Source organism: Oncorhynchus mykiss, chromosome 2 (genome assembly GCF_013265735.2).
Source record: "Oncorhynchus mykiss isolate Arlee chromosome 2, USDA_OmykA_1.1, whole genome shotgun sequence".
In the NCBI taxonomy this organism is placed as follows: domain Eukaryota; kingdom Metazoa; phylum Chordata; class Actinopteri; order Salmoniformes; family Salmonidae; genus Oncorhynchus; species Oncorhynchus mykiss.
In genome coordinates this window covers 40,593,070-40,654,190 of record NC_048566.1, presented here as the reverse complement: position 1 = coordinate 40,654,190, position 61,121 = coordinate 40,593,070, and the positions used below count along the sequence as shown (strand labels likewise).

Below are 61,121 nucleotides of genomic sequence, written 5' to 3'. Positions count from 1 at the left end.
TTTATTTGATTCTGTATTTTATCCCCTTCTCATTCTTTCTTCCTGGGGGTGGGCTAAAATGTATTTTTTTGTTGTTGTATTTGCATGTTTCAAGTGTTGAGTGTTCTAGCTTGTCAGTGGAACTTACCTCAACCTCAACTAACCTTATTCTACTTTTTAGACGGTGGACCAAAGTTTCAAGTACAATGGTATTTTCCTAGATTTAATTATTAACCATAGCTCAACATTTAGAATGAGGATTAGTGAAATTGACTATGCAAAAAACGAATGACATGAACTTGACTTACTGCCAACATCAGGCAGTAAATAGTTGTGTCTGCCTTAATGAGAGTAAAGGATCACAAATGGGACATTTCAACTTGTGTTGTGCAAAGGAGTGGTGTGATTTAGATAGACTTGATGGAGAAATGCTACACATGTATTACTTTTAAACTTTTAGGAACTTTCTCTGCATCTTTGGGTTTTCTAAAAACATTCAGCACAAAACTGTAAATATAAATTGTTGAACTCGAGGTCTTGGGTTTCTCTCGAACTCCATGTGACATAAAATGTCCAAACTGCGATTAGTACATTACTAATTGCTTATTTTAAATGTTATTTCAAATATGTCTTTCTAAGTAAATATACAGTAGAATGAGAAAGAGGTATATATAAAAAAAGGCTAGACTATTTGACACTTGTTTTTTTTTTTTACTTCATCTAATCCCATCACAACCTTCTAACCCCTTTTGAAAGAAACCAGGAATCCAGCCTGAAAATAAATAAATAATAACAACAGCAAATGTAGAGAAGGAGACCAGTCAAACACGTGACCTGTTCTCTATTATTATTTTTTTTATTGGAGAAGAATTTGATTGAGTGGATGAGGTTGTACTCAGATGAGTAGCATAAGAGGCCGTACCAGAGGGCCACTCTAGTAGGAGTGGTACGCTGAAAACAATTAAAACCATTTGTGATCGACAACTCAGTCAAAGACGAACGATAAGTCACAGACAAAAACGTCTCGTTTAAAAAGTGCATTCACAAACATGACAAATACTCTCAAAGGATGTCTATTTTCATGTGGTACAAAATATGCATACCTGTTATAGAGTTGTCTGTATTTCTATACACATGTATTTATTTCAAAAGGTTAAAAGCAGGTTTGTGATAATAGCAGCTTCAGATATCTCCGCTTCTTCACTGTGCATCCAAACATGTTGCACATAGTCTTGGCTGGATATCCAAATAAAACTTCACAATGTGTCTCTGTCGTACAACTGAAATGACATGTTGTCTTTATTGAAAGAGATATTTATAAATGAAGTTTGCAGTTTAGAAAAAAAGGATCAATAAAATGCTGGGGTCATTAAATATATTTTCTTATACCCGCTTTTTTTTGTTGTCAATATCATAAATACTAAAGACACAGGACAATATTATAAGACAATGCTGGGAGACTAAATGTAAAGATTAAAATAGTTGAAACATTTTTTCAAGTTTTCTACTTCATGAGAAAAAAATTGTAGGCGAGCGCAGTAACACCATAATTCCAATTTACTTCAGTCCCTTGCTCTTTGTGAGCAAACATAAACATTAGCCAAACAGCAGCTAGTCAGTCTATGCACGTACAAGAGCTCGCTCAGCTTAATTTTAGTCCTTGCCCATCACAATTGAGTCAAGATATTACTTTTCAAAAATAATCCTTAAAAGCAGTCAAACATACTGATTGAAACCAATAAGTACCATGCAAATCTTGCAAGACGACATATTCTCAAACAAGAGACAAAGTATTCTTCGTACGAGCGAAATATCAATGAGGGGTGAATGGGCGAAAGGCAAAGACCTCTAACCAATACTAAATATTATATTTCAAAAACCAAACCAAATAAAAACGTAATCTGTACATAATATAGTACATAAGAGTTCAAACTGGATTAGCAGTTTCTTTCCTTTCCTTAATAATAATAAAGTCCTTAATTGATCCCAATCTCTTTATTTTCCTCCATAAATCGAGCGAAGGGGCGTCTAGCCCCAACCTCCAGAACTGTCTTATCCAGCCCAGTCATGGGAGGGCTGCTACTGGCATTCACCCGGTCCATACGGTCCATACCTCCTGACATGGCCCCTAGCGAGGTCATACCTCCTCCACCCAGGCTGATGGGCAACTGGGGGATGCCTCCATTCTGGATGACGGAGATCTCGTTGTTCTTCATGGCCAGGCCGTTGGTGATGGCGGCAGCATACTGGTTCCAGAAGCCAGGGTCTACGTTCATGGCCCTCGCCGCCAGGTCCTTCTGAAACATCTCACTAAACTTCATGGCGTCCCCGCCCAGCAAGGCCATGGGGTTCTCCACGGAGAGACGGCGTCCACGACGGGCTGGTGCATTGTTCCACATGTGGGTGCCCATGTGCACCTGCATTCAGTCAACAGGAAACACAAGGAACAGACATTATTATTCAAGAGCCTCTGGTCTTTTTTCATATTCTTTAAATAACTTTCTTTTTGAGGCAGACAAATGTACCCTTCTTCTTATACTTTAAATATATATTATTATTATACTCTCTCTCATACCTTCAGGTTGCCTTTAGTGGTGAAGGCTCTTCCACAGATCGAGCAGCCAAATGGTTTTTCTCCTGTGTGTGTGCGCTCATGGATCTGCAGGGCACTAGCTGAGGAGAAGTTCTTCCCACAGTTGTGGCAGTTGTGCTGCTTGGGGGTGCGACGGGGAGTTGGCGGTGCCAGCATGGGGGTGATACTGGGGCTCATGTTGGTCTGGGGTGCAGAAGCGGGCACTTGGATGCCCACGGGCATGTAAGGACCGTCATTCAGTGACATGGGCTTGCTGTGCCTGTGCCCATTCATCTCCATTTTGATCATGTTGGATGCTGTGTTTAGCAAGCTAGAGTTGCTCAGACCTAGAGAGAGAAAACAAAAAGAGGATATGTTTAGTTGGGAGAACGGAAACATATGTTATTCAAATGACACATGTGGAACACCATGTTTTCAGACATTTCGGGTATCATTCAATTAAATTGCGATTTGTATTAATCTAATTTTCAGAGGAAACAAATGAATTAACAATAAATGAACTATATCAAAGTCAGGATCATTGAATATACCTCTATCTCTGCTCAGGAACATCATGTTGAAGTGGTTCTCCTCCTTGATGAAGTGCCTGCTAGGCTGGGTTATGCTAGCAGTCAGGTCCAATGCCCCATTACCTTCAGACACAGGTGCCGGGGATGGGGTATCTGACTTCTCAGATTTCACTGTAGCCATCCCGTTGTTCTCCTGCCCCTCATCTGCTGCAGTGCTTCTGTTATGGTTGAGTGTGGCTGGGGACTTGGATCGATGACTCTCAGGGTGACTGTGAGCAGGGGAGATGGGCTGCATGGACCCTGAGGACTCAGATAGTGCTGGGCTTCCCACACTCTGGCCTTCCAGGTCCCCCGAGGCATACAGCGAGTCATTGTTGAAGAAGTCGTTCTCCCCTCCAAACTGGCCACAGTTCTGCATGGGCTTCAGCCCAAACGAGCGGCTCATATTGACAGAGGAGTCGATCATCTTCATCTGGTTCTCCAGAGCAGCGATGCTGGAGATGACAGAGGTAGGTGGGGAGCGACCAGGGGACATTCCTGAATATGGATGGAGAGGTTTGGATGGGTCCATCATCTCTTCTCCTTCTTTCAGCTCTGCTTCGTCCTCCATAGCTGCCTCCATCTCATCCAGTAGCTCGTCATCATAGTTGCTCATGGCATCTAAGCTCTTCTCATCAAAGGAGAGGTCGGTGTCCATCTCCTGGAGAGACTCAGGCAGAGGGGTGTTGGGGATCTGGCCCCCCATGTGCATGCGGATGTGCTGCTGCAGGACCACAGCGTTTGTGAACTTCTTCTGGCAGATGGGGCAGGAGTGTTGGACCCGAAGTGGGGGCTTGGAACGATGGACCCCAAAGTGCGTTTTCAGATTGCCCTTGGTGGTGAATGCTCGGCCGCAGACCTTACATTTGAAAGGCCTTTCTCCTGTGTGAATGCGGTAGTGCATCTTAAGGGCGCTCTGGCAGCTGAGCACACGGTGACAGATGACACACTGGTTGGGGTCTGTCATCTTCTTGTCGATGTTCTCCACCAGCTGCTGCAGCTTTGAGGTCTCGGACGTTTGCATAGAGTCCAGAAGGCCGCCGAACGGAAACTTGGCCTTGAACTGATCAGAGATCATGGGGAGGATTGTATGGGAGACAGAGGGGGCAATGATGGGTTCAGTACAGCTGCTAGTGGATGTGGTTGCGGTGACCGTGGTGGCGAGGACCACTTGAGTAACGGTGGTGGTCTTGTTCTCACCAGGCCTGGAAGTGGGGAGGTTTGGGGGTAGGTGGATGCCCTCTGGTTTCAGAATGGGAGGTATGTCGCCCCCTAAGTTGGGCTGCGGAGACTGTGAGGTGGTGATCATGCCTGCTTCTGTGAAGAGGTTAGGTGACAGAGAGGCACATTCACTGGAGGGAGGGGAGGGCCTCTGGGGTGATCTGCTAAGGGGAGTGAGGCTCGGGGAATCACCGTAGCCTCCCATCATACTGGGGAGAGTTGGGGGGAACTGGAGCCCGGCTGAGGTGGGGACTGTGGGGAGAACAGGTTTGCTGTCCAGCCAGGTGGTCACCGGCTTCTCTGGGGGGAAGGACATACCATACGGAATGCCTGAGCTGGTCGGCACGTTATCCAGGTATTCTGGCACGGGATAAGGGTTCATCTGGACATGCGGGTACTTCTCCTTGTGCCTCTGGAAGTGGACCTTCAGATTGCCCTTGGTGGAGAACCGGTTTCCGCATATGTTGCACTTGAAGGGCCGTTCGCCGGTGTGAGAGCGCAGGTGGATCTGCAGGGCACTGTCACTGCCAAACACCTTGGCACAGAACCTACACTTGTGCTTGAAGAAGGGGTCCTCGGAGCTGGACTTGGTGTCGAAGACAGACACGTTGGGGGGCTTTCCCTTGCGGTGCCTCATCAGAGCGGAGAGTGGGTCAAGTGCATTGGCAGTGGCAGCTATACTGGCTAGCGGGTTCGGGAAGATGACACTACTAGATGAACTGTGAGGTATCAGTGGTAGATTGGAGGGACTGGTGCTCAGGAGGCTGTTGTGGCCTAGTGAAGGGGGGCTGCTGGAATTCCTTGGCAGAGCTGTAATGCTGCTGCTCATGCCTCCTCCAGCAGCGGATCCAGCTCCGCTGCTGCTGTGTGTGATTGAAGTCATGCAGGAAGGCAGTAGAGATGACAGCACATTACCACTGGATGGTGGGAAAGAGGAGTTTGCTGAAGTGGTGTTGGGCATCGGAAAATTTGACTGCTGATTACTACTTTGCTGGGTATGGGAGAAGAGGGGCCCATCTATAGCAGAGGTGAGGGAGGAGGAGCCCAGGCTGTTTAGCGGTGAGGGCAACCTGATGGGCAGCTGGTGGACAGGGGGAGTGATGAAGTTGTGTAACTGTTGTAGTTGGTTGGAAGATGACAGCCCCTGGGAGCCAGCAACTGTGTTGTGGTGGTGGTGGTTCTGGGCCAGCTGGGCGACAGAGGGCTGCCTTTGCATCAACGCCACCTGACTGCGGATCTGTTCGATCAGTTGGAGTTGGTGGATCTGTTGCTGCTGCAGCGCCATCAGCTGGTCCAGGATCATGGGGATGGCCAAGGGGGAGACCCCACTGCCGGCCACCGCGGCACAAACACTCTGGGAGAACTGAGCCACTGCCACGCTGGTGCTGTGTAGTGTCTCCAGAGTGACGTTGGTGCTCGGCATGCTGTAGCTCTTCACAGAGGATGGGGCAGGATCGCTAAGCTGAGGTAGAGCACCATCTGGCTCTGGGGAGGCGTCACTCACTTCGAGGTCCACCGGTTTCTGAGGAGACAGCTCCATGGGCTCGTCCTCCTTCTCCAGGGCACTGCCCCCCTCCAGGGCTATCTCTCCGCCCTCATCGTCCTCACCGGGGCTGTGGCTGCTGCCCTCCCCAGCGTCCTCACTGTCTGCCTGGTCACTATGGCAGCTTGGCGAGGGCGATGGCTCTGCAGGATACTCCCGGGAGGGTTCGGTTTCGTTTTCATTTACTATGAGCACCAGGGGGTTCTTGATGCAGCTCGTCAAGTGTTCGCAGAAATCGGACCACTTGAAGAACTCGGCGCAACACTTCTCACACACGTGGGTCTCCTCACTCCCACTACGGCTCTCATTCCCACTGTCTGAGTCATCCAGCACTTCTCCTGTGGCTGAGGATAGAAGGTGATGGGAGGGAGACAAAAAAGGAGAATTAATGAATAAATAATCAATAGAATTTCAACACATATTCTGTAGAGCAGTTCTGCAAAGATTTAACCTTTAATACATTTTTTATTTATTTCTTTAACGTGACCAAAATCAATATTATTTTATTTTCTTTTACTCTGAACAAATTGCCCTAGTTCAACAATTCTCAAGACCCAGTTTTGCACATTCGAGCCCTCTCAATAGAGCCCAGCTAATAATTTTCTTTGCGCAATCCATCAAATTATGAGGGCCTATCAATTGTGGATACTGCCGCTTAATGAAATTCCATAGAAGCCATTGATTTCCAATATTTCATACAATTCACAGCTGCCTCGTCTGTTGGGTACAAATCAGGTCTTTGATGGGCCCATTAGGATTCTCCTATGCTATCAAGCCTCGTCATTTCCACCTGAATTTCAAATGCCTGAGCCTCTTCATTTAGCATTACTAAGGTAATGCATAAGCCCTGCATCTAAAGTGAATAAATAAATGCAACCTTCAGCAACTGCTTGTGACTAGCTGTAATGCAATATGGAAGCCTAGTGTATTCTACTTTGAGAGATATTTATAGGATATGTTTCAAATTAAAATGTATGAGACTTGTTGTTGTTTATTTCTCACAGAATGTACTGGGAAATGTTACCCATAATGTAAATGAGGATGTGAGCCCAAAATATTTTAATTGCCAAAAATTGTGCCCTTATGACATCTTTTGAAATGAGAAACATTCTCTTTTTAAATGAGTAACATGCCGCTTTTGTTACTCAGTTAGGTTTGTTCATCTTTCTTCCTCTCTCTCCCTTTTTGAAATGAGACTCAACAAATGACATGCTTGTGCCATAGCAGCAGTCTCTGATTAGTTACACATGTTTAATCACAGTTGTAAGAAACCACTTCCTCTTCCGCATACTGCCGTCAAGTGCCAAGAAAGCCAGTATGTTCACCCGATCATGGTCCTAATTCACACCTGATCAAACCATGAATGCATGCCTCCTTATCTGTTTATTTTATCTCATGTTCAAGTGGACGCATGGCTGTGTGTGTGTGTGTGTGTGTGTATGGGGCGGGCGGGGGGCCGTGTCTTAATTATTCCCATAGTGGGAGCTTGCTACTCTCCTACATGGAAAACTGCATGCCTGCTTTACTTCAGAGACCCCAGCCACAATGACTTGACACCCATAGACACCTAATTAGAACAGCAAGGAAATGTGCAGAGGTTTTCTAGCTCCTTCTACTCAGAAACATAATTTGCTTGTTTTGAAGTGCTTAACATGTGTGTAAAAAAAATCACAAGGAGAGAATTAGTGGGTGTGGATGTGAGTGAAACCTTTGAAAACATCAAATGGTCAAATGTAAAGACATGGACCACCTTTTAGGTTACTATGGTTCAGTGGTTTCTTTCAACCTGAAAATGCATTTCAAGACTATTTATTTCCAATTAGTATATTATGTAATTTAATATGTGTATGTATGTATGTATATATATATATATGTGTGTGTGTGTGTGTGTGTGTGTGTGTGTAAGTCACAATAATAATAGAACTTTAAATATTAACATCAAATTTAACTCAATAAAAATAAAAAGATAGTTAATTGTCTGATGATTTGCGAAAGAAAATAAATCAAACAGATCCACTACAAATGCTTTTTCACCCAGTAGCAGGGAGTGAAGATATTAAAGTAGTATTCCCACACAAACCCTAACATAATTCAAAATGCCATCCCAGGGAGTCATGTTTATATTGCGTGTCGGTGTGTGTGTGTGTGTGTGTGTGTGTGTGTGTGTGTGTGTGTGTGTGTGTGTGTGTGTGTGTGTGAGAGAGAGAGATAATAGGGTATTGTAGGTGCTTATGTGTGAGCGTGTTTGCTTGTGAGGGCAAAGGAACAAACACAGGTGAAATGAAAATCAAAGCAAAACCAAACATGGCACTTCTCCAGGGATCCACTCAGCCACAAGTCATCTAATGGGAGGAACATACTAGGACACATGCGTATGGAGTCTGGAGTCTGGTTCGGGTGGCATTTTTTTTGTTCAAAAGTATTTTCCAAATGTCAAAACATACATGTCTTCCATCCCCAATATATAAAAAAATGTGTCCTCCTTTTTACTATTTAGACAAAAGTTGTGGCCATGGCCAAAATAGGCTGTGGATGAGGGTGTACTATACAGGTGTTCCTGGAACACACACACCAACAACATGAATATAAACTACGTACCTTCCCCTTTCCATAAATGATCCCTCTTTTCTCTCCAAATCAATCCAAACGTTTTACATTTCACAGACTACAGTGGTTCGTTCAACACGCAGAAAACATTGAGAGAACCTATGTTGCTCTGTGCTTCAGTTCATTTCGAAGGGCACGACATCGCCGCCCTGTGTCACGGGCCTTCGTGACGCCTACGTGTCAGTTTAATGAGTCATGAGTGAAATAATTCAGCACTCTTCCTGTAATTTCTGGCCAACGGGATGACTACACTACACCATCAGGGTCCGGTGTCTTTAACTTAATTAATAATCAACAGAAAGGCTTTTGGAAAGGCTATTAGCTCGTCCCCAGGAATACGCTGGGGGCAGAGTGACGCCAGTGGCAGGCATTATTTGATTTCTTCCTGTATGGTGTGACACAATGGCATAAATGAAGATATACAAAATTAAGTTAACGATATGACAACAAACATGACGTGCAGTGGAAGCCAGGCATGAAAGAATTGCGCCAAGTTCATACAGTATTTTTTCCATAAATTGTGTCTTTACATACATTTTTTTTAGTGGTATAGGATACACAGCTTCCATTTGCACAAATGTACCTACGTATACATTTTGTGAAATAGTTATTAACTTCACACGACACCAAAACAAAACTATGAAAAGAGCAATGCCACGTGATTGAAGGCCGAAATCCCTTTAGCCGATCAACGGACACAGGGGCTCATTTCCATAATTTAGGGTGAAAGGTCAATGTTCTCAATGAGTAGGCATTGTAATAAACCGATTTAGTTATTAGCATTTATTATAGCAGTTAATGTCAGTCTCTCATTTCATTCATACAATTTGCTTCGTAAGTGAGTGCCTTTGTTGGCCTATGCCCAAACACACAACATAAATGTTGATGAATAGTGATTTGAGTATTTTAATATCTGTTATAATATCTAAGAATTTTGTTGATTATTTTTTTTGCATGTTCAAGATGAATCTATTGAATGAATCTAAAATGAATCTATTGAGAATTCTCCTTATAGTGAGATTACTGTAAGTCATTGAATTTGAAGGGAAATTATTTTAGGATGTGGATATCACACACTGTACATTTCATTGCATTCCAACAGCATTAAGTTGTAGCGCCTATTCTGGCCATGTCCTTCTGTTCAGAACAATTATATGAACAGGAATCAGAAATTGAGGTATCACTACTTTTCAACAATCCCTTTCTTTGCCACAATGTGTTGGTCTACATAGATGTGTCATAGAAACATAACACCACATTCATTTATTTATTTGATTTACTTTGTGAACTGATTGAAGTCATATGTGTATCATCCATATCCCTATTGCTAAAATAAAAGCAGATGACAGTAGTATAATGCCAATTTTCTATATATATATTTGTTTTGGTTAGTAGGCCTACAATCTGGAATGTACAGTTTGTTACATAGGAATATCATTTCATGACTAAATTTGTGAAGGGTATCGCTGTCTTATTGAGAGAACTAGAGACTTCTTTCTGGAAAGATAAGCATTTGATTTTGGGGTTGATTTTCTCATTCTGGTGCAAATCTTTGCAAATAAAACGTATGTGGTAAATGAAACAGATTTTTAGAGATACAAATGAACTGTACTTTTCAAGCGGAAGTATAATACACATAAGATGTAGGTTGTTATTTAGGCTCTATGCGGCTGAGGCTAGATCTTGTTTAGTGTGTGTGTGTGTGTGTGTGGGGGGGGGGGGGGGGGGGGGGGTGTATTGATTTTCTTATAGCATGAGAAAGGAAGGTATTACAAAATCCAATGCGGTTTTCATTTCTTTAAGAGTCTTCCTTTACTCAAATGCAAATATGAAGCTCAACACAATCAATAGAGGGATTGTAAGACTTTGAATCATTGTATCCACTATCTTGCTCGGCAATCTTCGGCATGCTAACTGAAACGGCTAATCTGATCGCTAATATCAAACGAGGTATTCATGCTCTCTACTGATTCAGTGAAAGCCACTGAGCAATGCATTTAGCAAATTATTGAGCAAATTACAAACTCTCCGTTCTTAAAGGTCCAATGCAGCCGTTTTTTATATTAATATCAAATCATTTCTGGGTAACAATGAAGTACCTTACTGTGATTGTTTTCAATTAAAATGGTCAAAAAGACACTCAAATAGATTCTTAGCAAAGAGCGATTTTCCAAGCAAGAATGGTTCTAGGACGGTCTGAGTGGGGAGGGGAAAACAACTGAAAACGAACTGTTATTGGCAGAGAGGTTAGGAACTCTCTTTCTTATTGGTCTTAATCTCCAAATCTCCATCCCACCAAAACAGCCTGAAATTTCAGGTGGTCTTTTCAAAACAGCTCTTACACTAAAATGGCATTATCATAATTTTCTAAATGTCACAGTATTATTCCAACCTCAGTGTGGAAATAAATATAAAATCATGTTTTTGACTGCACTGGGCCTTTAACAATTTCCAGATTCACTAACAGCAGGGCAAACACACACGCCACCCCTTCACCCCAGTCAACATGCAAACACCCGCACGCACGCACGCGCACACACACACACACACACACACTTGCAATTCATATAAACTCAACAATCATGCAAAATAAATAAAAAGCACCTAAAAGGTTTGAAAATATTGTTTATTATACAAGTCACAAAAGCTTTTTACTCAGGAAATTACATTATCTAATTTAAATGCTTCTCCTTTAGCTAAACAAACACTGTTTCTTATGATATCACATGCTTGATGACATGATAACATCGCCTGAACCCTCTACCGAGCACTTCCACTTAGGTCCGAGTTTAGCCTTAATCTCACATCCCCGGACTCGCCAACTCCTCTTCCCCTTTAAAAAGCATTTTTTTTCTCAAGCATTTAGGAGAGCTTAGGATCTTTAAAAGAGAGATGAATCGCTATAGATCCAGCCCAAGCTGTGAGAGAGGGGGGTGAGGAGGAGGGCAAATAAGGATGCCTGCTGGGTTTAAGAATGTTGGAATTCCTGTACGATTTACTTTTTTCCATTGCATTATTTTTCTCACTATCTCCCCCCCCCCCCCCCCATTTCCCTGTTACTTTTACATTCCGTCTATCCTATTTATTTTGTACTACAACTGTCCCATCAAGGTGGCTACGGAGCAGAGGACATTACCAAAATGCCACCCCTCCATAACACACACAGCTGTGACTATCCCTGCTGTCTCCTTCCAAGACGGTGGTGATGTATGTATGCCACGTCTCAAACAGCTCCTCTCTCGGATCTTCTCACCAGCACCGTCACACACATCCCCATCCGCACCTGCAGAGCAGTCCCCCACCAAGCAGAGCTCTCTATTTCACAGGCCTGGCCCTCACGCAGAGTGGTACAGTAATATCCTATCCTCTCTAACAGAGGGGCCTTTGTCACTGCATGCAGATGTGGCCCTAGCCCAAACATTAACGATTTGTTTGTGTAAGCGTATGCAATACATTATTCAATGACGGCGCTCTCTCCGGATGATTGTTTGTCACATGATGTTGCCGAGTTCCTCTTCATCAAGGGGAATTATATTTATTTTGTGTTTTTAAGTGCTAGGGGTTGTAATTAAAAGACAGTCATATTGGGGTTCCATCTTCTTGGAAACATATTTGGCATGGCAGTGTGGGTGGTCCAGAAGCTTCTACCGAAATGGTGAGAGAGGATTAAAACAAAAGCCAAACAAAGCCTCGCTGAAGGGGAAGTGCGGATACAGCCCGTGTTGTCACTGCTTTCAGGACGTTCCCTCACTATATATCATCTTTCCTTTATCCCTTTCAATATGTTTTCCCTCTCTCGGTTCGCTCGTTCATTTGCAAATGTTTAAGTGTTAGCAGACACCCTAACACTCACTTAAAGAGGTTTGACATTATGAATGGTTGGAGAGGATTCACTTTAAATAGTTGTATTTTCAGTTGATAATTGTGTGTGTGTATGCTCCCTCACCCCTGGGGAAAGAGCTCTGAAGGGACTAGATGCAGAGGTAGCAGCATTGAGATGAAAGCCTGTCACTGTCTAGGACAGGGGTAAGCCGCGCTGCCAAGGTCAATGGGACAGATGTTCTAATTGTATTATGAGCTTGACATCGAGCCGCAGCCCCCTGGCAGGGCGAGGTAGGCAAAGGTTAAGTCAGCGAGCTCTATCAAAGCACTTCTAACCAGCCAACTTCAGGGCAAGTGGCTGGGAGGCCTGGGAGGGGGGGGGGGGGGGGGGGGGGGGGGGGGTGGCAGGCCAGACAGAGGCTTGTTGGCACTGCATGCGATCCTACCTTTTCAGGGCCACCACACAATAGGGCCCTAAAGTGCTACATTGGAAAACCATGTAAACTCCCCACAAAAGCCCTAAGCACAAAAAAGGTCAAATCGAGGCGGGATTTAAATAACTGATAAATCCCAATTGGACACAGGCAGGAGGTGTTAACGCAGGCGAGAGCAACAGCATCATATCTGAATTGCAGAACCAGGAACCCATAAAGATATTACATAAAAATAGATAACTGGATTCATCCAATAACCTTTAGAAAAACATCTACTATGGTGTTTTTTTTATTCCATAGGTATAGCATCTATTTGCTGTAAGCCTATGTTCCCTTGCTGTGTTGTGACTGAGAAGTTACACACAATCAGCCAAGTCAGCGACTAACAGAATGGACGTTATGTCCTAACAGTGTACTGAAAGAGGATTGGACCCTCTGAATTCCTTTGTCCAAAAATACACCATTTCAACTTCAGGCACGGTAATCAATAGTGTTGTCAGTAGCTGTACAACGGCAACACGTAAACTGATCACAGTTACGTCATAAAGTGGCACGGTTACTTTAGGTCGTGTCGGCGGAAATGCTGCATTGTAGGGTATCTTATTGAATGGTCTATCACTGTCTTTTGTCCAAAGCTTGAGAAGCCTTCTCTCAGTGAAGCACAGTCTGTCCTGACAACAAGCAAGTCAGTGCATTCTTCCAACAATAGAAAGGATCGTCCATAGCAATCGGCATCAACCTAAAATGTTAAGCAGTATGGCGTCGGTAGTTCTCACACAGCAATCATGTATGGTGTGTGGTCTGTGTGTGTACATGTGTGTGCATCTCTGCACACACATGTCTATGAGTGAGTGTAGCGGTGTCTGCAGCCAGGTCACCCATGAAACAAGTCAGTATTGAAATTTACCGTTCGGGAGACATGGACGAATGTCTAATTCTGACGTGAGACTCTGAGAGCTGTTAGCAGCGTGATCCACAGACTGTGTTCATCTTCATCTCTTTTCAAAAGTAAAGACTCACACGACAGAAGGGGAGAGGCGTTCCACTCAAATCTATTTGCCCTAAGAGGAAAATATCCAAGCCAACATCACTGAAGAGAGCTTTCTCATTGACACAGCTGTTTGATATGAGAGAAGGATATGTGACTTTTTCTTGAACAGGCCTATGACAGTAGTCTCTTGAGTATGTGTCACATCGAGTACTTCTTTTCTCTTCTTATTGAATTTATTGGAAAGACTGATTTCCTTCCTCCTCCTACTCGCGTAAGCCTCCCTTATAGTTAACGAGGATCATGTCGAAATGAATGTATTCCTTTATAAGGTTATTATTACCCTCTAAAACACAATAGATGGCATATGACAATCAGAACCACGCTATTTTCAGCATATATGCCTGTAATCAATAGATGCCATTTTACTGTCCCTGGTTCTTGACAAACACAAGAGAATGTATTACTAACCTGATATACAGATTATACTTTAATGCTGGCTTAACTCTTGCAATTCATTGCTATAATAAACCAACAAGTGAGGCAAGTGTGATGTATTGTCCAATCAGCTTAGCTAGTAGCTACATTACATTTTTGTGACACTGACTGCCCTATTCATGTGTAACACATGGCATGGTATGATAAGACAATGCATAAATAAATGAATCACAACCCATGCTCAGCATTGTGACTCGATCACCCTAAAATGTTCATATGGAAAGAGGACTGTTATTTGTCCCTAGGGATGACATCACACTGTTTCTATTTTACAGGATCAGTACAATGGATGTGCTGTATGTGCTGGTCAGCGATGGCTCAAGATAATGACAGTTATTTGTCGAGAATACCACGTAAGCTGTATGGATAGTCAATAAGAAATGCTGACTAACACATTATACTCTTCCTCGATCTAATAGAAAGAGGGAAAATAATATGTTGGTAATTTCAGAATGCTGTTAAAATGACTAGAAAGTTCCTTTGGATTGCGTTAGAAATGTTGGACTCACCCATGGGCACTAGTGGACAAACACTATTTCAGCACAAGAAGAGAAACAAAGAGGTATTATAAATTATCAAATGAATAAGGCCTATTGCATTAAACTTAAATATATTTATATTATTTTTTAAGTTATATAGGAACTTTTGCACGCTGCAGATACTTAAATTGTTTTACAAATAATTATGTAGCTAGATCACGATTCCTGAAATGTAAAATAAATAACAAAACAAACAATGTAAGTAAAATATTGAATGAATCTTTACTGAATAATGAATCATAGACAATTACACATTTATGAATTTACATGTGCATTGGACTACATTATAGACAAATCACGGGACGCTGTCAAAGATTTGTATTCGATAAAGGTTTGTTCAACATTAATATATGGAGGAACAATTTTTATTTAAAAAATGTCCGGATAGGCTATAAAAAAACAAACTGACATGCATTTTCGTTGTGTGTGCTTTGGGTGAAGATTTCACTTTAGTTTTCTAATTAAAATCTTTTACACTCTTCAAGCGCATGCAGCACAGATTACTAGAAAAGAGTGACCCCTTTCACACGGCTAACCCTGTCAACTGATCGTGTAGACATCGGGAGCTATAGGAATCAAACCAAGTGTGATACATTTATGTGAGGGAGTAAACAAAAACATTTCCATGACAAAACATGCTATACACTTAAAACTATCGCAGAATATGCAACCCGCTCCGTTGAATGCCAGGATAGGCATCGACACTGGAAAATAACCTACAGTATGCCGACATAAATAAATCAAAACGACTATGTATTGTCCTCTTTTAGGAAGAAAATGTGATACAATGTAAATACTTTCTCAAAGTCCGAAGCCATAAATATGATGTACAGCGTGGTATGTTCAACATAATTACATTGCTTGCTATTTTAAATGTGTACATCTTGTGTGTGTGTGTCTCTCTCTCTCTCGCTCTGTGTGTGTGTGTGTGTGTGTGTGTGTGTGTGTGTGTGTGTGTGTGTGTGTGTGTGTGTGTGTGTGTGTGTGTGTGTGTGTGTCAGAGAGAGAGAGAGAGCGCGAGACATAGATCCACACAAACTGATGAGGTTGCATTTGAAGAAAACACATTTTTGATCAATATAATACTTGAACGCATATTACAATAGTTTCAAACTGTATAGTTTATTGATACGAAAGTGTCTTCAGTGTCTTATGAACCATACTCTGAAACTGGCTCACTTGCACTCGTATAACTTAGTAGGAAATGTATTTGCATGTAAAAACTAAGACACGTATAAAATTGTGTTGTGGGTGTTATCGAATTAACACTGTTAAATGCCAATTTGAGGCCATTGCATTTGCTTGTGTTATGTTGCTTTGTTAGCTAAAATCACAACCAACAACGGTAGGCTATTAAAAGTGCCTTCAAAAGTGTTTTTGATAGTAGCTTAACGTGCTCTGAATAAAGATTGGAATGTCACCAAATGACTTATCTTGTAGTTAAACAGGTAGGCTGGTTCTTGGATTAAGTAAATAAATAGTTCCCAACCCTTTTGGAGGTTGCGTTGGGTTTCACAACATGATGAAACCGGTGGAAGCGATAAGGAGAGCTTTACGCATAAGCAAAGTTTCTCAGGGACCACGACATATAGGTGTACGTACACATTATATTTTAAGTCAAATTACCGAAATTATAAAGTTAAAAAAAACAGCCGTTTCAACAGAAATTATGTCCCGGTCAAGAGCATGAACAGATGCCTGCTTGTATTCGGAGAAAACAATACATTTGTTAGACTTGGACATGCGTATAAAAAGATTGTCCCATCCGCGCATAGAAGCATGACTTACCATTTTCGGACACCACCCCGGCTATTGTGGGATCCTCGTCCGACTTGAGATGCTGTGGCTTCGCTTGCTTGCGACGGGACATGCTGCTGATACGCTGCGAGATGTTTCTGCTTTTTGCAGATACATCAGCAGCGAGCGAATGAAAAAAAAATGTTCACAAATAGTCTGGTTGCAAAAAATTACGGGAATTAGCTGGTGTTGCTGTTGCGTGGATTGCGCATGTCGGTATATAATTATGATAGTGAATAATGCATTGCGATTAATGGTACTGTGTGAGGGGGATTGGCTGAAGTCCAGCGGACACACACTGGATATGGTAATGAGGGACAGACTAAGCAATTAGCTGCTTCACTCTCAGACTATCTGTCTCTCGTCTCTAGCTATCCACCTCCTCCAACAACACACAAAATCTCGCTTGTTACACCCAGCATTCAGGGGGGTCTACGTCGCGGAAGGTCAGCTTTTCTCCTTTTCTACGGAGCTTAGATTCACCACTGCTGGAGATTCATCGATGCAATTCTTTTCTTGCGTGTATCCCATACTTCAGCCATGCTTTTAAGTAGTATGTTCCACTTGAGTTGTGAACTTGTGATGATTTAGATGACGGAATTCTAAGAGCTTGCCTCAATGCTCATACTTTCCGTCCATCTTTTCCTCCATCTTATTTAGGCTAGATAACTTTTGTCCCCCGACTGAGTACTCCCCCTGAATGTGGCTGTGTGCATCTGAAAGTGTTTTTAATGTCCCTGAAGTGGTTCAGTCTTTTTTAAATCTTCATATAATTGACAGCATCTTCGTTCAAACAACAACAAAAAACTCCTTGCCGATGGACATCAGTCGCCTACACCCGCTAGAAGCGGATGGGACGGATAAAGTTTTTGAGGATGGTTGTGAGTTGTTCCCAGTGCGCCTTGATGATGCAATTCCGTTGTAAAGGGGAATTGTAAAAGTTCGGTTTGATTGCCAGTGGATAAGCAAGGAACATACTCGTTCGAATTGCCACTCAAAGTTTGATGTGCGTCTTCTCAGAATCGGCGCGCCTTGTCGGAGTTATGAAGTATGAAATAGTTCTTTGCCTCTATACGCACCTAATCGTTTGTATAATGAGCGTTTATAAAAAAAAAAAAGAAAATACACCCCAACTAGCGCTGGGTGGCTAGGTGTGCTCTTCCCCCTCGTGGTGCTTTGCTCCCGGCTGCGCGTTTGTCTCGAGCTGCTCTCCAAAGTCCCCTCTCTCTTCCGCCAGTTGCTCGCCGAAGACCCCGGTCCTTTCCAAAGAGCTTTAGAATTTTTTTTCTGATCGATCTACGTTCTAATATGTCGGACATGAAAGTCGTTTTCGACTTCACTTGATGGTTCGTAACAGGAGCACTACTCGGGAGGTTTGATGTAGCCGTTGCTGCCCTCGCCTTTAGCTCCGTGTGTGGGGACTGCGCTGTGTGTGAGAGAGTTAAACCTTGGGCTAGGTTCAGCCCATTGCGTTGAGCGACCGCTAGGATGTACCACACCGTTACAGTTAAAGTCAGAAGCTTCACACTAGGCTATGGATTCCACGACGGCGCGATTTGATATCATATAGCCACATGTTTCCAAACATCAAACATCGGCATCATCGGTTTGTCTAAGGTGTCGTAAATAAAATGAATCTGAAAATGGGTCTGACTCTATGCATGTCTGATTAGATTTCGTTTCCCTGTAGCTTCTAACATGAATTTATTGCGAACGATTTGCTCTATATTTTATCATATAGGCCTAGTGTTTTTTTGTGTGTTTTTAAATGTACATAATGTGGAAGAAAACATTGGAAACAAAAATGTTGACACAGAGTTCATTTGTATTTCATTGTACATTTGACACCGTTGATGCTGTGCTGGATGGAGGCCTATTTTGATACACTAATAATTTAAAAAAAGCATATCCACAAAAAGCAGTCTACAATAACATGTTTGGTGTGTAACGTGTTTTAGTTCAGTTTCAGTTCAAGATAGGCTATAACAAACAATCAATAATGTATTTTCATCTGTGAAATAATATAGCGTGTTTTATTCTCTTCCTCAGTGTTCTCCTGTGTTAAATAAACATGCCCTGGCTACATTTTCTTGCAAATTGTGATTTTCATTGTAGCCTAGTAACCTACTTTGCAAGGGTGGGACTTGGGGTGATGGGGAGGGGTTCATTCGGAGGAAGGGCTGTATGAGTGACAAACACCTGTGTTGCCATATTTTGTCAATCTCTGTATGGTTTACGTCCAACATTTTTTTATTCGATTTTCAAAATTCAGATTGTTTTAATCACGTAGAAAACGGTAAGTAATAATTAATTTAGTTATTTTTCATATCATAGTAGACTGTCAGTTTGTTTCTCTTCCCTGATGTAGAAACGAACACGAATGAACATTTCCCCGTCGTGCATGGATGCCATTCTAACACCTGAATATGTCCTTACTGTGAAATTATACATAGCCCTTTAAATACCCCCCCCCCAAAAAAAACAAAAAAACAACAACAATTACATCAATAAAAGTGCAGTTTTCCTATTGTCCCTAAATCAAACAGCTGCCTATCAGCCAAATGCAAATAATCTGATAATGTGATAATATCTTAACATATGTCAGTTAACCTAAGAAGATTATAAGTGACATTGTTAGGTTATCGTTTAATTTCCTATAGTGCACCTTGTTAGGGGATCCTCTGGGTTTGCTTTCAAGATAGGCCTACCGCTGAGTTTTCCATTGCATTGGACTGGGTCTTTTCCCCTGTGTCTAACATGTAGTGCGATACATTTTCATTGACAACAAGGTCATCCAATGAGCAAATTTGTAAGAAATTCCATCATCCCCTTAGAAGTTATGTCCAAAAGGATGTTATTATCTGGTATTAATAGATGCAGCCCTGGGAAGACAAAATCAGCTATTGATAATTGCAAGGAGTATACCGCAGCTACTGTATCGATCGGCGTGTCCTCCATTCCCCTGGTATAGAGAGATAAGAAGACAGACTCTTTAGAGCAATATCATTTATTTTGACCTATCTGCTTGCTACAGACTTATGATGAATAGCTAGAGTGGCTAAAGTCCTTTATCACAAAAGTTGCCCCTTGATATAATATTGATTCTTTATAACTAGCTTGCCACACAAAAATCAAACTGTCCACTTGGCCATCATCATCATCAATATCATCACAAAGGCAGAGGAATGAAGATCCCCTGTGCCTTCTAAAGGGAGCTCTCACAATCTCATCTCTAATCTTTATTTCGCTGATGATGAAAGGAAAAGAAAAGAGACAAAATGCTATTTAATCCTGTACACACACACCGTGTGTAGGGAGACACAATTCGATCAGTAGTATTGTCGACTGGAGAGGCTTCTGTTGAAATTGTTAATTCATTTTACGTGCGTTTTTGATTGATGTATCCTGTTGGCGCGCGCGTCTCATCTCCTGTCTCCACAAACGTCAAATGACAACACAAATGACAACACAAATCTCCAAAAATGACAACACTGTTCAAGTTCAAACCTACCGTAACCTTCTGTCAGTTTCACCTGCGTGAGACTAGCACTGTGGGAGGCACTTGCCAAGTGACTTGGTTCACTGATTCATCACGTTAAAATAACTAATACTCTGGGCCTTCCGCCCACTCCTTCACTCCAAAACGAGATTCCTGTTACCATTCTTATGATGCAGTTATGGCGTTTTCTTTGGAGATTGAGTTGGATATTTATTTAAGGGAGCATCGGGGTTGATAAATGTGTAGCTTAGTTTGCATTGGATTAAACAAATATGGAGATTTAATCAATAACACGAATAGCCTACCAAACACATGCATAACATATAAGTATAACTATTTTGTAAACCTAATATGGGAAATCCAACTCTTCTGCCCTTTAAAACTGTTAGCATAATGATGACTGTATTAGGCCAACAATAAAATGTTTGTTGCACATACGCTATTAACGGTGAACTGTCTGTATCCGCTCCTCGAGGGCGAGTGCACTGGTAAAAGGGAGGGCGAGAATGAGGGAAACAAGAAACACGTAATCACCCAAATAACCGTTTTAGTCCTTTCCCCCTGGATTTGTGTCTTAAGGTAAGAACAGGGCACTTCTACTGCTGGTACTGTATTGTTAACATAAAATGTACCGGCTGACTTTTATTCCATACTCTTTCCAAACACCCTGCGCTGAACAGATAGCATACAGTATATACTTCAAAGGATACTCCGGAGGCCACGAGACTGTTCCAATGGGACTTGAAGGGTAAGTGTTGCTTTACAGTCGTAGTTGTAAAGGGGAGGTAGCCTATTGCATGCATAGTGATGAATAAGAACATTTAAGTAATCTTCGTCATTTATCCTATATAGAGGTGTGGTAACAAACGTGTTTGTATGGGGAGGTCATTTATCTGTTGGAGGTAATACATCATAATTAATCACGGTATTTTGAGGCAAATATCTGAAGTAGTCAGTGTTTCGTTACGTCTGTGAATGAAACCATGCGTAGTCGTTCATGTCTCTTGAGCATATTTGGTAAAGCACAGAAAGAGTTCCCATTGCTGTGATTTCTAATCTGATAGGATGCGTTTTACAAGCCGCCTCCAGCACCAATGCGCATAGTTTTGTCTGGGGCTAAACATTTCATCATAGGCCACAGCTGTGAAGTAAGTTGTCTTGCTGGTCTTTGTTTCTGATATGGAGATGAAATAGATTACTATATCCAATACAAATATTACAGTGGTCTTTTTTATGAAATGCTTTTGTATTTGTTCTTAGCCATCCTCTTTTGTGGATGTATTATATTACAGACCCATACCAGTTCATGTCATGGTACTCCACATGTATTTGTTTATGTTTAAATCTGTGGTTAATGTTTCATTTTGAGGACACCACACCTTAACACCAGCTCTCACAGGCTCACATCAGAATTAGATGTTCATCCCCAAACGTCAAATTTCGAAGTTGTTCTAAAAGTCAAATTTCGAAGTGTTTAAGGTTAAGTTCAGGAATTACCTCAAAGGTTAGGCATTAACTCCGAATGGTTAAGGTAGGTGTTAAGGTTTGGGATAGGGCTTCAAACTAAAATATCAAAAACAACTTTCTAATCAGAGTCACATGCCTAGTCATCTGCCAGCCCCATCCACAAAGCCCTAGTGTAACATGGCTGGCTAGTTAGCGGTGGTGCGCGCTAATAGCGTTTTAATCGGTGACGTTACTTGCTCTGAGACCTTGAAGTAGTGGTTCCCCTTGCTCTGCAAGGGCCGCGGCTTTTGTGGAGCGATGGGTAACGGTGCTTCGTGGGTGTCAGTTGTTGATGTGTGCAGAGGGTCCCTGGTTCGAGCCCGGTTATGGGTGAGGGGACGGACTAAAGTTATACTGTTATATTGGTGCCGTGACCCGGATCACTGGTGGCTGTGGAAAAGGAGGAGGTCAAAAGGGGGGTGAGTGTAACGGATGTGAAATGGCTAGCTAGTTAGCGGAGGTGCGCGCTAATAGCATTTCAATCGGTGACGTCACTTGCTCTGAGACCTTGAAGTAGTGGTTCCAATTGCTCAGCAAGGGCCGCGGCTTTTGTGGAGCGATGGGTAACAATGCTTCGTGGGTGACTGTTGTTGATGTGTGCATTTTAGCAAATTCCAGTCTGGCTTTTTTATGTTTTTCTTTCAAAAGTGGAGTCCTACTGGGTCATCTTCCATGGAGCCAACTTTCGCTCAAAAAGCGATGGATGGTGCGATCAGAAACTGACCTACCTTCACCTTGGAGTTCAGCTTGTATCTCTTTGGCAGTTATCCTTGGTTCTTTTTCTACCACTCACACTATCCTTCTGTTCAATCTGGGGAAGATGTTCCTCGGACCTTACACTTCTTAATAATGTTTGCAACTGTCGTCACAGGAACATCAAGCTGCTTGGAGATGGTCTTGTAGCCTTTACCATGCTTGTCTATTTTCTTTCTGATCTCCTCAGGCAAATCTTTCCTTTGCTTTCTCTGGTCCATGGTCAGTGTGGTGCACACAATGATACCAAACAGCACAGTGACTACTTTTCTACATCTAAATAGGCTGAATTACTAATTACAATATTGGAGACGTGTGATACTAATTAAATGAACAAATTAGTTTGAAATATCAAAACCTTTTCCACCTCAGGAGACTGAAAAGATTTGGCATAGGTCCCCAGATCCTTAAAAGGGTCTACAGCTGCACCATCAAGAGCATCCTGACCGGTTGCATCACCGCCTGGTATGGCAACTGCTCGGCATCTGACCGTAAGCCTCTACAGAGGGTAGTGCGAACGGCCCAGTAGGGCCAAGCTTCCTGCCATTCAGGACCTATATAATAGGCGGTATCAGAGGGAAGCCTGTAAAATTGTCATAGACTCCAGTCACCCAAGTTATAGACTGTTTTCTCTGCTACCACACAGCAAGCAATACCGGAGTGCCAGGTCTAGGACCAAAAGGCTCCTCAACAGCTTCTATTCCCAAGCCATAAGACTGCTGAAGAATTCATCAAATTGCCACTGGATAATTTACATTGAACCCCCCCCCCCCCCCCCCCCCCCTCCCTTTTGTACACTGCTGCTACTCACTGTTTGTTTGTTATCTATGCATAGTCACTTCTCCCCCACCTACATGTACAGATTACCTCAACTAGCCTGTAACCCTGCACACTGACTCAGTACCGGTGCCCCCTGCCCTGTATATAGCCTCGTTATTGTTATTCTTATTGTGTTACTTTTTTTTATTACTATTTTATTTTAGCCTACTTGGTAAATATTTTCTTAACTCTTCTTGAACTGCACTGTTGGTTAGGGGCTTGTAAGTAAGCATTTCACGGTAAAGTCTAAGCTTGTTGTATTAGACGCATGTGACAAATAAAGTTTGATTTGATATTTTTCTCTTTGCTTTTTTGAGCTGTTCTTGCCATAATATGGTCTTGGTCTGTTACCAAATAGGGCTATCTTCTGTATCCCACCCCTACCTTGTCATAACACAACTGATTGGCTCAAATGCATTAAGAAGGAAAGAAATTCCAGAAATGAACTTTTAACAAGGCACACCTGCTAATTGATATGCATTCCAGGTGGCTACCTCATGAAGCTGTTTGAGAGAATGCCAAGAGTGTGCAAAGGGTGGCTACTTTGAAGAATTTCAAATATATTTTGACTTGTTTAACACTTTTTTGGTTAATACATGATTCCATATGTGTTATTTCATAGTTTGGATGTCTTCACTATTATTCTGCAAAGAAGAAAATAGTAAAAATAAAGAAAATCCCTGGAATGAGTAGGTGTGTCCAAACCTTTGACTGGTACTGTATATATATATATATATATATACAGTGCCTTGCGAAAGTATTCAGCCCCCTTGAACTTTGCGACCTTTTGCCACATTTCAGGCTTCAAACATAAAGATATAAAACTGTATTTTTTTGTGAAGAATGAACCACAAGTGGGACACAATCATGAAGTGGAACGACATTTATTGGATATTTCAAACTTTTTTAACAAATCAAAAACTGAAAAATTGGGCGTGCAAAATTATTCAGCCCCCTTAAGTTAATACTTTGTAGCGCCACCTTTTGCTGTGATTACAGCTGTAAGTCGCTTGGGGTATGTCTCTATCAGTTTTGCACATCGAGAGTCTGACATTTTTTCACATTCCTCCTTGCAAAACAGCTCGAGCTCAGTGAGGTTGGATGGAGAGCATTTGTGAACAGCAGTTTTCAGTTCTTTCCACAGAATCTCGATTGGATTCAGGTCTGGACTTTGACTTGGCCATTCTAACACCTGGATATGTTTATTTTTGAACCATTCCATTGTAGATTTTGCTTTATGTTTTGGATCATTGTCTTGTTGGAAGACAAATCTCCGTTCCAGTCTCAGGTCTTTTGCAGACTCCATCAGGTTTTCTTCCAGAATGGTCCTGTATTTGGCTCCATCCATCTTCCCATCAATTTTAACCATCTTCCCTGTCCCTGCTGAAGAAAAGCAGGCCCAAACCATGATGCTGCCACCACCATGTTTGACAGTGGGGATGGTGTGTTCAGCTGTGTTGCTTTTACGCCAAACATAACGTTTTGCATTGTTGCCAAAAAGTTCAATTTTGGTTTCATCTGACCAGAGCACCTTCTTCCACATGTTTGGTGTGTCTCCCAGGTGGCTTGTGGCAAACTTTAAACGACACTTTGTATGGATATCTTTAAGAAATGGCTTTCTTCTTGCCACTCTTCCATAAAGGCCAGATTTGTGCAATATACGACTAATTGTTGTCCTATGGACAGAGTCTCCCACCTCAGCTGTAGATCTCTGCAGTTCATCCAGAGTGATCATGGGCCTCTTGGCTGCATCTCTGATCAGTCTTCTCCTTGTATGAGCTGAAAGTTTAGAGGGACGGCCAGGTCTTGGTAGATTTGCAGTGGTCTGATACTCCTTCCTTTTCAATATTATCGCTTGCACAGTGCTCCTTGGGATGTTTAAAGCTTGGGAAATCTTTTTGTATCCAAATCCGGCTTTAAACTTCTTCACAACAGTATCTCGGACCTGCCTGGTGTGTTCCTTGTTCTTCATGATGCTCTCTGCGCTTTTAACGGACCTCTGACACTATCACAGTGCAGGTGCATTTATACGGAGACTTGATTACACACAGGTGGATTGTATTTATCATCATTAGTCATTTAGGTCAACATTGGATCATTCAGAGATCCTCACTGAACATCTGGAGAGAGTTTGCTGCACTAAAAGTAAAGGGGCTGAATAATTTTGCACACCCAATTTTTCAGTTTTTGATTTGTTAAAAAAGTTTGAAATATCCAATAAATGTCGTTCCACTTCATGATTGTGTCCCACTTGTTGTTGATTCTTCACAAAAAAATACAGTTTTATATCTTTATGTTTGAAGCCTGAAATGTGGCAAAAGGTCGCAAAGTTCAAGGGGGCCGAATACTTTCGCAAGGCACTGTATATATATATATATATATATATATATATATATATATATATATATATATATATATATATATATATATATATATATATATATAATCAGATCCTTGCAATAGTGTGCAACTGCAGCCTGCAGTTTGGGGCGTTCCTGTGTCCTTCACCCTGCCACCCCCCAGCATCCCATTGGTTCCTGCATGAACCCCCTCGAGCACGACATCTTCATGCTTGTGTGACACTTATGAATCTGCACAACAGACGGGGGTGAAGGACATTGTGTACCGGTCGCCCCCGCCGCCCTCTAGTACAGCAGTGACACCGTGTGCTAGCTTGCTAGGTATTTGACTATTTATATGAACAATACTGTCTGATTTACGTATCAGATGTTATAGCATAATCAGTATTAAGTGATTTGACCCAAAACTGCATGGTGATCATGACATGTTTACCCTGTTTCAAATTAGGCGAGATTAACTATAGATAAGTCAAATTTGATCTGACTGGCCCAACAAGCCTAATTAAAATGAATTGAATTGACCAATTTAATCTGCTACTGTAATTACATTTGTAGCTTGGGTGTAATTGGACTTTGAGTTGGCACGGTAGACACAGTGAAATGTTCATCGTTTCCAAGAAAGAACATGTCAAATTGGTTGTGAAAGGCGACCTGACGCATTGACAGGACTCCTGTGTTACCAGCTCAGCACACAAACAAAGCATATTTGGTGGATCTGTCAGTGTCAGACAATATTGTGGCACGTGTTGGGAAGCGAGATGAAGCGCCCTGAAGACAGAGTGATGAATGAGATGGCAATATATAGATATTTTTAAGGTGCAAGCCAAACAGAGAGAGGGTAGGGCATAAGAGGATGGCAGAGAACATTCAGGGATGAGTCACTGACAGAGGTAGAAAGAAGAGCAGTATTTAGAAGGAAAGAGAGGAGGGTCTAGTGTGAGAAGGTTATACCGGACACTTGACTGTGTTCTTCCTGTGGCATGTAATGTCATGTAATGCAATGTGTCAGTTTCATCATAGTGTGATTCTGATCCTTGTCCCAGGGGTCAGGGCTATGGCATATTATACTCGGACCAGGGTTGGGATAAATTCCATTTAAATTCCAGTCAATTCCAAAGTACACAGAAATTCCAATTATTTTCAATGAGGAACATTTAGAATTAGAATAGGGTTTACTTTCCGAATTGACTGGAATTTTAAATGGAATTGACCCCAACACTGACTCGGACTATACCTTTGACTGAGAGAGTTCAACTCAGCCCATTGAAATGTGAGTAGTCAAGGTTTCCTGAGTCAGTTCTAAAACTTCAATAAATCCTCCTCTAAAATGATGGGCCCTACTAGACTTTTAGACTAACTTTAATCTTAAATCCTCAAGGATGAACCTCTCACACTCCAGAACGCTTCACCATCCTAGTGAATGCTGCTCCCTGCTAGTGTAGTCTGGATCACTTAGTGCAATGATTGAACCAGGGCCTAACATACTATATCCTGTATATTTTCACCACATATAGAGAAGTATCATAGTAATGTTTTTAAAAATCATTTTACAATGTACTTATTTTAATTGCTTTAGAATCCATGTCAAATTCTGGCAATACGACAGAAAATCACATTGAAAGATATAGTTCTATTGATTCTTTCTGCCTCTCTCTGTTTTTTGTCTGTTGGAAAGTGTGGTCTGGGATGTCAGTGACGAGTGACTGAATATGAAATAATGCTGTGAGTTTCACAGGCATGAAATCAGGAGCATCTCTTTTACGATAAAGCAGTTTGTGTATGTGAGAGCGTGTGTGGGGCCATCTACTAAAATTGGTCTGGTCACCCCAGATCCACGGTAGAATTTGACGTTCATCCAGGTCCCCAGAAGATCGGGAGATAACTTGAATAATGGCCACACAAAACATTTCTAAAAAACACTCTAGCTGTCACGCCACGACCTTAGAGAGCCGTTTTATTTCTGTTGGCCTGATATGGTTCCCAATCAGTGACGGCTGTTTATCGTTGTCTCTGATTGGGGATCATATTTAGGCAGCCCTTTTCCCACTTTCTGGTGTCTTGATCTTGACTATGTTTAGTTGCCTGTCTGCACTAATTTGTATAGCTTCACGTTTTGTTTGTTGGTTTTGTTAAGTGTTTCATTCATTAAAAGAGAATGTACGCATACCACGCTGCACCTTGGTCTCACTATTACGATGATCGTGACACTAACAAGGTGCGAGCATATATTGCTAGGCACTCGTTTTTAGTTTTCTTGTTGTAAAACCAATTCCAAACCTTAGCCCTTAACTTACAGGTCACAAGCAAATGTTTCCCTGTTTCTCCAAACCTTTCCTTATACGAATGCTAAATACATCATAAAATGATCTGCAATAATATAATGGTCAAGGTAGATTTAGTCTACTTGACATAACACCCAGAGGCACAGCTAGCTGTCAACATGATCCTTTGTAATACTCGGTAATGATAGTTCAGTTATAGGATTTTATTGCACAACCTGCTCACCTGCTCGATATTGTACTGTTGAGAACAAAATCGGAACACTATTTCACGTTTTACATTTGTATTTCAAAGTAGATTTCAATTTTCACTAGTGCTGTACTGTGACATTCGTGGTCAGTCAGATTTATGTAAATTCACCAGGGGAGATCTTGATCATGGATGTTCTTGGCTAACTTAACCACACTTGGGCTAGCTCATTTGTATTAGCTAGCTATCCAGCTAGCATACCTTGTGTCCACAGTACAATTGGCAGAAAGGGACTAGCTAGCTAAATATGGTCAAATTTGAGCAGAAATTGCTGAATTATTTCCATGTGGTAATCAGCCACGTTTTGGTTAGCTAGTTAGCTTACTGGCTGCAGCACTGATGGCTGTACACTGACAAAATATATAAATGCAAAATTTTCAAGGATTTTACTGAGTTACAGTTCATACATGGAAATTGAAATACATTAGGCCTGAATCTATAGACTTCACATGACTGTTGATACAGATTGATCTGTTGATCACAGAAACCTTTCAAAAAAGGTAGGGGAGTGGATCAGAAAACCAGTCAGTATCTGGTGTGGCCACCATTTGCCTCATGTAGCGTGTCACATAGAGTTGATCAGGTTGTTGATTGTGGCCTGTGGAATGTTGTCCCACTCTTCTTCAATGGCTGTGCGAAGTTGCTGGATATTGGTGGATACTGGAACACGCTGTTGTACACGTCGATCCAGAGCATTCCAAACATGCTCTATGGGTGACATGTCCGGTGAGAATGCAGGCCAAGGAAGAACTGGGACTTTTTCAGCTTCCAGGAATTGTATACAGATCCTTGCGACATGGGGCAGGTCATTATCATGCTGAAACATAAGGTGTGGCGGTGGATGAATAGCAGGACAATGGGCCTCAGGATCTCGTCACAGTATCTCTATGCATTCAAATTACCATCAATAATATGCAATTGTATTAATTGTCCATAGCTTATGCCTGCCCGTACCATCAACCCACCCGCTACCATTGTAACTCTGTTCACAACTTTGACATCACCAAACCGCTCGCCCACACGACGCATGTATGCCATCTGCCCGGTGAAGTTGACACTGGGATTCATCTGTGGAGAGCACACTTCTCCAGTGTGCCAGTGGTCATCAAAGGTGAGCATTTGCCCACTGAAGTCAGTTACGACGCTGAACTGCAGTCAGTTCAAGACCCTGGTGAGGACGACGAGCATTAATGTGAGCTCCACTAAGACAGTATTTGACAGTTTGTCCAGTAATTATTCTGTTGTGCAAACCCACAGTTTCATCAACTGTCGGGTGGCTGGTCTCAGAATATCCCGCAAGAGACGAAGCCGGTTGTGGAGGTCCCGGGCTGGCGAGATTACACGTGGTCTGCGGTTGTGAGGCCAGTTGGACGTCCTGCCAAATTCTCTAAAACAATTTTGGATGTGGCTTATGTTAGAGAAATTAACATTCAATGACCTGCAAACAGCTCTGGTGGACATGCCTGCAGTCAGCATGACAATTGCGTGATCCCTCAAGACTTCAGACATCTGTTGCATTGTGTTGTGTGACAAAACTGCACGTTTTAGAGGGGCCTTTTATTGTCCCCAGCACAAGGTGCACCTGTGTAATGATCCTGCTGTTTAATCAGCTTCTTGATATGCCTTTCCTGTCAGGTGGTTAGATTATCTTGGCAAAGAAGAAATGCTCTCAAATAAATCAAATCAAACCTAATCAAAAGATCGTACAGTGAAATGCTTACTTACAAGCCCTTACCCAACAATGCAGTTAAGAAAAATGTGTCAAGTAAAACAAAAGAAAGTAACACATATTTAAAGAGCAGCAGTAAAATAACAATAGCGAGACTATATACAAGGGGTACAGAGTCAATGTGCAGGGGCACCGGTTAGTCGAGGTAATTGAGGTAATATGTACATGTAGGTAGAGTTAAAGTGGCTATGCATAAATAATAAACAGAATAGCAGCAGCATAAGGGGAGAGGAGGTAATGTACATAGTCTGGGTAGCCATTTGATTAGCTGTTCAGGGGTAGAAGCTGTTGAGAAGCTTTTTGGTCCTGATCTTGGTGCTCTGATACCGCTTGCCGTGCGGTAGCAGAGAGAACAGTCTATGGCTAGGGTGGCTGGAGTCTTTGACATTTTTTATGGCCTTCCTCTGACACCGCCTGGTATAGATGTCCTGGATGGCAGGAAGCTTGGCCCCAGTGATGTACTGGGCTGTACGCACTACCCTCTGTGGTGCCTTGCAGTCGGAGGCTGAGCAGTTGCCATACCAGGCAGTGAAGCAACCAGTGCTCTCGATGGTGCAGCTGTAGATCTTTTTGAGGATCTGAGGACCCATGTCAAATCTCCTGAAGGGGAATAGATTTAGGTTTTGTCATGTCCTCTTCACGACTGTCTTGGTGTGCTTGGACCATGATAGTTTGTTGGTGATGTGGACACCAAGGAACTTGAAGCTCTCAACTTGAAGTGGTCCTCCTTTTCCTGTAGTCCACAATCAAATTTGTGCACCAAAGTTGAGAGAAATAAACTTTCCATGCATATGGAACATTTCTGGGATCTTTTATTTAAACTCATGAAACATGTGACTAATACTTTACATGTTGCGTTTATATTTTAGTTCAGTGTACATGTGTTGTGTCATACATCAAGTCTTATCAATTAAAATACACTGTCTGGCTTTAACTAGCTAGATCATATCTCATTATTTGCATGTGATTAATTATTGTTGACGTGTATGTTTATTTCCCAGATATACAAGTGTCTTCTCACATCATGTCAGTATCGCTTGTTTAATTTCTGATACAGAAAATGACTCAAAGCCTTGTCTCTGGCTTGTGTTCCTGGCAGTAAGCCATAGTTCTTTTTATTTTTGCCCTCAAATGATGTAATCCTTTCATTCTATGGCCAGAAAATGACATCTTCACCAAAAAGTAGAAATAGACAAAAATGTTGTTGAGCCTTATTTAATGAAGCCTAAATGAGCATTATTATTTAGTGTTGTGTTTTTTGTGGAGACCTTTGCCTGTCTCCTTTAACCATTCAGAAATAATGTTTAAACTTAACCGTCGAGTTGTTTCTGCTTTAACCCTATCCCAAACCTTAGCCCTTAACCAGTCAGAATTAATGCCTAAACTTAACCACGTCAAAACTCGACATTTGTCCCAGAACGTCGGGAGGTGAAGTCAGACCGTGAGATCTTATTGTGTGTGTGTGTGCGCGCAAGAGGGTGCTTGCATGGGTGTGTACACATCTGTGCGTGTGTGCATGCATACGTGTGTATGGAGTATATGTGTGTGGCAGAGGTGGCCGTTAGATATACCCAGGAACATAGCCAGTGTGGAGGAGAGGTTGTACAGCAACTAGTTCCGAGGCCTTGGTCTGGTCAGCTGTGGCTCTATTGCCATTTCCAAGAACAATGAGCAGAAAAGGGCTAAAGCCTCAATGATAACACTTAATCGCATTGGAATTCCTTGCCTGATCTTGGAAAGATATTAACCACTCGACAGGTGACACCGGGTGCATGGGTGCTTATGTGTCTCCCTGCATTTTCGTCTGTGTTTTTCTGTGTGTGCTTGTGTGCATGCACACACACATCTAAAGTCGTTTTTGAGTACAGTCTTTAATATGTAAGTGTATTTTAGAAGAAAAAAAATGACAAGGACATTATGAATCATTTTACGATTGTTTGTTTAATAAACGATGAATTGATTGCTATTATGAGATGTGAAATAACAAAGAGGGACTTCTGGAAAATCTCTGTTGATGTTTTATACACCAACATTCAAGTATAGTGACAATTTCCTTGTTCATAATTGTAACATAAGTTAATATACTGTACAGTAAGTGATGCTAAACGTACCCAACTTAAATCTGAGAAGTCTAGCATAAGAGAGGCATGTTAGCATAGGAGATGTACTTATGGTGGTTGAATATAGTGAGGCTGAGAGACTGTCTGTGTTGGACAGGAGGCAGACCATTGGGGGCAGGGATCTGGGGTCTCTAGACTAGTGATATGTGTGCCACATTGTCTGTTCAATAGAAGCCTTTGCATTTTTAAACAGCATCAGTTACCTCAAACTGTCATTGTTTGGTCACCATTGGCCTTGCTTAATCCTGGTAAGTGCATATCTGACAGTGTAGGGAGGGATGGATAGTGTTCAGGTGACTTAACTAGCCATGTGTTTTATTAGAAATTAATATCACAACATTCAGTCATTGTTTATAGAGGGTAGGGGTTAAAAAGGTGCATGTGTTTGCACACTCTTGTGTGTGTGCATGTGTGGCGTTTGAGAAAGAGAGCGATTGCCCACACAGATTCTTTAAACATGAGAAGTTAGTTCTTGTTGTAATGAATGCACCAATCCGCTAAGCTGGAAAATGTGTGTTCCTGCGAGCTCTCCTCCAATGACTGTTTCCTTTCAATCCACATTACCTTATCTGGCATCAGCCATAATTTATTGAACTCCCTTGGTCTCTACCACGGAGGTGGGTTTCAATACAAACAAGTAGGGTCTATTGAAAGGCTCAGCAGCCCTTGGGTGCCCTAAAGGCAGAAGCAAAAAGTAACTTAAGCTGATACTACTCAATGCGAACAAATGGGTTGTCTGGAAGCTGGTAAATGGAGAAAAAACTGTGTTGCTCACCGAAGTCCATGGGACCAATCCACATACATCCAATCCACATAAATCAGAGAACACTGCACTCATCTTAGATGGAGGAATTTTATTTTTACATTTAACCTTTTTTTAACTAGGCAAGTCCTCTTATTTACAATGATGGCCTACCGGGGACCAGTTGGTTAACTGTCTTGTTCAGGGCCAGAGCGACAGAATTTATCGAGATTATCGAGAATAATATGATACAAAAAAAGAAAGCGATCTGTATTTAGAACTTTCACAGAGAGAACAAAACTGTCAATATTCCAAGGCCCCCCCCCCCCCCCCCCCACATTTGCAGAATGGAATACCACGAAAACAACAAGAAAAAAGAGCTGCAGACAGGACTGTGGAAAGGCAGAGCGTTACTGTGATAAAGCGACAGCATCAATTAGAACAACATGGTGTATATGAATCAAAAGGCTAATTAAAAAAGCCCAGGTCACTGTGGCTGCAGCTGGAAACAGCTTTGTGTAAGTGTTCTTGACTTGTTGAATTCATGTCTGGGTTTGCCAGGTCCCGTCTGCTACCTCTCTGTCTTCTACTCTCTCTCTCCCTGGAGAGTGTAATCCAGTATCACTTCTTACACTTGGCTGTGCAATCCTCGTCTTTTGAATCTATAGTAACGTTACCTAAAACGTTAATTCCTCACAGAAGCATGCAGCGTTTGTCTTTTAAAAAAAAAATGGTTTCCAAGTCTCGTATTTCACAGGGCACTTCACAATGTCATGAGCTATTTTGAAAATTGTACCACTGGCACGGAAATGTATAAATCACATATAGCATCTGAGGTGTTTCAGAAACAGGGTTACTCATGCAGTGTAGGTGTGTTAATGTTCCATGTTCCTATCTGTCTGCCTTGTGTTTTGGAGGCCTGCCAGATTGAAGAGGAAGAGCACCTATTTTGCTGGGAGGTAATTGCTACACAGAAGCCTTTTGATTGCCAGGATCTTTCACTGGGAACAGCCCCGGCTCCCCTTTCCACCTACACCCACCAACAACCTGATTACAAATCAACTTATTGATTTGATGAGTGCAAGATGTTTGCTAATAACTGCTCTCATACCATCTGTTAATCTTTGTTGTGATTAAAGAGGTAATCCCAATATCCATTATTCCCAATGACACTGCCAGGATCTTTCTCTTACGCAAGGGAGAGCAGCTCCAAGGATATCGGTGATCTCCGACTGCGATTGAGAAATCGGCTCCCACCTTCCGCACAACAAACGTGATACAAAAATAATTACAACCCGCACTAAAAGTCCATTACCTCTTATAATCACACAAAATGATTTTTCTTAAATATGATAATAAATCACAGGGCAGATCAATAGCCGGAAGACCAACTGCTATGCACTGATAACGTATCAATCAATATTTAGTATTTCGATTTTAATTAATACCCGACCAGCGTCTAGAGGCCTGTTAAGAGAGAAAATATTATCTCTAAACTGAGAGACAATAAATAAATAGATGAAAAGAATAGAACCCTGTTAGCATGCTCAAGTTGCTCCTTATATCTGTCATCGATTAGTTAGTTGTTTAGCTGTGATTAAGGTGCTAGGAAATTATTTAAAAGAGGGGTAGTGTGTGTGTGTCTGGTGGGAGGGGACAGGCAATGTCAGCATCTACAGATGGCCATGTCTCCAGAGCATGCTGGGTATTGAGGCGGGAAAAGCATCACTAAGCACCTGCAGCCAGGATACAAAAACATCCCTGACCACACACACACACACAGACACACAGACACACAGACACACACACAGACACACACAGACACACACACACACACACACACACACACACACACACACACACACACACACACACACACACACACACACACACACACACACACTCTAAAACATCCTTATTATTGATAGGATTACTATAATCCAATGCACACATGTAAAACCTGTCATTTGTATTAACACTAACTTAAATTAAAGCATCCAGTAAGATCAAGGATGTCATTGTATTTCAGTTCTTGAGTCTTGTCATTCACATCATTAACGTACCTCATATACTGCTGAGCCATTCAATTGAGTTCATTATAGATCAACTGAACAATGCTATACTTAATTTGCAGTATATTCCACAATCTAAATCACACAGACCTAAGGTTTAGCATTAATTGAAGTTCATTTCCTGAACTACTTTGCACTGTACAGTAAAACCCACAATTAATTTGCCATGGCATGACTCTACAGAAACACTTAACAAAATAGTTTTAGAGCATTTAGTCATTAAATCCTGACTATGTTGCACTCACACTTTAAAGAAGCAGTGTACGGGGTAATCTTTCCTTGGTTTTAACTGGTAAATCACTGCTTAAACATAGGACGGCCAACTGTTTTTAAATTGGATGGCCACCACATTTGCAATCATTTTTCTTGATAAAGAGATTCAAATAGATAAATATTGTGCAGTGCATTCAGAAACTATTCAGACCCCTTCCCCTTTTCCACATTTTGTTATATTACGGGCCTTTTTCTAAAATGGATTAATTAAAATAAAAATCCTCACAGACAATACCCTATAACGACAAAGAGAAAATCCTACAAAAAAAATCCTACAGACAATACCCTATAACGACAAAGAGAAAACAGGTTTTTATATACAGTTGGAGTCACTCGTTTTTCAACCACTCCACAAATTTCTTGTTAACAAACTATAGGTTGGCAAGTCGGTTAGGACATTTAGGACTTTGTGCATAACACAAGTAATTTTTCCCAAAATTGTTTACAGACAGATTAATTCACTGTATCACAATTCCAGTGGGTCAGAAGTTTACATACACTAAGTTGACTGTGCCTTTAAGCAGTTTGGAAAATTCCAGACAATAATGTCAGGGCTTAAGAAGCTTCTGATAGGCTAATTGACATCATTTGAGTCAATTGGAAGTGTACCTGTAGATGTATTTCCAGGCCAACCTTCAAACACAGTGCCTCTTTGCTTGAAATCATGGGAAAATCAAAATAAATCAGCCAAGACCTCAGCAAAAAAATTGTAGACCCCCACAAGTCTGGTTCATCCTTGGGAGCAATTTCCAAATGCCTGAAGGTACCACGTTCGTCTGTACAATCAATAGTACGCAAGTATAAACACCATGGGACCATGCAGCCGTCACACCGCTCAGGAAGGAGACCTAGAGATTAAGGTACTTTGGTGCGAAAAGTGCAAATCAATCCCAGAACAACAGCAAAGGACCTTGTGGAGATGCTGGAGGAAACAGGTACAAAAGTATCTATATCAACAGAAATTGAAAGGCCACTGCTCCAAAACTGCTATAAAAAAGCCAGACTACAGTTTGCAACTGCACATAGGGACAAAGATGGTACTTTTGGGAGAAGTGTCCTCTCTTCTGATGAAACAAAAATATAACTATTTGGCCATAATGACCATTGTTATGTTTGGGGGAAAAAGGGGGAGGCAAGCTGAAGAACACCATCCCAACTGTGAAGCATGGGGGTGGTAGCATCATGTTGTGGGGATGCTTTCCTGCACTAGGGACTGGTGCACTTCACAAAATAGATGGCATCATGAGGGACGAAAATGATGTGGATATATTGAAGCAACATCTCAAGACATCAGTCTGGAAGTTAAAGCTTGGTTGCAAATGCGTCTTCCAAACGGACAATGACCCAAAGCATACTTCCAAAGTTGAGGCAAAATGGTATTGGTATTGGAGTGGCCATCACAAAGCCTGGACCTCAATCCCATAGCAAATTTGTGGGCAGACCTGAAAAAGCTTGTGTGAGAAAGGAGGCCTACAAACCGGACTCATTTACACCAGGAGGAATGGGCCAAAATTCACCCACCTTATTGTGGGAAGCTTGTGGAAGGCTACCTGAAACGTTTGACCCAAGTTAAACAATTTAAAGGCAATGCTACCAAATACTAATTGATTGAGTGTAATTGAGTGTAAGTAAACTTCTGACCCACTGGGAATGTGATGAAAGAAATAAAAGCTGAAATAAATAATTATTTCTACAGTTATTCTGACATTTCACATTCTTAGACAGGGCATATGTACTAAGATTAAATGTCAGAAATTATGAAAAACTGAGTTTAAATGTATTTGGCTGAGGTGTATGTAAACTCCCGACTTGAACTGTATAAAAAAAACAGAAACCATATTTACATACGCTACCATTCAAAAGTTTGGGGTCACTTAGAAATGTCCTTGTTTAAAAAAATAAGACATTTTTGGTCCATTTTTAAAATAACATAAAATCATAAATACACCGTAGACATTCTTAATTTTGGAAATGACGATTGTAGCTGGAAATGGCAGATTTTTAATGGAATATCTACATAGGCGTACAGAGGCCCATTATCAGCAACCATCACTCTGGTGTTCTAATGGCACGTTGTGTTAGCTAATCCACAACTGAGCAAGAGGAGAAGTACATTAGAGTGTCTAGTTTGAGAAACAAACGCCTCACAAGTCATCATCTGGCAGCTTCATTAAAACACCAGTCTCAACGTCAACAGTGAAGAGGCGACTCCAGGATGCTGGCCTTCTAGGCAGAGTTCATCTGTCCGGCGTCTGTTTTCTTTTGCCCATCTTAATCTGTTATTTTTATTGGCCAGTCTGAGATATGGCTTTTTCTTTGCAACTCTGCCTAGAAGGCCAGCATCCCGGAGTCGCCTTTTCACTGTTGACGCTGGTGTTTTGCGGACCATATAGCATGCTTCTGTCTATTGGAGCTGGTCAGTATGTCTAGGTAATCGTGTAAACATGGCTTTTTATTTGTTTTTATTGCGTAGTAAAACAGCATAAACCTAATGTCAAGTTAAAGTGCTAGCTAACGTTATGTGTATGCTCTCCACATTCTGGAGGACCAAGTTTTGAAATCAGTGGAATTTAAGTATGATAGCTAAGGAGATGGAGAAAACACCAGTCTGGATTACATCATCAAACTAAGGGCAACCATGCATGGCATCAGACAGGAGGCGCATCCAACCATGATGTTTACTAGTAAGATAGTCTGGCTAGCTACATTTTAAGATATTACAATTTTCTAATTTTGATAGTATTTTCATTTCAAGTGTGCTGTTAGCTAGATAACGTTATGTATATGATCTTATTATTCATATCTCAGACATATTTGTTTGACTACTTATAGCCATAGAACCTGGTTGGTTAGCTACCTGCAAATTCATGCAGGGTAGAAATGACATGAGTCGTGATTATGGTCCATTGTTTAGCTAGCTAGCTATATGTCTTAACAAAAAACTCCACTCTAATTTTGACAAAGTATTAATTTCATGTTCGTGTACTGTTAGCTAGTTGGCTCGCTAATGTTATGTCATGCGTTGGGATTGATTGTTTACCAAGCTGTCTTACGTTTAGATCCAGAGCATCCCGAACATGCTCAATGGGTGACATGTCTGGTGAGTATGCAGGCTATTGATGAACTGGGACGTTTTCAATTTCCAGGAATTGTGTACAGATCCTTCCAACATAGAGGCCGTGCATTGTCATGCTGAAACATGAGGCGGATGAATGGCACGACAATGGGCCTCAGGATTTCGTCACAGTATCTCTGTGCAGTCAAATTGCCATAGATACAATGCTATTGCTTATGCCTGCCCATACCATAACCCCACCGCCACCATGGGGAACTCTGTTCACAATTTTGACATCAGCAAAACGCTTGCCCACACGGCACCATACACCTGGTATGCGGTTGGTATGTGGTTCTGAGGCCAGTTGGACTTACCGCCAAATTCTCTAAAAAGACATTAGAGGCACTTATAGTGGAGAAATGAACAGTAAATTCTCTAGCAACAGCTCTGGTGGACATTCCTGCAGTCAGCATTCCAATTGCACGCTCCTTAAAAACTTGAGACATCTGTGGCATTGTGTTGTGTGACAGATCTACACAAAACTACAATTTTATTGTCCCCAGCTCATGGTGCACTTGTGTAGTGATCATAATGTTTAGTTAGCTTCTTAATTTCATAACTGTCAGGTGGATGGATTATCTTGGCAAGGGAGAAATACTCACTAACAGGATATAAACACATTTGTGCATACAATTTGAAAGAAATAAGCTTCATGTCTGTATGGACATTTTCTTTGGAACTTTTATTATAGCTCATGAAATGTGGGGCCTTTAACACTTGATGTTGCGTTTACATTTTTGTTCAGTAAATCTTTTATTTCATTATTGTATAGCAGCAATTCGTAAATTTAATGTAAATCAGTGCGCAAATTATTTAAAAAAAGTAATAATTTCACCTTTATTTAACCAGGTAGGCTAGTTGAGAACAAGTTCTCATTTACAACTGCGACCTGGCCAAGATAAAGCAAAGCAAAGCAGTGCGACACAAAAAACAACAGAGTTACACATGGAATAAACAAGTCAATAATACAATAGAACAAGTCTATATACAATGTGTGCAAATGAGGTAGGATAAGGGAGGTACGGCAATAAATAGGCCATAGTGGTGAAATAATTACAAATATAACAATTAAATACTGGAGTGATAGATGTGAAGGCGATGCATGTGCAAGTAGAGATACTGGGGTGTAAAGGCACAAACTAAAAAACAGTATGGGGATGAGTTAATTGGATTGGCTATTTACAGATGAGCTATGTGCAGTGATCTGTGAGCTGCTCAAAGCTAGTGAGGGAAATATGATTCTCCAGCTTCAGTGATTTTTGCAATTCGTTCGTCAGCAGAGAACTGGAAGGAAAGGCGGCCGAAGGAGGAATTGGCTTTGGGGGTGACCAGTGAAATGTACCTGCTGGAGCGCGTGCTATGGGTGGGTGCTGATATGGTGACCAGTGAGCTGAGATAAGGTGGGGCTTTACCTAGCAAAGACTTATAGATGACCTGGAGCCAGTGGGTTTGGCGACGGATATGTAGTGAGGGCAAGCCAACGAGAGCATACAGGTCGCAGTGGTGGGTTGTACCTATATGGGGCTTTGGTGACAAAACGGATGGCACTGTGATAGACTGGATCCAATTTGCTGAGTAGAGTGTTGGAGGCTATTTTGTAAATGACATCGCCAAAGTCAAAGATCGGTAGGATAGTCAGTTTTACGAGGGTATGTTTGGTAGCATGAGTGAAGGATGCTTTGTTGCGAAATAGGAAGCCGATTCTAGATTTATTTTTGGATTGGAGATGCTTAATGTGAGTCTGGAAGGGGAGTTTACAGTCTAACCAGACACCTAGGTATTTGTAGTTTTCCACATATTCTAACTCAGAACCGTCCAGAGTAGTGATGCTGGACGGGTTGGCAGGTGTGGGCAGTGATTGGTTGAAGAGTATACATTTAGTTTGACTTGCATTTAAAAGCAGTTGGAGGCCACGGAAGGAGAGTTGTATGGCATTGAAGCTCGTCAACACAGTGTTCAAAGAAGGGCCAGAAGTATACAGAATAGTGTCATCTGCGTAGAGGTGGATCAGAGAATCACCAGCAGCAAGGGTGACATCATTGATGTATACAGAGAAAAGAGTCAGCCCGAGAGTTGAACCCTGTGGTACCCCCGTAGAGACTGCCAGACGTCCGGACAACAGGCCCTCCGATTTGACACACTGAACTCTGTCTGAGAAGTAGTTGGTGAACCAGGCGAGGCAGTCATTTGAGAAACCAAGGCTGTTGAGTCTGCCAATACGAATGTTGTGATTGACAGAGTCGAAAGCCTTGGCCAGGTAGATGAATGATGACACAGTATTGTCTCTTATCGATTGCGGTTATGATATCGTTTAAGACCTTGAGCGTGGCCGAGGTGTACCCATGACCAGCTCAGAAACCAGATTGTATACCTGAGAAGGTACGGTGGGATTCTAAATGGTCGGTGATCTGTTTGTTAGCTTGGCTTTCGAAGACCTTAGAAAGGCAGGGTTAGGATAGATATACGTATATGTAGGTCTGTAGCAGTTTGTCTCCCCTTTGAAGAGGGGGATGACCTCTGCAGCTTTCCAATCTTTTGGGGATCTCACACGATACGAAAGAGAGGTTGAACAGGCTAGTAATAGGGGTTACAACAATTTCAGCTGATAATTTTAGAAAGAGAGGTTCCAGATTGTCTAGCCCATTAGTTCTTTCAGAATATCAGCTATCTGGATTTGGGTGAAGGAGAAGCGGGGAAGCTTGGGCAAGTTGCTGTGGGGGCGCAGGGCTGTTGACCGGGGTAGGGGGTAGCCATGTGGAAAGCATGGCCAGCCGTAGAAAAATGCTTATTGAAATTCTCAATTATCACAGATTTATCGGTGGTGACAGTGTTTCCTAGCCTCAGTGCAGTGGGAGGTGCTCTTATTCTCTATGGACTTCACAGTGTCCCAGACTTTTTTGAGTTTGTGCCACAGGATGCAAATTTCTGTTTGAAAAAGCTAGCCTTTGCCTTCCTAACTGCCCTGAAAAGTTGCCTATCGCGGGGGCTATTTGATGCTAATGCAGAACGCCACAGAATGTTTTTGTGCTGGTCGAGGGCAGTCAGGTCTGGACTGAACCAAGGGCTATATCTGTTCTTGGTTCTACATTTTTTGAATGGGGCGTGCTTATTTAAGATGGTGAGGAAAGCATTTTTAAAGAATAACCAGGCATCCTCTACTGATGGAATGAGGTCAATATCCTTCCAGGTCGATTTAGAAAGGCCTGCTCGCTGAAGGGTTTTAAGGAGCGTTTGACAGTGATGAGGGGTGGTCGTTTGATGAGGCAGTGATTGCTGACATCCTGGTTGAAGACAGCAGAGGTGTATTTGGAGGGCAGGTTGGTTAGGATGATATCTATGAGGGTGCCCGTGTTTACGGATTGTACCTGGAAGGTTCATTGATAATTTGTGTGAGATTGAGGGCATCTAGCTTAGATTGTAGGATGGCTGGGGTGTTAAGCATATCCCAGTTTAGGTCACCTAACAGTACGAACTCTGAAGATAGATGGGGGCAATCAATTCACATCTGGTGTTCTGGGGGCAGAAGGTGGTCTATAGCAAGCGGCAATAGTGAGAGAATTGTTTCTGGAAAGGTGCATTTTTAAAAGTAGAAGCTCAAATTGTTTGGGCACAGACCTGGATAGTAAGGCAACTCTACAGTAGATTGCAACTCCGCCCCCTTTGGCAGTTTTATCTGGTTGGAAAAAGTTATAGTTAGGGATGGAAATTTCAGGGGTTTTGGTGGTCGTCCAAAGCTAGGATTCAGACACGGCTAGGACATCCGGGTTGGTAGAGTGTGCTAAGGCAGTGAATAAAACAAACAAATTTAGGGAGTAGGCTTCTAATGTTAACCTGCATGAAACCAAGGCTTTTACGATTACAGAAGTCAACAAATGAGAGCGCCTGCGGAATGGGAGTGGAGCTAGGCACTGCAGGGCCTGGATTAACCTCTACATCACCAGAGGAACAGAGGGGGAGTAGGATAAGGGTACGGCTAAAGGCTATAATAACTGGTTGTCTAGTACGTTCGGAACAGAGAGTAAAAGGAGCAGGTTTCTAGGCACGGTAGAATAGATTCAAGGCATAATGTACAAACAAAGGTATGGTAGGATGTGAATACAGTTGAGGTAAACCTATGCAATGAGTGACAATGAGAGAGACATTGTCTCTAGAAACATCATTTAAACCAGGTGAGGTCACTGCATGTGTGGGAGGTGGAACTATAGGGTTATCTAAGGCGTATTGAGCAGGGCTAGAGGCTCTACAGTGAAATAAGGCAATAATTACTAACCAGGCCAATTGACTAAATAGGTATTGTAGCCCAAGGAATGGCTGATGGACCTCTTCGGCTAGCCAGTTGATGGACTTAGCAAAGGCTAGTTTGTTCTTGCTTCAGGACAGAGACGTTAGCCAGGAGTGGCCACTCGGATAACTAGCTGCAATGATCCAGGTTAAAAGGTTCAGAGCTTGCGGTAGCAATCCGGAGATATGGAGAAAAATCAGTCCGATTTGCTCTATGCAGACTGGCGAGAGTTGTCCGGCCTAAAGATGACCGCTAGCAGTGGCTAGCTGACTGCTAGCTTTTGTTGGGGGTTCCGGTTCAAAGTAAGGAAAATAGCAGATCCATACCACATTGGGTGAGGCGGATTGCAGGAGAGTATGTGGAAGTTGAGGTTAAGAAAAAAAAAATATATACACAGGACACGACAAGACGAGGAAAAAAGACGTCTGACTGCTACGCAATCTTGGATATTTTTTTTTTTTATATTTATACATTTTAAATGAAACAAACTCCAACATGCCAGGGCATTTGTGGTAGCAAACGTTAAACAATTGACGTAAAAAAAAACATATCATTGTTTTATTTTCACTTCCTTGCTTCTTGCAGTCACACTTTATTTGGATAGTATGACAATCTGTAGAGCACAGATGGACTATCTGCTGATAAGCAACTGCTTTCTAAGATTATGGTTAGGATTAGGGTTAGTAGATAATTAATTTAAATGTTACTGATAGTCTGTAGACCACAGATGTACTCTCCAAATGTAAGTGTTATTACCTGTTGTGCATTGAGAGATCACAGCAGAGTTGTGAGTTAGAGGTGGACAGAGGAGCAGGGTAGGTAGCTGGGTGGAGACTGGAGCTGGGGGCTGTAGGATGGGCAGCTTGGCCAGGACATGACCCCTCTCCCTGGGAAGGTAGGGAGGTTGATCTGGGCTAAGCGGAAAGACTGCAGGGCGCTTGGGGTTACCGCTGGATTTAAGCGTCTCAAGGCTGTCTGCTGTCTGACCTTTTGTAGGTCAGCTGGCTATTAGGCCATGACTAGTGCAGGCTGCACACACACACACATGCACCAAATCATGCACATACACCCTCTCTCTCTCCCTACCCCTTCCCCACTGTCCTACCACCCAAGTAGGGGTAGTAAAGGGTCATCTACAGGCATGCCTCCACATCATAGCTCACAATCACAATCAAGAAAACATGGATAAAAGGCGATCAAAAGTACACAACATGTTATATGGAATCTTATAGCCTGAACATGGTGCCACACATGATGCGCCTACACCTAAAAACTACTTGTAATAATATGGGTTGTTAGTGTTTAGAGACAAAGAAGGAGCACATCAACTGTGTTTTATTGTAAAGCTCGCCCACCTAGAGACAAGAGACTAGAGCCTCCTTAGCCTTATGAGTCAGCTGTCTACTGCAATACTGTAATTGATTCATTGCATTTTGTAAGACAACTCATGAAAAGCCCAGCCCACTATTCAGTTGTAAAAAATTTTTTTTTAAGCAATTTTAGAATAAGGCTGTAACGTAACAAAATGTTGAAAAAGTTAAAGGATCTGAATACTTTTCGAAAGCACTAAGAGCTACTGAAGCCATTCAAAGGTTTGGACACACCTACTCATTCCATTTTTTTTGAACTATTTTCTACATTGTAGAAGAGTAGTGAAGACATAAAAACTATGAAATAACACACATGGAATCATGTAGTAACTGGAGTCTTTGACAATTTTTAGGGCCTTCCTCTGACATCGCCTGATATAGAGGTCCTTGATGGCAGGAAGCTTGGTCCCGGTGATGCACTGGGCTGTACGCACTACCCTCTGTAGTGCCTTGCGGTCGGAGGCCGAGCAGTCCGTCTATTGAGGGGGAATAGGTTTTGTCGTGTCCTCTTCATGACTGTCTTGGTGTGTATGAACCATGATAGTTTGTTGGTGATGTGGACACCAAGGAACATGAAGCTATCAACCTACTCCACTACAGCACGCTCGGGCCTACTTTTCCTTTAGTCCACAATCATCTCCTTGGGTGACTGGAGTCTCTGACAATTATATAGGTCCTGGATGGCAGGAAGCTTGGCCCCAGTGATGTACTGGGCCGTTCGCACTACCCCTCTATAGCACCTTAAGGTAGATAGATAACGAGTAGTTGCCATACCAGGTGGTGATGCAAACGGTCAGGATGCTGTCAATGGTGCAATTGTAGCACCTTTTGAGGATCTGGGGGCCCATGACAAATCTTTTCAGTCTCCCGAGTAGGAAAAGGTTTTGTCGTGCCCTCTTCACGACTGTCTTGGTATGTTTGGACCTTGATAGTTTGTTGGTGATGTGGACACCTTGAAACTCTCAACCTGTTCCACTACAGCCCTGTCGATGTTTATGGGGGCCTGTTTGGCTCACCTTTTCCTGTAGCCCACGATCAGCTACTTTGTCTTGCTCACATTGAGGGAGAGGTTGTTGTCCTGGCACCACACTGCCAGTTCTCTGACCACCTCCCTATAGGCCGTCTCATCGTTGCCGCTGATCATGCCTACCACTGTTGTGTCATCAACAAACTTAATGATGCTGTTGGAGTCATGTTTGGCCACACAGTCATGGGTGAACAGGGAATACAGGAGGGGACTAAGTACACACCCCTGAGGGGCCCCAGTGTTAAGGATAAGCGTGGCAGATGTATTGCCTACTCCTTACCACCTGGGGGGGGGGTCTAGGGTGTCCGGGAGGATGCTGTTGATGTGAGCCATTACCAGCCATTCAAAGGACTTCATGGCTACCAACGCGAGTGGCACGGGGCGGTAATCATTTAGGCAGGTTAGCTTCGCTTCCTTGGGCACAAGGACTATGGTGGTCTGCTTGAAACATGTAGGTATTACAGAGGTTGAAAATGTCAGTGAAGACACTTGACAGTTGGTCCATGCATGCTTTTGAGTACACGTCCTGGTAATCCGTCAGGCACAGCGGCTTTGTGAATGTTGACCCGTTTAAAGGTTTTGTTCACATCAGCTACCGCGAGTGCTATCACACAGTCATCCAGAACAGCTGATGCTCTTTAAAAAAATATATTTCACCTTTATTTAACCAGGTAGGCTAGTTGAGAACAAGTTCTCATTTACAACTGCGACCTGGCCAAGATGAAGCAAAGCAGTGTGACACAGATAACAACACAGAGTTACACATAAAGTAAAAAAAGAAAGTCTATGTACAGTGTGTGCAAAAGGCATGAATGAGGAGGTAGGTAATAAATAGGCTATAGGAGCAAATAATTACAATTTAGCAGATTAACACTGGAGTGACAAATGAGCAGATGATGTGCAAGTAGAGATACTGGTGTGCAAAATAGCAGAAAAGTCAATAAAATAAAAACAGTATATGGATGAGGTAGGTAGATTTGGTGGGCTATTCACAGATGGACTACGTACAGCTGCAGCGATCGGTTAGCTGCTCAGATAGCTGATGTTTAAGGTTGGTGAGGGAAATAAAAGTCTCCAACTTCAGCCATTTTTGCAATTCGTTCCAGTCACTGGCAGCAGAGAACTGGAAGGAAAGGCGGCCAAATGAGGTGTTGGCTTTGGGGATGATCAGTGAGATATAACTACTGGAACGTATGCTATGGGTGGGTGTTGTTATCGTGACCAGTGAACTGAGATAAGGCGGAGCTTTACCTAGCATAGACTTATAGATGACCTGGAGCCAGTGGGTCTGGCGATGAATATATAGCGAGGGCCAGCCGACTAGAGCATACAGGTCTTAGTGGTGGTTGGTATAAGGTGATTTGGTAACAAAACGGATGACATTATGATAGACTGCTCTCGTGCAAGCTTCAGTGTTCCTTTCCTTGAAGCGAGCATAAAAGGCATTTAGCTCGTCTGGTAGGCTCGAGTCACTGGGCAGCTCGCGTCTGGGTTTCCATTTGTAGTCAATAGTTTTCAAGCCCTACCACATCCTACGAGCGTCAGGGCCGGTGTAGTAGGATTCAATCTTAATCCTGTATTGACCCTTTGATTGTTTGATGGTTCGTCTGAGGGCATAGCGGGATTTCTTATAAGCGTCAGGATAAGTTTCCTGCTCCTTGAAAGAGGCAGCCTTTATCTCGATGCGGATGCTGCCTGTAATCTATGGATTCTGGTTGGGATATGTATGTACAGTCACTGTGGGGACGACGTTGTTGATGCACTTGTTGATGAAGTCAATGGTGTATTCCTCAATGCCATTGGATGAATCCCGGAACATATTCCAGCCTGTGATAGCAAAACATTCCTGTAGTGTAGATCAGGTCACTGCTACTTCCTGCTTTAGTTTTTGCATGTAAGCAGGAATCAGAAGGATAGAATTGTGGTCAGATTTGCCAAATGGAGGGCGGGGGAGAGCTTTGTATTCATCTCTGTTTGTGGAGTAAAGGTGGTCTAGGATTTTTTTTCCCTGGTTGCACATGTGACATGCTGGTAAAAATGTGGTAAAAATTATTTAAGTTCACGTTGAGGGAGATGTTTTTATCCTGGCACCAAGCGGCCAGGTCTCTGACCTCCTTCCTATAGGCTGTCTCATCGTTGTCGGTGATCAGGCCTTACACTGTTGTGTCATCGACAAACTTAATTATGTGATTGGAGTCGCGCCTGGCCAGGGAGTACAGGAGGGGAGTGAGCCCTCACCCCTGAGAAGCCCCCATGTTGAGGATCAGCGTGGCACATATATTGTTACCTTCACTTACCACCTGGGGGCGGCCCATCATGAAGTCCAGTATCCAGTTGCAGGAGGAGGTGTTTAGTCCCAAGATCCTTAGCTTAGTAATGAGCTTTGAGGGCACTATGGTGTTGAATGCTGAGCTGTAGTCAATGAATAGCATTCTCACATAGATACTTATTTTGTCCAGGTGGAAAAGGGCAGTGTGGAGTGCAATAGAGAGAGCATCATCTGTGGATCTGTTGGGGCGGCATGCAAATTGGAGTGGGTCTAGGGTTTCTGGGATAATCGTATTGATGTGAGTCATGACCAGCTTTTCGAAGCACTTCAAGGCTAAAGACGTGGGTGCTATGGGTCAGTAGTCATTTAGGCAGATTACCTTAGTATTCTCGGGCACAGGGACTACGGTGGTCTGCTTGAAACAATGTTGGTATTACAGACTCCGTAAGGGACAGGATGAAAATGTCAGTGAGGCCACTTGCCAGTTGGTCAGCACATGCTCGGAGTACACATACTGGTAATCCGTCTGGCCCTTTTGAATGTTCTCCTGTTTAAACGTTTTGCTCACATCGGCTACGGAGAGCTCTATCACACAGTCGTCTGGAACAACTGATGCTCTCATGCATTCTTCAGTGTTGCTTGTCTCAAAGCAAGCATAGAAGTAATTTAGCTCATCTGGTAGGCTCGTGTCACTGGGAAGCTCGCAGCTGTACTTCCCTTTTGTGGTCTGTAATAGTTTGCAAGCCCTGCCACATCCAACGAGCGTCAGAGCCTGTGTAGTATGATTCAATGTTAGTCCTGTATTGACGCTTTGCCTGTTTGATAGTTCATTTGAGGGCATAGTGGGCTTTCTCATAAGCGTCAGCTTAAGCGTCAGCGTATGTATGTTACGTCATTGTTGGGACGACGTCACAGATGCATTTATTGATGATGCCATTGGAAGAATCCCGGAACATATTGCGGCCTGTATGCTCTCGTTGGCTTGCCCTCACTACATATCCGTCGCCAAAGCCACTGGCTCCAGGTCGTCTATAAGTATTTGCTAGGTAAAGCCCTGCCTTATCTCAGTTCACTGGTCACCATAGCAACACCCAACCGTAGCCCGCGCTCCAGCAGGTATATTGCACTGGTCATCCCCAAAGTCATAACTTCCTTTCGACGCCTTTCCTTCCAGTTCTCTGCTGCTAATAATTGGAACGAATTGCAAAAAAAAAGTATTATATCTCCCTCTCTAACTTTAAGCATCAGCTGTCAGAGCAGTTTACCTGTACCTGTACACAGCCAATCTTTGAGTAGCACTCAACTCCCTCATCCCCATATTATTACTTACCCTCTTGCTCTTTTGCACCCCAGTATCTCTACTTGCACATCATCTGCACATCTATCACTCTAGTAGTAATGCTAAATTGTACTTATTTTGCCTCTATGGCCTATTTATTGCCTACCTTCCTACTCTTCTACAGTCGTGGCCAAAAGGTTTGAGAATGATACAAATATTAATTTCCACAAAGTTTGCAGCTTCAGTGTCTTTAAATATTTTTGTCAGATGTTACTATGGAATACTGAAGTATAATTACTATAATTACGTGTCAAAGGCTTGTATTGACAATTACATGAAGTTGATGCAAAGAGTCAATATTTGCAGTATTGACTCTTTTTCAAGACCTCAGCAATCCGCCCTGGCATGCTATCAATTAACTTCTGGGCCACATCCTGACTGATGGCAGCCCATTCTTGCATAATCAATGCATGGAGTTTGTCAGAATGTGTGGGTTGACCACAAGTTCTCAATGGGATTAAGGTCTGGGGAGTTTTCTGGCCATGGACCCAAAATATTGATGTTTTTTCCCCGAGCCACTTAGTTATCCCTTTTGCCTTATGGCAAGGTGCTCCATCATGCTGGAAGCAACCCCACACATGAATGGTCTAAGGATGCTTTACTGTTGCATGACACAGGACTGATGGTAGCGCTCACCTTGTCTTCTCCGGACAAGCTTTTTTCCAGATGCCCCAAACAATCGGTAAGGGGATTCATCAGAGAAAATGACTTGACCCCAGTCCTCAGCAGTCCAGTCCCTGTACCCTTTTCAGAATATCAGTCTGTCCCTGAGGTTTTTCCTGGAGAGAAGTAGCTTCTTTTCTGCCCTTCTTGACACCAGGCCATCCTCCAAAAGTCTTCGCCTCACTGTGCGTGCAGATCTGCCTGCTGCCATTCCTGAGCAAGCTCTGTACTGGTGGTGCCCAGATCCCGAAGTTGAATCAACTTTAGGAGACGGTCCTGGCGCTTGCTGGACTTTCTTGGGTACCCTGAAGCCGCCTTCACAACAATTGAACCGCTATCCTTGAAGTTCTTGATGACCCGATAAATGGTTGATTTAGGTGCAATTATACTGGCAGCAATATCCTTGCCTGTGAAGCCCTTTTTGTGCAATGCAATGATGACGGCACATGTTTCCTTGCAGGTAACCATGAATGACAGAGGAAGAACAATGATTCCAAGCACCACCCTCCTTTTGAAGCTTCCAGTCTGTTTTTTGAACTCAATCAGCATGACAGAGTGATCTCCATCCTTGTCCTCGTCAACACTCACACCTGTATTAACGAGAGAATCACTGACATGATGAAAGGCGCCATCCTTTTGTGGCAGGGCTGAAATGCAGTGGAAATGTTTATTGGGGATTCAGTTCATTTGCATGGCAAAGAGGGACTTTGCATTGAATTGCAATTCATCTGATCACTCTTAATAACATTCTGGAGTATATGCAAATTGCCATCATACAAACTGAGGCAGCAGACTTTGAAAATGAATATTTCTGTCATTCTCAAAACTTTTGGCCACGACTGTGCATTTGCACACACTGTACATAGATTTTTAAATTTTTATTTTCTATTGTGTTATTGACTGTATATTTGTTTATGTGTAACTCTGTTGTTTTTGCCGCACTGCATTGCTTTATCTTGGCCAGGTCGCAGTTGTAAATGAGAACTTGTTCTCAACTGGCCTACCTGCTTAAATAAAGGTGAAATACATTTTAAAAATATATATTTCAGTCTGTGCTAGCAAAACAGTCCTATAGCTTAGAATCTGTGTCATCTGACAACTTCGTTATTGACGAGTCACTGGTGCTTCCTGCTTTAGTTGTTGCTTGTAAGCACAAAACAGGAGGATAGAATTATGGTCAGATTTATCAAATGGAGGGAGAGCTTTGTACGCATCTCTGTGTGTGGAGTAAAGGTGGTCTAGAGTTTTTTTTCCCTCTGGTTGCCCATTTCACATGCTGGTAGAAATTTGTTAAAATGGATTTAAGATTCCCTGCATTAATGTCCCCAGCCACTAGAAGCACAACCTCTGGATGAGCGATTTCCTGTTTGCTTATGGCCTTATACATCTCATTGAGTGTGGACTTGGTTTGTGGTGGTAAATAGTATGGTCTCCAGCTTATCATGAAACCTCCACACTTCCTTAATACTAGATTTCTTGCATTAGCTGTTGTTTACAAATATACAAAGACCGCCACCTCTTGTCTTACCGGAGGTAGCTGTTTTATCTTGCCGATGCAGCTTAAAACCCGCCAGCTGTATTTCATCCATGTCGTCGTTCAGCCACGACTCTGTGAAACATAAGATATTACAGTTTTTAATGTCTCGTTGGTAGGATATTTGTGATCGTAGCTCTACTTTGTTATCCTATAATTGTACGTTGGCTAATAGGACTGATGGTAGAGGAAGATTACCCACTCGCCGTTGGATCCTTAGAAGGCACCCCGATCTCTGTCCCCGATATATCCGTCTCTTTCTCCTGCGAATGACGGGGATGTTGGCCTTGTCGGGTGTCTGAAGTAAATCCTTCGTGTCCGACTCGTTAAATAAAACATCTTCTTCCGGTACGAGGTGAGTAATTACTGTCCTGATATCCAGAAGCTCTTTTTCAGTCATAGGAGACAGTGGCAGAAACATTATGTGCAAATAATGTAAAGAAACACGCACAAGAGCCCATACAACAGCAGCCATCTCCTCCGGCACCATTCAAAAACTGTGCTGCAAAGAAACCACTACTAAAGGACAGCAATAAGAAGAAGATTCTTGCTTGGACCAAGAAACACGCGCAATGGACATTAGACCGGTGGTAATATGTCCTTTGGTCTGATGAGTCCAAATTTGAGATTTTTGGTTCCAACCGCTGTGTCTTTGTGAGACGCAGAGTAGGTGAACAGATGATCTCTGCATGTGTGGTTCCCACTGTGAAGCATGGAGGAGGAGTTGTTAAGGTGTGGGGGTGCTTTGCTCATGACACTATCTGATTTATTTTGAATTCAAGGCATACCTAACCAGCATGGCTACCACAACATTCTGCAGCGATACGTTATCCCATCTGGTTTGCGCTTAGTGGAACTATAATTTGTTTTTCAACAGGACAATGACCCAACACACCTTCAGGCTGTGTAAGGATTATTTGACCAAGAAGGAGAGTGAAGGAGTGCTGTGTAGGATGACCTGGCCTCCACAATCTCCCGACTTAAACCCAATTGAGATGATTTGGGATGAGTTGGACCGCAGAGTGAAGGAAAAACAGCCACCAAGTAATCAGCATATGTGGGAACTCCTTCAAGACTGTTGGAAAAGCATTCCAGGTGAAGCTGGTTGAGAGAATGCCAAGAGTGTTCAAAGCAAATGGTGGCTACTTTGAAGAATCTGAAATATAAAATATATTTGTATTGGTTTAACACATGATTCTTCAATGTAGAAAATAAGGAAAATCCTTGAATGAGTAGGTGTGGCCAAACTTTTGACTGAAACTGTATATGGGTCAGGGTTAGGGTCATGCCTCTGTCAGAGGATGTTTGCACACACAACATTTACTTAGGCTAAGTCAGTCACCTGGAAAAAAATTATTGGCTAGGAATGTTATACTTTTGCTTTCACGTCCATATTGGGAGGGGAATGCAGCTCTGGTTGCTGAAACATTTTGGGACTTTTTTTCTACGAACTCTGTTCGTGAACCATTATGGTACCTGTTCTTAGTAAGTGTTGAGCTTTCAAAAATATATCTTATTTACTTTTACGTTTTTCAAATAAGTACTTTTTACAGTGGGGTGTGTCATCTTTTCCCAAACACTATGGTGAATCTGTTGTTTTGTGAAGGTCGAATACTATCATATGATCCAAGCCAAGCTCCTCTCTGAGAACATGGCACTGGCTTCGGACACTGTCCATGTCAGGCTACTGTAGGTCAAAGAAATCAAACACATTCATGGAAAAGGCCAGGTAACACCTCACTTCCAATCCCATAGCTCTTGTGTAGTCTTAACATGTGTAGTCTTAACATGTGTAGTCTTAACATGTATATTCCCCTTGTCTTAAGGGTAAAAAATGACCCGCCTTCACTAAAGCCCCGAAATAAAGCAGCTTAATTGAATTTCCAAACCCAAATCTATTTTGCATGAAGAAACAACCTGTCATTCATCACAAACGTTTTGAATATCTGGGTTTTCCCTCTTCACAATGCAGAAAGACTGCATTGAATCAGTGGACACCACTCGTTTTTATTACAACACACCTGTCATAATTGTTTTCTTTACTAAAGTGAAGGTTTATTATTATTATTATTGCTAAAGCAAGAGAGCGCTTGTATAGCCTAAGAAATTAGCAGAAATGTGCAGAAAATAGTTTTGAATGCATTTTATTGAAGGGAAACAATAACAGTCTTGAACTTTTTTGGCAACATAGTGATATATATATTCCTATATACTGTACAATGAAGAATTCAACTACAAAATACTAGTCTTCTCCCATTTTTTAACCATTTCCCCCAACCACAAGGTGTATAAACAACAACAAAATAAGAGAATAGATATAAAACAAAAATGTGAAGAAAATAAATAAATCAACTCCAATTAGCACGTTGGACAGTATACATGTGTGTGCATGGACTTTGCAGATGTATTTGTTTTACAGTCCTCCTTTGGGGGGCAGAATTGGCATCTCCTCTTCTTGCCTGCCCCAGATGCAGCCTCAGGTGGATCAGGACAAGATTCAGCCCCCTGAAGAGATTTCACAAGAGCTGTAGAGGCTGCTGTGCGGGGAAGGCGCACACTCCTTTGAATGTGTGAGGTTACAAGTGCCTTTCCCAGCTGCTCCAGGAACACCCTCTTCTTGTTCTGCTTATCAGCCATCCAGGTAGGGTTCTTGTTCCATATCACAAAGGCATTGTATGAGGACACATCAATGATGTTATGGAAGATGACCAGGGGCCAGCGGGCAGTCATCCTCCTGCAGCTGTGAGTTCCAATCCCCTTGTCCAGGTTGTCCACGCCTCCTTTGTTGTGGTTGTATTCCAGGATGATGGCTGGCTTCCTGTCCTCACTATCACTGATCTCAGCCGTTTTGTGCAGTGTGCTCAGGAGGACCACATTCTTGTTCCTCTTTGGGAGGTAAGAAACTAGAGTGGTGGTGGGGGTGAAGGCAAACTTTGATGAGAAGGCCTCTCTCCCCCTTGTTGTGATGAGTGCTGGTGGAGCTCAGGCTTGTTCATTCTAACTGTGCTAACCATGGTGATTTTCCTCTTCAGGAGCTGCTGGCTGAGTTCAATCAGTAGCACACAATCTCAATTTCTCATGGTGTGTGTGTGTTTTTGTAGTGTGTAAATAGTTTTATAACTGCCAGGTTAAAAATTACCCTAAGCCCATTTTTTTTGTACGCTGGTGGTGCGCAGCTTTCATGGAAATATGAACAAAGGCGATGTTTCACTTTTTCTTATGTTGGGGTCACTCTGGGAAAAGTCCAATTTCAAGTTTAAAAAAATAGAATTTAGGGGGTTTCCTCTGCTGTTGAACATAGTGGCGGGTCATTTTTGATCCTTAAGACAACACAAAGGATAAAGGGAAATCACACCCAACCAGCACTCTCATGAAACTAATACCTGTTTGTGGTTTGTGTGTGTGTGTGTGTGTGTGTGTGTGTGTGTGTGTGTGTGTGTGCATGCGTGTGGACATGTGTAAAGACACCTGCCACCATGAATACTCAGTAGCCAAAAGGCTAAGACACCGCTATAATTGAAATACAGTACGGGGTGGAAGGAAAGAGGGGGAAAAAGGATAGTGAAAGTAAGAAAATACAGGTGAGGGGGGGAGAAAAGATAGTGGGGAGAGGTTGGGTGACAGGCAGCTGTGGAGACAGGGTTGTTAGTTTATGTAGGCTGTGGGCTGAGTCGACTGGAAAATTTTGATCACTTTAATTTACTATATCCAGCACAGCCACTCTCCCTGTCCAGCACTTTTATCAAGCCTGGTGAGCTGGTATTGATTTTTTTATTTTCTGCTCAGGATAAGAAGACAGAGAGTTAGGGAGCTCTAGTGAATGGAGAACTTTCCTCAGATTGCTGCTATTCTCCAGCTTATTGCATCCTGTCGTTTGTAGTTTCAGATGATGTCCAGTACGCCACGGCTGCTCCAGCCAATAAACAAGGTGACTAACAATAGAAGTGGGCCAGGAATGAAGAGAATGAGACAGGGTATAACCTCACAACACTCAGCAGGGAGAAAAGAGGGGGGGGGGGGGGTGCAACGTGTATCAAATACAAATGGTTTTATGCATCTATAGTCTATTTTGGAATGACTAACATGTCGTGTAGTTCTGTGTATTTCAATTTGTTCTGACCATGAGATATTAGATTGCTTTGAACAAATATGGGGTCATAGAAAAATGTATTGTTTCTTTAGATTCTTAGGAATATCAAAGTGGCACTCATTTAACAGATATATATATATATATATATATATATATATATTTATATACAAAATGGAAGAGGCAGGATAATGGAAAGTATTTATATTTCAGGAGGAAGTTTCACAAGGTACTATAATGGAGTTTCCATGTTAGAATTAAATGATTTGAGGACTGAAGGCAAAAAGAATATTGAACTTTTATGTGTATGTATTTTGGTGTGCCTCTTGGTGTGTTTCCTTGAGCAAAATTAATTATCACCTTTGCCCCACAGAAAATGCAATTAATAGCAGGAATAATGATTTTTTTTCCCAAACTGAAATGAGACTTGTTTCTTTCCCCAATTCGCGGCTTATTGAGAACCTTGATATTGAAATTGTTGTACATTTCTATATAATGCCAATTCTTGAGTGTTTGTTTGTGTGTACGTCAGAGAAAGGAAGAGCAAGAGAGAGAGAGAAAGAGACAGCGACAGGGTGAGAGAAGCACAAGGATGGGGAGAGCGAAAGCGAGAGCCAGAGAGAGGAAGAGAGCGAAGGAAAGAGCGAGAGCTAGCGAGGGGGAGAGCAAATCTCAGCTGAAGGAGAGGAGGTTAGTGACAGTCTGATAAAAGATGTCTCCAAAACACTAATTAAAATTGAATACCCCTGCAAATCAACGCAACATGCAATCTCCAGGTAATTCATTTAGAGCAACTATCTCAGTGTGAAGCTTTATTTTATTTTTTTAGCACTGGTTCTTCATTGCTAAAAAATGCCTACCCCTTTTATTTAATTTCCCACAATTCATCATCTGCTGCTGTCTCTCTCAATCCTCTTAGGAGCTCTCCTTTCTTCGCTGCCCTTGATGTCACCCACGAAGGGAAAATAAAATCCAACCACATAACCCACAGTGGGTCCTTTTTCCAAAACACTTCCAAGGCTCAGTTCATTAAAAAAAACACAACAAAAAAACACACACTCCCTAATGTAACTAACTCTAAAGTCACAATCAAGATGCCATTACTGCTGGATGCAAACTGCATGTCTTCTGTGGACTTAACTTGTGATTACATTGTCAAGATTTGAATGTGCATCATTTATCTTTTTCAAAAGCGGAGGATCGTGAAGTAAAGAGGTTGATTGTACAGTGTGGTGTGCCTTCGCACCCGAGAGCACTTGCATGATTTAGTCACGTACTACTGTAGGAGACGGTCCACTTTTGCATCCTCGTGAGACGATTCTCAGTAATTCTATCATGTTTAGAGTAACATACATGATACATCTTGTGAAACAGACTATACACCTGCAATTATGGCAATACTATTTACAAAACAGGACAATAATCATATGAATATAATGCGAATGAGGGGAGGACGGCTCATAAGAATGGCTGGAACTGAGCCAAAAGAACGACATTAAACAAATGGAAACCATGTGTCTGATACCATTCCACTCATTCTGCTCCAGCCATTACCACAAGCCCGTCCTTCCCAATTAAGGTGCCACCAACCTCCTGCGATGTAAATTCAATATGAACTGTGTAAATAAAGATTTGGTAAGTTGGTGCATAAATATTTGGGATGTTCTAGGTAGAAATAGGCTCAATAATGATTGGCTGATTCTATCAAAGTGTTTATCTCTCTCGTCATGGGAAGCTCTACAATTGGTTTAGATCAGTCCAATCATGTCCCGGGAAATAACAAACTTTTTGTGACCTCTGTGAAGTTGCTAGCCTATCAGTCCAACTCCCGTAGTCCAACCTAGGCATTAGGGGAACTGGAGGAAGGAGTGTTTTGGTGTGAGGATATCCTGACCTTACTCATCTAATTGGGTAATTGTACACTTCACGTTCTTAAACATGAAGTTTAAGAGAGAAAATGAGTATGTGCTCTCTGGTTACACACACACTAAACCAAAATGAGGACTGTAGGCCATCACTCTTGCACATGATTACTGCTACTATTTTGATGTTTTTCCCAACCATCTTTAGCCATTACACCTTTTCAAAGTGGATGATCTGAGGAGAGCAGAGTGCAATGTGTCTACAGCGGTACAGATAAATTAGTACAGATAAATTAACAGAAAAATGTATTGGATAATAGTTGAGAGATGTGTGCTAAATATTACAAATAAGCAAGCAAATGATGGATAAAAGTGATCTCCTCCCCAGACAACTTCTTCACATATAATAATAACCACATTTCCTTTCACTAGCTCACTATCCCAGGTTACAATGCATCACTTCCCCTTTAACTGGGGCTTGGAGTGCACTGGAGGCTGTGTTGTGGCAGCAGTAGCACTTTCACTTCCTGTTGTCTGGGTTAGGAGTACCAGCCATGTGCCCATGTGATCTCACTTCACAGGAATTTACACAGCTGCCTCCGAGACCGGAGTCAAAACACCATGCAGCCACCGGCTTCCTTTATTAAAGCACAAACGATTCACATGAAATATGATTTTTTTCCAATATTTTCTTCAAACTATTTTAGCTTGTGTATCTCACTTGTGATGAGGTAGAAGAGACCACAACCTCTTCACTGTATATGGCTGGTTTCAATTATAGCTTAGTCATGAAGACAGGGCCGCATTTTGTTGATATGTTGTCCATTTGGTTTAAGCCATGCCCCTGACTCATTTTACTGTATGTATTTCTCAGCAAGCTTTCCCAGAAAGAAAGACAAATCATATGACTAACAACATAATCACTCTGTAGGGCATACCATTTTGTGCAATGAAGAAGGAACTTTTTTAGAGAATACTTGAGTGACTAATCGACTTAAACGCCATGTTTATTCTCAGTTCCCCCTGAGGATTCTGATACATTATTAATAGCAATGCCAAATGTTTTCCTGTTATTGTCATAGTCCTCAGTTACTACCTGATTCACAGAGGCATCGCGATGCTAATGATTAGCTCTCCTAGCCCCTCAGGAGAGGAAAATAACCACCTCTTCCTCCATCCTCCATTGTTATCATTAATATGTCTAACAAGGACATATGTTGACAATTTTGCCAAGTCCGTGAGGTGTGACAGTGCCATGTCCTACAAAACACGGTTTCTTCCCTCTGAAATCGATGCGTAGACAGAGGACAATGCCAGTGTGAGTCTACGGGGAAATATAGGTCCTTGGCAGTGTTATTGATGTACTGTATCTCACATGATGAAATATAGGCTGTATGTGTGGTGCCTAAAAGATTGAGGAGTGCTCATAGATCAATGAAGTAGCGTGAGCATTAACACGGTGCATCTTCACCCCTTGAACACCCTAGGTTAGTTCTGCACGTGCACTCAACATATTCACACAAGGACGTGCCTCAGTGCGCACTGTGTGAATTAGATTTGTCTGTTGGTGTTACAATCCAATATCATTGAATGGGTTCTTTTCACAGCAATGACCAAAGGTCTCCCATTTTAGCATCAGCGAAGGGCCCCATTGGTACGGAAAATCACATTTATTGTGTGTTTTTAAACCAATTAGGTCTATCTGCTTTAAAAAAAAAATCCTTTAGTTTGTAACATTTGTACCTGAGTGAACTTTGTGAACTGCATGTTCTCACGGAAAGCTGTGGTCAGTAATGTGACAGACAGTATTTACTGTATTTAATGGTGGTCATTTTAGCACAAGCCCTTCATATGGATGACTATAGTCTTTTTTAAATGTATTACAGTTTTTTGCGATTGCTTACACACTTTCGGAATTTGGCTCGTGGTGTAAAACTCTCCACACAAGCCAAATAAGACACAACCTGGAGATAAACATCTCACTTCTATGTCAAAATGAAACTCTGCAATCAAAACCTAACAATCCTTTTTCAAAATGATGAACACATGCACCATTTGAATGACTATTTCAAATCAGCAACACACTGATGTACTTTATACAAAACACTGCTGTCTTTAGTACTTTGCATACCTTTTTCATTTTCTCATACGGGCTTCTGTGAAAGATTGTTCCAGTACAGTACATCTACTCACATTTCAATGAACACAAAAATAGAAAGGCTTCAGAAAAAAATATTTACAGACAATTTTTTTGCCATTGAAGGTTTTTACAACAAAAAAAACACAAGTAGAATTACAGTACAGTCAACTCAAAAATAATTACAGTAAAATGACGTACAATGGTAAACCATGATATTGTAAGGGACGGGGTGGATGGTTTATGGATCCCGCCTTCTGTTAGGGTCTGGCCACATCACAAGCAATGTCATCCCTGGCTAGGCAACCGGGAAAATATCGCCTTGCGTGCCAACCCTTGACTGACCTCAGCTCAACGTCTCCACATGCCTTTTCCATTGCTTGCAGAAGAGGCAGGCGGTCATGTGGTTGGTGATCATACACTTTCCAACGCGAAGCCGAAAATCATTTCTCAATCGGATTGAGAAATGGTGAGTAAGAGGGCAAGTATACAACTGAGAAGTTATTGTGGTTGGTGAACCAGTCCCTGACCAGAGCAGCCTGGTGGAAACTAACATTATCCCAGATGACAACAAACCGGGGCTGTTCTGGTCCGTCCTGTGTAACTGCATTAGTGCATCCAGAAATATGATTGTGTGCAGTATTATAGGGACCTAGGGTGGCATGGTGATCGAGAACATGCAGACTAATGGCGGCACACATGGTGATATTTCCCCCACGCTGCCCCAAGACATTCACAACGGCTCTTTGTCCTATAACATTTCGGCACCGACGCCTGGTTTTAGCTAGATTGAATCGAGCTTCATCGATGAAAATGATCTCATGAGTCTGTGCAGCTGCATCAAAGTCCAGGACTCTCTGTGACAGGAAATTCATTCACTGTACCGTGAATATGGTGTAACTCAAAACACAGGACTACAATGTTTACGTTTTCACACACGAATTGGGGGTCGTTTTGGTCAGACACATTCAGTCAAAACTACAAGCTACAGGCAAGGCAGGTGCGCCCACAGACACCCCCAGAATGGGGGCACTTGCCTAGGTCATATACTGCTTTGTCTGTGTCCTATTGGCACTGCATAGATACATTGAATCTACTGCCATTACTGTATTACAGTATAGAACAGTGACACTTACTTGCACATAGTCATAGTGAAGTTCTTTGACTCTAACGCTGTCCCTCTCAAATGAAACCCTGTACAGCTGCTTCATCGTAAGCAGCAGAGTTTCGACATACTGACACAGTTGATATTATGGAATGTTGTGTGATTTGCTCTTGTACTTGTGCCTATTGTAGGGAACTGTGTGTATAGTGTTTTAAAAAAAAAGTGTGATATAGAATTAAAAACTGAGTGTAAAGCAGGAATTGTGCTGGCAATTTTCTCAGACTTGATTTAGGGATTTGGTACATGAGTTTCAGGTTTTGGTGATTGCGTTTCAAGTTCCAATGTTAGTGTGTAAACAATAAGAAGCTGATTAAACAGCATGATCATTACACAGGTGCACCTTGTGCTAGGGACAATGCAGGGCCACTCTAAAATGTTTTGGCACACAATGCAACAAGATGTCTCAAGTTTTGAGGGAGCATGTAATTGAATATCCACCAGAGCAGTTGCCAGAGATATGAATGTTATTTTCTCGACCATAATCCGTCTCCAACGTAATTTTAGAAAATTTGGCAGGCCTCAGAACCATAGACCACGTGTATGGCGTAGTGTGGGCGAGCGGTTTGCTGATGTCAACGTTGTGAACAGAGTGGCCCATGGTGGTGGTGAGGTTATGGTATGGGCAGGCGTAAGCAATTGCATTTTATCGATGGCAATTTGAATGCACAGAGATACCGTGATGGCCCATTGTTGTGCCATTCATCCTTCAGCATTATAATTCAGCATGGCCCCATGTCACAAGTATCTGTATACAATTCCTGGAAGCTGAACATTTCCCAGTTCTTCCATGGCCTGCACTAGACATTTCACCAATTGAGTGTGTTTGGGATGCTTTGGATCTACGTGTACCTTGAGGAGTGTGACAACATTCCTCAGGCCACAATCAACAGCCTGATCGACTCTATCCAAAGGATGAGGCAAATGGTGGTCACACAAATTACTGACTGGTTTTCTGATCCATGCCCCTACCTTTTTTTAAGGGGAGAGAGAGTGAATTACCTGCATATGTGTTCCCAGTCATGTGAAATCCATAGATTAGTGCCTAATTCATTTATTTAAATTGACTGATTTCCTTATATGAACTGTAACTCAGTAAAGTCTTGGAAATTGTTGCATGTTGCATTTATATTTTTGTTCAGTATAGTAAAAATCTTCCATCATACAACAGTTCAAGTCCCTCTTGAATGACTCAGTAAAGTTGTTAGAATAGAATAACTACAACTTTCAGACTCATATTACAAGCATGCATTATCCTCCAATGGCCAGTATGAGTTGTTCATTTGAATAGGTCTGGTAGTGA

At 42.2% G+C, this 61,121-nt stretch overlaps 1 protein-coding gene across 1 annotated transcript; it reads right to left on the bottom strand.

The window, feature by feature from the left end:
- Positions 1–808: 808 nt before the first annotated feature.
- LOC110489685 (sal-like protein 3) lies at positions 809–18,092 on the bottom strand. The gene is made up of 4 exons (XM_021562456.2): positions 16,561–18,092; positions 3,103–6,228; positions 2,555–2,898; positions 809–2,396 (listed from the first exon to the last, which is right to left on the bottom strand). The coding sequence occupies exons 1-4, from the start codon at positions 16,640–16,642 to the stop codon at positions 1,956–1,958; spliced, it is 3,993 nt and encodes a 1,330-aa protein (XP_021418131.2). The 5' UTR covers positions 16,643–18,092; the 3' UTR covers positions 809–1,955.
- Between the last annotated feature and the right edge of the window lie 43,029 nt (positions 18,093–61,121).

Bases quoted from the DNA above. Each gene is read 5' to 3' on its own strand.
- LOC110489685 (XM_021562456.2), bottom strand. From the start codon at position 16,642: ATGTCCCGTCGCAAGCAAGCGAAGCCACAGCATCTCAAGTCGGACGAG. The intron at 2,899-3,102 runs GTATATTCAATG...TTCTCTCTCTAG, and splicing joins GTTCCTGAGCAGAGATAGAG to GTCTGAGCAACTCTAGCTTG. The intron at 2,397-2,554 runs GTATGAGAGAGA...GACTGAATGCAG, and splicing joins CCACTAAAGGCAACCTGAAG to GTGCACATGGGCACCCACAT.